Source organism: Anopheles cruzii, chromosome 2, assembly GCF_943734635.1.
Source record: "Anopheles cruzii chromosome 2, idAnoCruzAS_RS32_06, whole genome shotgun sequence".
In the NCBI taxonomy this organism is placed as follows: domain Eukaryota; kingdom Metazoa; phylum Arthropoda; class Insecta; order Diptera; family Culicidae; genus Anopheles; species Anopheles cruzii.
Window position 1 is genome coordinate 57,953,036 of NC_069144.1, and position 69,325 is coordinate 58,022,360.

Consider the following 69,325-nt stretch of genomic DNA (forward strand, 5'->3'; position numbering starts at 1 on the left):
CGCCAATCGAACACAGACATTCCTCCCAGCGCACTGTGGTGAGTCAGTTGTCCGGCGGCAGGGGTCGCGGGAGCCCTCATGGTTCGACGATGCCGCCGATAACGACGGGGCGACTCCACGCGAAATCGCGAGGAGTATTAATCTATTTTCGTTCCACCGCAGTGGCGGCTGCCCGGCCAGCGGCACGTGTTGTGTTGGGCGAAATAAAATGGTCGAAACACACACAAAAAAAAAAAATCGCCAATAGTGTCTGTGCGCTGCCCTAACGCTAACCGAGTGCCACCGAGGTGCGGGCCCCAAAATAAGGACGGTCTCAGCAAAATACCACCACCCGACCCGACGGCGGGACGGCCACGTCAGCAGAGTTTGTTTTGTTGTGAAATGGCTTTTCCACTATTTTTTCTTCTTCGATTCCGGTGCACCTTCGTCTTCTTTGAACTATTTTGGACTTTGGAAATGGACGATCCGAAAAGGGGTTGCACTTTTTGTGCAGCCGTCGGTGCAAAAGGTGCAAAAATAAATCTTCGATTGCAGTGAGTGGCGCAGCCCAAATGAACCCGACTTTTTGCCCGTGTTCCCGAGCTAGAGTGAGACACGGGGAGAGATCGTCGGCCAGGACTACTGCAGGGGTTGCATAAAGCCGTCTGGATGCAGCAAAAAGTAAACCGGAAAAGAAACAGTTACAAAGTGGTACGAACGAAAATTACTTTGCTCAGAAAATGCGGTTCCGTGAGGCGATGGGCTGTGGCAGCAGTTGCAGCGTTACGCCCGGGTTGACACAGTCGGTCGGGATCGGTCGGGAAAATCGATCGTTCTTTTCACCTTTACCTTTACCTCAACTTACTTGTAATTTGCAGCTCCTGCATATTGTGAGTGTTTTCACAGGTGGAAGTTTATAAACGATCGTGTGCGTGTGTGTGTGTTGTATCACGACGGTCGTAGGCGTTAGTGTGCGTGTAAGTGTGTGTGTGTGCGCGCGATCATCGATCATTAGTGTGTGAAGGTTTTCGTACGTGAAAACGTCGTACTCTTCTCCTCAGCACCGTTAGCATCGTAAGCATAAGCATAAACCGGTAATTCATACTTTGAGCAGCTAAATTTTTTAACATCCTTATCGTTTATTTCGGATTTAAACAAATATTTATATCGGCTTCCGTTTTTTTCCCCGTTTCATTGCGACGACCGAAGTAATAATTTATTAGTGGTACTTACACCTAACGCTATTCCGCAACAGTTTGGCCATCGATTGAATGTAAACGGGAATACCCGTACGAGAGAAGTAGGGATTAGCACAAAAAATAGGTCATTAGCATTTCCTATCATTTTCCGCACGGCAACAGCAACGATGGCGCTCGGCAACCGCCGTCGCAAAGTTAGCAGTAAACTTTGTCAATTACCGGCGGGCCGGGTTGCGATTTTCCTTGTGTTGTTTCCTCCCTACGACCCTTCCAAACCCCATTGTGGCTTGGAACACAATTAAGCACGTTGGTCCTCTAAGATAACGGGCAGTCGCCGGTCGGATGTTTACGAAACTTTTGGCCGTTTGCTTCGCGCACCGTGCGTTTCCAAACCAAAATGGCCGCTACCGCTACTCATTAAGGTGGCCAATTCTTGAAATCCATGAAACCTGTTCGCTGTTGCGTATGTTTGTGTGTGTCAAAGTCCTTACAACCTTGTGGACGATGGTAATATATTAAAAAATCGATTAGCTCTCTTCGGCGACATGCGCGACAGCGTCGCGATTGCGTTGATGCGAAATTCCCCCATCAGCCATTTATGTAAATTTATTCCAAACCACTGCGGGCTCCTGGGACACACCAGGGGCATTGGCTTGGGACGGATTTAGATTTTGAAAAAAATCATACGTCGAAGGTCATTCTTGAGCCCACCAGAAATGATGGCCCCCCCCTTGCTGAGTGATATTAAACGAGCAACCCGCCAGCCAGCCAGTCAGCCAGCAAATTGTTCCGTTTACCAGATTAATCCAATTACTTGCGTAACTGACATTCCCGACCGACCCGTCCTTTTGGTGAAGTTATGGAAATTCTTCCACAACAAACCCACCACCACAAGACACTTCCAGCCGTCCGCGAAATGAGCTCGTCCCGGAAAGGGTTTCAGAAAGGGATTTCGGTTACTTTATTTTGGCACTTTTGGCGAATAAGTTTCGTGGAAGCTCGTTGTGGTCGGCGAAAGTTTAGTCACGGAACACCCTGGCTAGCCAGGGTTTAATTGTTATGTTGGGGTCAGGATCAGCATCCAGTATGGTTTCTCAACGTCCCAGAATTCATTGCAACGAACGTTAGCTCGGATAGAGGATCGCTCTAAAGGATGATTCTAAGCGTCGACATTAGGCTATCAACGATTAGTTGAATTAGTTGCGAGTGTTAATCGAAATTTCCGCTGAACCATAACTACCATTTAAAATGCATATTGCAATTTCCGTGCACCATGTTCTTTCGACGCGGAACCTTGGCCATATTAATGCAGTCAGCCAGCCAGCCAGCCAGCTGGTCGCCGAGTTTTGGTGGCCGACATGGGGATAAAGTTCGCGTTCGTGATGGCGATGAGAGGACCTCGTTCGCCCTTCAACAAAGTGCCAAATATGGTGTCCCTTCATTCGGGCGAGATCAACATTCGCCTGGCTGCGCACCGCACCTGTTCTCTGTTTGCGCCGGGTGCCCGGCGGACGTTTTCGTAGATGAAGTCGTCAGCTGGTCCACTGGCAACACTGGCGCTGTAGATTGACAGAATGGTCGGCGTGTGGCGTGAGTGGCCGACGAAGTGGTGAAGGTGAAGAAGGTCCGCGTCCTGTCGTGTAACCCTCATCAACTTGTTGTGCTTGCGGCCGGAGCATGCGGGGTTCTGACGAGTGAAGCGGTTTTGGTGCGTGTTGAGCCTCAGTGTTCTGCTATCGACGGCCCCGTTTTTACACCCGTGGCACACAAGACTTCGTCGAGTGGTGCTGGACGTTGGTCTTGCGCCCTCTTTTTGTGCCTGAAAACTTTTACAGAATAGTCGCCACACCGGCCGCGGGTACAGAGGTATGGTAATTAATTTTAAATGATGTCCTCACGAGAGGGAGAGAGAGTGCTTTTTACACCAAAAGGGGGGTTGGAAAAAGAGTGTAATTTCCGTGGGACATTTGAAAAACGAACGAAAGGCATGTCCATGGCACGTAAAAAAGAAGCGCCGAGCAGCGTAGATAAATAGAACTGAATGGCCGCCTGGCCTATTGCCGTGTTTGGGCTCTGTCGCTTCTGCTCGGGAAGGAGCAGATAAAAACACGATCATCATCGACATCGTCCGTGGGGTTTTGCTAATTAGATATGACCGGCCCGGACCGGCCGTGCTGAGCCGTCTAGTTATTCATTCGTGCGCCAAGCTATGCTGCCAACATCCCCCCGTCCGTTGGAATAAACCGAGCGGCCAACCTCTTCTTCGTCTTCTCGTACCTTCGAAACAACACCATTTAATTATGTTTCTTTGTTTCTCCTTGTTTTGTCCGTCACTTGTCGGTAGTAATTAAGTTCCGCAGCCCAGCCTGCAGACGGGTGACGGGACGTCCCTCCCATTTCCTGATGCTGTATTTGGAGAGGCTTTTCGAACGGTTTAGGGCACTTTGCCTCTGTGTTCGTCCACCAAGTGTTGAGGGCTTTCCACTTTGGATTTAGCTGCGCCGACAAATTTATTAAATTAAATCACATCGACAATAAGGAGCTGAGTTTGAGTACCTCAACTCTGCTGTTGCTGCCCTGCAATGATCTGCAATATTTATTTATTCAACATTTATTAATGCGACAGACAGCTAGTCGTCCTTTTGTGATCACATTACAAAATCCATTACCGTCTCGTTTCCTAGAGGCCAAAATAATGGACGAGCATAAATTGCCGATGAAAACCAAACACACCTCCCCCCGAGGACACAGAGTAAGACAATTGAAACGAAATGTTTCCGTTTGATTTTCGCTCCATTGAACCCCTCACAAGAATTCAACCTCAGACTGTAAGGTGTTTGAAGAGCAGCTCGTCTCGTCCCCCGGATAAGAGAATTGACTCATGAGTCAACAAAGTCGCCAGTGCGGAGAGCGTTGGTCGCTCCGCGCTGTTGGCATTTGGCCAACCGTTCGTCATCCTGTGTGGTAATGGGCCGCAAGAAAGTGGCCACAGATTTCAAAGCGCTCCTTTACCGCCCCAAGGCCTCCCCTGCATATGCTGCCGCCGCTGGGTTTCAAAGCTTCACATGGGTATTCATGAGGGGTGGCCAGTCAAGGTGTCCGCCTTCGGCTGCCGGCAAAACTCTAATAATGGGCGCGTACTTCAGCAGAAGTTTGTTGATGGGTTTTCGGGTGGTGGAGCGAGCGCTGTTTACGTTCACGGAATGGCTCTAAACCGTTGAAGATATTCGATTTCATTTCGGAGCAAACCGGACTTAAAATATGCTTTTCGGCTCGGATTGAATTTCCGGCATGAATTTTTAAAGTAATGTGAATGTCGACAAACTTTATCACACTCCAGCAAAGTTGAATATTGTTTTGTAAAGTACATGATTGAATCTGTCGAAACAAATTCGTTAGTATCCCTGTACCGCCGTTTTCGGGTGTTCTCAGCCATGTGAAGCGAGCATATCGTTAATGGTCTCCCGGTTTATTGGGCAGATAACTGGGCGAAGCATAAACAGAACGGCGCAATGTTCCAAAATAAAATAAAAATCGCCCGCCTTCAGTAAGGCACGTTACATCGTTCCCGGTTCTAAACCCATTGACAGAGTTTAGAGTGCGCCGGAATCGGTCGAGGGTGGGGCCGAAATGATAGCATCACCAATGTGCAAATGCGATAAAATGTATCTTTGGCACAGCATCTGCGCGGATCGAGCGCAGAGCCGGCTGAAACACCCATCCGGAACGGGAAGTTTATCGAGTATATCTTCACCGACCGACCGTCGAGTCGAATCGAATTGGTCCGCCGATCGAGTTTAGCCGACGATCGATACTTGCCAGATGCATCGGAACCGTTCTTCGGTTCGGTGTGCCGCTTCACGGCTACGTTACGACGCTGCCGCTGGTAACGACAGTGGCGAAGATGCATCTTTACACCGCGGACTCAGAAGCAATTCGTGCCGCTTGAATGGGCTTCCGCGGACGGTGCTCCCTTCAGCCGCAGCAGCATCATGGTCTTCTGTGCCGAGAACGATACACTTTCCGATGCTCAACGAAGCGAATTGAGTAAGGGGCTCAGCTGTTTCGTGGTCGAATAGTTTCCCTCCACACATTCCCGAGGAGACTTGCAGTCGTTATCATAATCTTGTTACCCCGTACACCAAGGTGTTCCCTGGGGTCGGCATTCGTTGTGGCGATTTTAATGACAGCCGTCTGCAGAAGCGTTAAAAACAGTGATCATTGGCGCCTTTTTGTCTGTGGCTCTCTCGGCCTCGGCTCGGCTTGGATTTCTATTGCCGCCCATCCAATTATGTTGCAAATAGAGCGTGTCCGGATTTACATTCTCGACCACACATACTCCACAGCGTCAGAGACAGTAAATGCGGGACCATCATCCATCATGGCGTTTCTGTCTTTATTTGGCGGCTTTTCTACTTTTCCTTTCTTCCGTTGTCCGCACTTCAAACTGTCACAGCATAAGGCGTGACGGAATCGGATACCCGTTTTCGGTTTAGCGCCATTGCGGTCTGTCATGTTTTGCATTCATTTCACGCGCTCTCACGAGCCGCGCTTTATCTTCCGGTTGTTGTTATCTGTCGTTATCGTGCGCCAAAACATCTCACTCCGTCGAAACGTCTGTTACAAAATTATCATTTCGGAAACAAGTGATCCCATAAATACGGCCATTTTATGACTGCAAACAGTGTGGCGCGCGCGCGCCACATGTCAAGTGGATTTGTGTAAGGCTTAGGGCCCGCCTCGAGTGCCGGTGCCTTACCATTTGCTTACAACGGAACTCCCCGCCGGAAAGGACATTCTGCTCACGTACAATCATTGACACTTGGCCCGGCAGTGGGCTGGGGGGCGGTGGAACACGGACGACCAGAAGGACGATCTGACTTCTTTATGTTGCCGGCGGCTGTGTGGCGGCACCCATGGGACGGCTGCTGCCCAGCAGCATTGTCCTACTCACGCTGTCCCTCTATTGGACACTGGTGTGCGCTCCATTGACTTTGGTTATTTATTATCGTCCGGACGCCTCTCTAGAGGAATCCGGGCTTCCGAGGACTTCTTTGGAGGTGCTGCCCAAAAACTGCTTGTGCTCCTGCTCGAGTAGCGGTCCAACGGAGAACCGGGTTCTCCCAAGATCCCTGCGCTGTGTTATGGCGTTATGGGGTTTTGGGGCGAACCCACTTTGCATACGACTTGGGGCGAGATTGATCAAACAGCCGGATGGTGGACTTTTACTGGGGTGAGCAAATTGAAGTGCTGGAATTATTTAAAGCTCTCCCAACAACCATGCTTTGTCCTCTACCGGATTGATGGACAGTAATCAAGATGAACGATGGGCTGGGTGTGCGACATTTGCAAACTATTCTTCCATTCAGCCTGTGCTAATTCTCTTGGGCTCTCTGGTTTTACAAAGACCGACTGATACGGCAACGAAAGTCAATCGATTCAATCAATCCGACCCGACGGGGGAGATGCGGAATTGAAGCACCATACGCTACGGAAACATAATTTTGGTTTCTACTGCATTAAAGAGGATCGAAATGCAATAAACAGATCGAGGTGTCGAGCGAACGCGACACGTGCAACAACATAAATTGTGACACGCGGCACCCGTACGCAAATGGAACGCTGCAAATGAAATTTATTTGGGACACATTGTACCCGACCCGACGGGAGGGAACCCCCGGCGATTAAGTGCACCGTTAACGGTCCGTTTTCGGCAAACCCGTGGATCGCGAACCGACATAAATTAATCAACCTTTGTTGTACGCCGCACCTTCGCAGGTGGGGAAGCAAATGAAATAAAATAAAGTTCCCCTTTTGGGGAGGCGTCGAAATTGAAAATCACTGTTCTGTGTCGTCCGCGCTCGCCGCACTCGTCGGCGACATTCAAAATGGCGGTCCCTTGCTTGACAATGCTTAATTTAATTTTCGGCGACGGTGCACACATTGCACCGTGTTGGCCATTTATCATCGTCGTTGTTGCACTGCGCTGCGCCGTGTTGCGCTTCACGGTTGGCCGCGTGGCTTTAATTTATTTTCCACATGTTTCTTTTTGGTCTGAATTGTTGCGGTTGCGGGAATTGTTTCAGTGTATTTGTGCGTTGTTACCAATACATTGTGCACCGGGCCTGTTGTATGGTGCGACACAATGGCGCCCTTTTTTATCGTTTAATTGCGCCGGAAAAGTCGGGCGACAATAATTGCGTGATGGAGACGCCTGGTTGTTGGCGCCCGGATGGAGACGCCTGGTCCCCGTTCACGTTTCCCACGGCGCGTGTGAGATTATCCGACCCAAGCCCAATCTTGCCCGAGATCGTAACACTTTGACCTTGTCCCAGACCGCCGTTATTTCGGCCGCCGTTTACCGAAAATGGTGACCGGTGACTGACGCCCGGCACATGGAGCTTTTAACCAGAGCTTTCGAAAGGCCCCATTCAGGAGGGAAGTAAATTGAATTCTTATCTCCATCGCTCGATCGATTGCGTGTCTCGGGGATCATTACGCGATACCACTTGACTTGCGCGGGGGGCGGTGCGGAGTGCCTCTCTCGCCCCGCGTCTGACAGGGATTGGGATTTGGTGACGTTTCGATTATGTAGCTCGTCGTTAAATCGCTGCGAATTGTAGTTCCAAGAGCCCATACACCCTCTGAATGGCCGGCAACCGTCGATGCTCGGGTGGTCTGCGGTGTGGGCTGTGTTTTTGCCGGGTCCGTCCGGGGAATTGGGACGGGAAATCGTTTTTCAATTTCGCAACAGCGCCACTGACGCCTACACTCGGAGGTCGATTGACTAGCGGGCCGACCGCAACAGGACACTGCAGGCAGGCCGTGGAAGCCCCGTAGGGAAAGGATTTCGTATCGATTCGTTTCGATTTGCTATTCAAAACATATCCCCCGTTCGCAGCCGCGGGGCAGGTTGGCCGAGTTGGCGGCTATCCCCTAGGCACAGCTTAGTCCCCGAGCTCGAGCCCGAGCCCTCGGTGCTGCGACTGTGACTGTGGTGTAGTGGTTTTGTAGCACCACCGCGGATCCGGGAACTGGAGAGCCGTTGGTTCGACTTGTGTGCCCGACAGTCCGGGTGGCCGTTTAATTTTTAAACCAACTGCCCAACTTGGCCAGGCGGCCAGGCGGCCAGGCGGTGTCGACGTTCGATAGAAAAAAAAGAGAGCACCAGGCACAGATTTTAAGTGCTGCGCCGCGTGTTTTCCCTTAATTCATTTAATTCACCACCGCACGAGGGGACCCAAAAAACCCCCCCCCCCCCGAAGGTTGGTTGGTTTTGGGAGTTTACTAAAACATGCTGTGCCTAGCTCTCTGGAAGTGCCGGGTGGGTTCGGTGATGAATTCATTATCAGCGACCAATGGTGATCATTAGTCGGCAAACGGCAAACCGCTCACCGCGCGCCGGTCATGCATTCAATCAAGCGCATCGATTCCCGGGTTGATTACGGCCCCGTCCGAACAACTGTCTGGCCAAATGAACTGCTGGCTAGCTAGCTGGAGGTATCCTATTTCACAGCGAGTGTGCCTTTTTTTGCCTTCATCTGACCTCCGTTTTCGCCCCTGCGCCGCCACCCCTTTTGGGGGTTCCAATTAAAATAGACACACCATAAATTATGTAGCAGAGTATGCTGCTGCGTGGATTAGCATGTGAAGTGCATTAATTACTCACTCGTATGCGGCGCATATTAACCTACGACCTTCGGTGCCTTTCAGCCAGTTTCATAACCCATCCGCACGGTTCCCCGGACTGGCTTACAGCATGTTTTATGGTTCGACACAATTAAAACCCAAAGAGAGCATGAATCATGGTGCAATTAAAACAGGAAAATGTATCGAAACATTACTTGTGCGTGTTAATTGCTGCTCGCGTTCCGTTCGTGGTTTTTTTTTTTTTGTGTCTCCCTGTCAAACACTCCAATTACAGTCCATTGGAACCGTCCGGTTGCTTGCTGTCAGACAAACGTCCTTTAATTTCACACGGCCCCATGTTTGCACTTCTCTTTCTATCGGTTTATTTTGTTCTTTTTGGCTTTTTAGCTACTCTGCGGCTCTAGTGTATGTTTATTCGTTTGTTTAATTTCCTCGCTATTGTTTCCTTTTCCACTGTCACTCTATTTCTCCTCCGTTTCCTCTATCTCTCTTTCTCTTTCTCTCTCTCTCTCTCTCTGTTTTCTTCTCCTCTTGCAGTGCGTGAGGATTTTATTTCGATACTCTCACTTCACGCTCACTTCAACACAAACACACACCACCACCACCACCATCACCATTTACGTTGTTGCAGTCCGCCGGTCACACACTTACACACTCGCTAGCGCACCACTACTACTGCACACCACTCACTCAGCTAACAGCACCAGCCCGGCATCGCCGGCCACGCAACACATGATGTCGCAGCCACGAGTGAGGTCCTGGCCGTTGGCCACCACCGCCCTGGTGCTGGTCGTCGTCCTTGCCGGTGCCAGCTGGGGCGAACAGGCTGGCGGCAAAGCTGGCGACAAGTACACGAATCCGTTCATTCGCGAGGACGACGATTCGTTGCTTTGCGTGAAGGTGAAGGAACTGCCTGGTTTGGCGGGGCGCGGTCGCGCACCATGTTTTTCGGCCCTCGGCCTTTGCTTGCAGCCCGCATGACCACGCATCGCATCGCTGCTCATTTGGGGTCCGGATTTGCGCTTCGTTTCGAAAATGCTGTATTATTTCGTTTAGATTTTGCGCGAAAGTCTTTCAGAAACTGTAGCCTTTTGTTGTGTTGATGCTTTCAAATGCCCGAGTTCCCGGTGACGGATGACGGATCTTTACTCACACTGCTACTCTGCGTTCCTTTCTCCACCACAGGATATGGGCTGCTTAGGTAGTAAAGATCGGCTGTCGAAGGAGGACATGGACTTTCTCAAATCGCACACCCGGTACGATGAGTCCACAATCAAGGAATGGTACAAAGGCTTCAAGGTAAGGGCTTCGATTTCTTCTCTCCATACACTCTCCATCTCCATCTAGCGATCCGAGCTCCGAGCAGTCGCGAACGATCGCGATTCGGCGTCAATTATCAAACCATCTGGCATCAGTCCGTCCGAAAATCGCATTTAACAGAACTCAGCCCGGCCACCCGCCTCCGGTTTAGCTTCCCTTTTTGGGGCCACTGTAAAAAAAGGACCGACGTAATTGAGTTTGCTTTCCGGCAGCGGAAGTACCAACCGACCGTCCGCCAAATGGGTGCCAAATTCAGTTGCTAAAACGGTGGCCCGAGTCCGAGTGTCCTTCTCGGGATGACGTTTCGAGTGGCACTTCCAGCAATCCAACGGCTTCCAATTTCATTATCGGGCGCTCATCAAGCTCGGCGAAGATGCGGCGCTAAATCTTGCGGCGGGTGCGTAACATCATTTCACCATTAATTACTGCCACACGCATCGCGCCTCTCGTGGGAAAGCCTCAAGGGCGCCTTTGGCCGGAAGTGGCCTAAAGCCTGGGGTTGTAATTCTTCCGATATCGCTTAATTGAAACCATAAATCAAATTACGCGACCCTCTTATGCTCACGGATACGGAGTGGATCACGCTCCGTTGGGTCCTTTGTGCTGATGATGGTGCGCCACTTGGCTTGGCAACGCGTTGCAGCGACACCGATCGAGAGGCCCGACTCTCGACAAGCCACCGGATGCATGTAATGCACCTAACGAAGCCGGTTGCCCTACGAAAGTTTCACGGTCGCAGTGTGGCTCCGTATCCGGGCGGGAGAACACCTCGAGTTTCAATTAATAAACTTTCTATACGTTGAACCCGTGGGCCACGTGGGTCTATCGGGTTCACGTGCCGCTAATAATGACAGATAGACGGATTCTTGCTGGCTTCTTAAAAGCTTCCACAGCTGCATTGTTGAGGTCCAAACTCCCGGTGGCTGTTCTCGTCGGGCTCGGGTAAAGTATGGCCCCGACGATCGTATGGCGCGAATGCTTGCGAGGATTTTAGTTTACTTTTGAAGCCCCACGGTTCTCGGATCGTTCGTTCGGTTCGGTGATGGTGCATGATGGAACTTTCTGTCCTCGAACACCCTTATAGTTCGTTCACACATTTCCAAGTTTTGCTGCTGCCGCCGCTGGTCGTAAGAGGATCCAACTTTGCGATTACGATTGCCGGCCTTTCTTGTTCGTCTTCCTTCCGGCAGTTTAGTGGCACTTTTTCAAATCCGCATTATGCGCCCCGCGCAAGGACTCCACCGGCAAGAAGGGAGCCACGGTGGAATGAAAACCGACCGAGAACCGCATGTGTACGGTTCCGTGTCGGTTGTGGTGAAACTTTTTCCATTTGCCGCCGCACTTTTCGCACCGAACTTTCGCGCCCGTGTGATGAGTTTTTCACACACACACACACAAGCGCGTCCCTCATGCATCGGGCTGTCATCGGGACCGAGAATCGCTTCAAGAACCGATGACGGCATTCTTTTGGGAGTTTTTTTTCGTCGATGAGAAGAAAGGAACGCGCCCGATCGACACTCGACTCGCGACGACTCAACGCTGATGAGGATGATTAAATTTTCCGGCCAACCATCCGGCCACGGCGCGATCGATGCATTTCCGCCCGCGCGAGCATTTTTTCCCGGTTTTGTGGAAAGCCGATCCGATAACGGGTCGAGTTCGGTCGGGAAATTCGTTTTGTGTGCAAATCTTGCTGCTGTGTGCTGGATAATGAAAATTTAATTTCTACTCGACGCGAATCGAATTTGGCCTCGGCCCGGAAGCACCTCCGGTGGCCCGGCACCGGCCCCAGGTCCTGTTGATTGCGCTCCGAGCAAACATGATCCCGTTCCCGGTGGCACCGGCCCCAGAAACGTGCCGGCTGGCTTGTTGATTGAGACCGACCCCCCCGTGGACCCGGACCCGGATACTGAGAATCCTTTGACCCACGGTCTCGGTGCTCGGTGGCTGTAACTTTAACGGATCAATTTAACTAATCCCTTAATGCCGTCAGTTTTCGCGGGATCGCCGATAAAAGGTGGACGACGAGCTGAATGGCGGCTTGTTCGGCCCCATGTCAAACTGTGACAGGATTTCAAGGAACACTTTCCAACAAACAGGAAGCCTCACGTTTTTGTGTCAGTCAGTCTTTGGGCCCCCTTTAGTTTGGCCACCACCGGCCCACCTTCGGCCGGATCTTAATTTGCTTGCTGACCCGATCCGATCCACCGGCTTCGTGAGCAGTGAGAGCGAGCGAACATTAGACGCCGTAATTTGATAACCCAATATCAACAAGGCCCCGAGTTCGGCGGTTGTCGGCTCACAACCTACAACCACTTTCGGGCCGCTCCTTCCGCGAAGAGAAATTAAATAAAAAACTAAACCCACGACCACCGGGCTTCAAGAGCTGCCCCTCGAAAGCGCGCGCGGTCTTTAATCCTGTGACACAAACACCCAAACTGAAAGCCCAAGCCCCTCACCGATTACGGTACGCTCGATCGTTCGGCCTTTTAATCCGGGGTGCGGAACTTAAACGCTTCCACCGTGCCGGGGAGGGTTAGATTGGCATCCAGCCAGCCAGCCAGCCAGCTAGGCGTCGACTCGCTCGCTCTGGCCATTAGACCGGGCCGGGGTCGGATGGTTTAATTTTACTAAGCCCATCACCGACCGGCCGGCCCGGTGGACGTGTTGGGCCCGGTGTCGCTAATTAAGACATGTCCGCAACCGGAGACACAACCCTGCAAATGAGAGCACCGCCGTGGCTAATTATGTGGGGTGGCCACGTGTTGCTGACCGAACCGTGTTGCTGACACCCGGCCGCTGGTCTTCGCTGGTGCTCTGAGCGGTCCACGCGTTTTTGGGCGTCTTCCTTGATTACTTTACTTTTCGCAAATATTTCTTGCCCACTGTGGTAGAAAAATTGATCTGAACTTCCGAGAAACTCAAGGCGAAACAAATAGCGCATTTGAGGCAAGAACCTTTCCGTAAAAGATTTCCTCTACTCATGTTGCACTAATATTGCCTTTCGGTCGTTGCATTTCTACCCAGTTTGGCTTTCCAGCTCGGTTGTGTTTGATTTATTGACATGGCAAAGTGCTCAGTGCAAAACAAACACTTACCCACCTTGCCGGGCCACACCTGGGGCCTGGGGCAACCACAATCACGGTACTCCGGCTCGGCAGACATCGAACAACACTCAAAGCAGCTCTCGATGAAACCCACAAACCGCAATATCGGCCTCGGTCATACCGTAAATTATCGCTCCGGTCTCCAGAAGACGGAACCGAAAACAATCGTTACCGCGGCACTATTGTGTCGGGTGTTCGTTAAGATCAATTTGTGGAACTGGCTGGGCCCAAAACCGCATCACGATGCGTTTTACGCTGGAATTGGTTGCGGCTGCCCCCGGGGCTCCGAAGGGCTCGGCAGCGGCTCGGCTGGATGTCCTTCGTTAGCTGCGGCTACATTTCAAGTGCCTCCTGAGAAGAGCAACCCAGAGCCGTTCTCGAGCGGGTTCGTGCTCTCTAGCTGGTGCTCTAGAAGGTTCTGGTGAAGACGACGACGACGACGGACAGGACCTTAATCTCCCGGACGGCCGCACTGGGTCGGTGTGTAAAGTTGAAGTGCTTGCGTAATGAAATTTTGCAGCCCGCATTATTACGAGCTTGGGTCCGCCACGGCCATTGATTGCGTCAATCAGTATGTCGAGGTACAACCGGGTAGGCAGGTCACCGTGTGTGACAACCGCCAGCCCGTTGTTCGGCGGCGGGGCGTTGTCGCACTATTAGCATGATTTAATTTACATCCAACGCCTATCGCCGCCATCCCGCCGGGTGCCCTGGTTCCCAAGCGAGGTGAAGACAATGATGATCATAACCGTCATTGGTGTGCTGCTGCCAAGCCACGTCATGCCACACGGTTCCGGTTCTCTAGGGTGGGCCAGAACTTTGTCCTGCACTCTCTCTCCCTCTCTCTGTCTCTCCGTTGGCAGCTGGTTCCAGCACAAAACCAGCGACCGAGAAGCGGACGACGTCAGCTTCTGTGGGAACAATGGACCACGGGAGATAGGAGCACACATTATGATTTCGAGACACCACCACCGTGAGGAACCTGACGCTGCGGCCCGTCCCGTGGTCGGCGTGGAACAGGAAATGTTCCCCGGTGTTGGTGCCACCGCACGCCCATCAGATCAGGACCGTCCGGAAATGTTTGGCCGGTCAGCCGGAGAGCACGTAGAGGGCTGGCTGGGCGTTTTGCCGGAAAGTTTTGCCACAACCTATGGCGCATCGGAACACCCGGAAGGCACAAGTTTTGAAATGAATTCAGAGCAGAGTTGGGTGAATTAGGTGAACATTTTGAAAGCCCGAAAATGCTGCACGGTCCGGGCACCCGGTGTCCGCGCAGTTTCCAGTGAGATTATGAAGTTGGGCGTATGTTTTGGGGCATATTTTACGTTAACGTAGATTGCCGGACCTCACATGGAACCGTTCGTTCTATGGGAGGTCGTTCCACACTGAACGTTCCTGTTCCGCTTCTCTGGGCTTAAATGCTTGTGAAACCAAATTTATTCTTTTAATTAGTTTTTATCCACAAACGTGTAACGGCTGTAGCAATTGATTGGATGATTGATCGGTTAACGAATGGCCGAACTGAAGCCACTTAAACAAACAATTGGGTGTTGGACGAAGAAACAATTGGGTGTTGTATGAACGGAAACAGCGTTTATTTGCGCGAAACAAGCTACCGAAAGTCGCCTCACAAACCAGCAGACGTCGATGCTCGACTTGGCTTTCGGGAAAACCCAGGCCGGATTTGTTTTTCCATCAACGCTCCGTCGTTTTCTTTGCGTCGTTGATGTTTCATGTTGATCCACGTGTAGTTTGCTCGCTCGAAGACAACTTGCCGCGTGTGGTGCGCTCCACTTCACGCCGGGTGCCGGGTTCTTGGCGCTTGGTGCTCTGTTGGCTTAGTGCTCAGTTCGTAAATATTAACTTTGGCAAGAAATGAAATGGACTTCGAAGTCAAACGCAAATCTCGTCGGGGATTTCTTGCCCAAGTTTATGAATCACTTCGCGGGAATCACCTGAAGGGCCTGGAGGCAACACACAACAACACGGTGACAGATTGGCCCGGGACGGATTTTTCAAATCAATGGCCGTGTTTTGAAATTAAATTCTTTCACAACAGCTGTGTGGTGGTAGTGCTGGACTTGGAATAGGTCGTTCGGGGGCCACTCCACGTGTCATACGTGGGGCCGACCAAAGGGTAACTGGTAGCAAACAAACTCTGATAGCGGAGCGTGCGTGTGTGTGTCGGTGACCCTGACGTGACGTGAAAGTTCAATTGGTGTTTCACCGGGTCGGGTCGCAACATACACGACGACGACCCCCAAAAGTAAGGGTCGGTCGCGGCCAAAGTAAGCGATCCCGCCGCCGTCGGAAAGAAGCGGTTTGATTGGTTTGTTTGTTTGTGCGAGGGAAAAGGGGCAACGGAGGCAGGGCCATCGATGAGCGCGTCAGCGAAACACGATAAATAAAATAAAATTAGAATAAAATCGATACCAACGCTATTACGCTCGTTCGGGGTCTCCTGCCGGTCCCGAGCGCTCCTTCCAGAACCGTGTGGCAAGCAACAGAGCCAGCAACTTTCGTCGCTCGTGCGTTTCTGTACGACGAAGCGACGAGCTTTTCAAGCTGCTGCCCTGTGACATGACGTGCGAATGGTCGGAATCCACTCTGACGAGGGGCTTTTAGTCCCACTCGACCCGGGCCGCACCGTCAGCAGCGTCTAGAGGCGCTTCGTGCCTGGTGGCACCTGTGGCGCCCTCCCGATCGACCCAAGACCGACCCAAGAAGCATAACCATCAGCAAACACATCAAGAAAACCTCGCGTTCGGCGTCTTTGCAAAATGCCGTGCCGTGCCACTAATCAATCCTTCGTCAACCCAAGGGGGCAGCCTAGTTTTCGTGGACGTCCGGGTCGCCCAGACGAAGGATTGACGGAACCACACGCGTACCGCGTCACGAATAGAGTGATGGAGGCCGCGTTGTGCCTTGAAGAGATTGAGAAACCTCAAGCCGAACCCGATAACAGGGTGCTTTGTGGGGTTCCAGCACGCTACGGTCGATCGGGCACGTCACGCGTCCTTTTTTGTACAAAACCCGTGTTTTACTTCTTGAAAAACCTTGAACCGCGTCAAGATACGTGGTGTGTTCGAAAAGTTCTGATAATTTTGTATTACTGCAGGCTACGTATATTCGATTATCGAACTTTTTGAACACACCACGCGTATGTCCAAAAGTTCGTTGACAAAAAGTAGTACATTTGAGGGTCCAAAAAACTGCCCAAAACTCGCGTGGATTGGGCCAAAGTAGCGCCATCTGTCTGCCATCTTTTTGGCACATATTGACTTCTCTTTAAGCCCCTTCAGGACCAAGTCTCCAAGACGAAACAAATGGCACACTGGGGCGCATCCATGACGTAGTTGTTGGGATTGCGGCCACAAAATTGATATTGATGGCGGTGTTTCGCATCGGGTGTGTGTGGCAACTTTTTCTGCCTTTCTGCCCTCACGCCAAACCGTCACAAGCCGCGTAATTCCGTTCCTCAGCCCGTTCAATTTCTCATTTTCCAGCGAAAGGGCATTTTCTTTCCCTCCTCTTTTTTTTGTTGTTGCTGTCCTCATGCATATTGTATCGTATCAGTTTATATTCCATCATATCATCAGAAGGACCCTCTCCCACCCTGTGGCTGGGACCCAACCCGCGACCCTGGGGATTGCGGGAAACCGGTCCGATTGTGTCTGATTCATGATTCCACACCACACACCGTCGTCGAACGCGCCGGCGCCGCGCCATACCTGGTCCTCGACGGTGGCTAATCCCCGCACTGTTTGTTTTATGGCACATGCTCTCGTGTCGCCGTGTATGTGTGCTTTAACGGCCATTTTGTTTTCTTGGCGCGCCACCGAAGCCCCCGAGGCGGCTGGTGGCACGCGCTCGGGATTTATGGTGACAACTTAAAGGGCGCACCAAGCCCGGCCAGGGCCCGGCCCTCCGTGGGCTGTTCCACCATGTGAGCGACGAAATCACAGCGAAAAGGTCAACAGCCAGCCAGCAAAAGGGACCCGATGATAAAGCCCTTTTTACGTGGGTCGTTTTCATCGGTTTTTCGGTGAGACGTCGAACGTGGCGTAAAGTGACGGTGACGACGACGGCGGCGGCCACGCGTCTGTAATGGGTCCTGTGTTTCGCTGTTTGAGTAACTGTTAACATAACTGCCATTATAGTAATACATTGGCAGCGACGTGGCGTCGTCGACGTATTCGGACACGATCCTTACGTTGAGCCATTTCATCTTGCAAAATAATTTAAAATGAAGAAACCTTTTCCACTTCCCAGTGGCGCTCATTCGTTGTGTAAATAACGCTGCGCTTTTTTGCGAACCAACCAGACCGTTTGCTATTGATTATTCCACGTATTGATTCATCTGACTTTATTCTACATTTGGGAACCGTTTTCTCCAATGGCGGTCCATTTCGTTTCCGTTTCCGTTTGCCGTGCTTCAATCGCTTTGCGGAACTTTCCCAACATCTGGTTCTCCGCGTCATCCGCTGCGAACTTAATTCAATTGCTCCCCCGAGGGGAGACCGCCACCGACTCGAGCCGTGTGTGCGTGTGGTTCCGGATTGGACGGGGAAACTTTTACGTCCTGCTCCTTTCCTGCTTTCCTTTCTAACGAGCAGCCCCCGTAATCGACCTCCATTATCGTGTTAAACCTGCTCCGGAAGCAGCCCGAAGCGATGGATGGAACTGGTGCCCAAAACCCATCGACAGATCTTGAGGGGCGTTACCCGGGTATTGCAACGGGGCGAAAAGAAAAGCGCCTCCATTTGTGAAATTTTGCCCAATGGCCAAGGGTTTTCGCTTTCGATATCTTGGCACAAAACCCGTTACCGGTTGATGAATGAGGCTCGATCTTTCCTGAAAAGCACCTAACGAAATTGCTGGAAAGAAACCTTCTTAATTATCGTGAGTTCCCTTGGCCCCGCGACATTTACCGGGTGATCCGCGGTGATTTATTATGACATTAAAAGGACAGATAATTGCTGTCCTTAGTCGGGTGGGTGGGTGCTTTTGTAGCCAACACACAAGAGTTTCACAAGTCGTCGGTCTGGTCTGCTCCCAGCCTTGGGTTCGCTCGGTGGAAAACTATAAACTTTGGCTTTAACGAACGCTCGGCTCGGCTGTGAGCAAAACTTTCTGCGTGCCACGACGACCCCTCCCGTTCCGGTCGGTCGGCCCCCCGAAAGAAGCTGGTTCCGGGGGTTTTCTTCCCGCGAACAGACCGTACTGCGATTGGAATGTTGTCGGTTTTTTTTGTAAAGTCTTGCCACCACACACATATCTTTACAGTTGTTGTTGGGAGTTTGTTGTTTTTAACTACAAAACTTGCTGTAACCACCGGCATCCGCCGGCTCGTCGTCGGCTTTTTCCCACTTTGCAGGGCTTCCGCACTTTGCACGGCTTTCCGTTTTTATGGGCGGCATAAAAATCTGTGCCATATAATTGGGATTGTTTGGGTCCATCCCAAGCAGCTTCCGAAGTTCGTTGTAGATCTTGCGCCAACTTTAGTTTTCTCAGCCAACTCCCCGGAACAGTGTAGCTACTACGGAATTTCTTTCAGCGATTGTCAACAAGTACTTTAATTTTGCTTGCTTTTCATTATTTCTAACCAGACATTCAAGGTTCTCTGTACTGCTTCCCATCACTCATCCTGTGTTCCGTTCTCTCGTTGCAGCAAGATTGTCCAAATGGCAAGCTGACGCCCGCGAAGTTTGTAGATATGTACAAAATGTTCTTCCCGTCTGGAAACGCCGAAGAGTTTTGCGATCACGTCTTTCGAACGTTCGACATGGACAAAAATGGCTACATCGATTTTAAGGTAAGTGACGCACAGCATTCTTTCTCTACACACCTACGGCGTAAGAGAAATTTAATTCGGACACTGTTTGGAAACTCGTTAAGGTGCACGCCAGTAAAATGTTTAACAGCCCATTTGGCCCGGCGAGAGGTCCCACACTCAATGGCACATCTGCATCGAATGTTAGTTTAAAATCAATTCCTAACACCAGTGACCGCGCGCCGCGCGGAAAGTTTAACGATTTTTAACGGCAGGAAAATTTCGGAACGTATCCACCGTCGAACACAGCTGTGCGCGACCGTTAAAAGTTGGCGGCAGGACCAAAATTTCTTTACGAAAGTGCATGCTTTTAAAAATGGGGTCCTTGTCCACGACAAGCTATAAAAACGCGCTTCGGTCCTGTTTAAAGGGAGTGCAATTGGGATTGCTGTGCGATAATCCCATCCCGTGATGGCGCACCAGATAAAATCCAAGTACACCCCGGACGCCGGAAGCTCCGTTACACTATTTCCGGTGCAGAGCACACGGAGCCGGTCCGTGATAATGTTTAATTTTTAACGGCGTGCAGAGCATAAATTTTCCGTTTTTTCACGCACAATGATTTTTAATTGCCACCCGATTGAGCTCCGACCGAATCCCCGACGGGCTCGACCGTGTCCTGATTTGACGCATCCTATTTGTGTGCCGTGGAATGATGGATAGTTTTTATTACTTCTCCAGGAGCGCCGTTAAAATTTACGTTTCTCCTCAGCAAGGACCCACCTTTAATTTCTTTCATCTCATTCAATTTACAACACGTTTCGCTCCAACGTTCCTCGGGGTCAAACCTGTACGTCAAGTGTTGAAATGTTCTGGAAAGATATTCAAATTGCCGTCCACATCCGAGATAGGCAGACCAAAAGCCACTCCAGCAGTGCCTTGTCCTGGACGAGGTGATAAATGGCCACCCATCAAAATGTGTGGCGGCGAAAGGGCGACATCTTCATCCCCGGCAAACGGAACTGTCCTGCGGAGGGGGCCAAAATTCGTTATGCCAAAAAGGCGCGCTCTGTCTGTGGCCGTATCGCGTGGCCGTCGTGACAAGCTTAGACCGCCGTAACCGGATTTCGTGCCGGTAATGATAGCGTGGCCGTTGCCGCAGTTTGTGCGATGCAGCTCAATTTTAAGTTCCAATTTGTCATTTTCTGCCAAAGGTACCAGAGTTGACTGCTGCTACTAGAAGGTCGCGCACATCATTCATAATCGGTTTAGATTTTACTTCTTTTCCTCCACTTTACGGTTGCGACCGAGCCGAGAACGATCCACACGGAAGACCGTTTGGTCGTTCGTCGGCAAACGGAGAGATTTCAGTGTGGTCAGGTGTTCCCCGGGACCCCGGACGGCACGGCAAACAACGATAACGCGAGCAAAAATGGCAATATAAGTTTATGCGAAATTTTTCTCCCATTGAGCCCGCGACGTGGCGAAGAGGTTCCGTTCCGTTTTCTTCTCTCACCGTGCCGTGCCGTGGTTTCGTTTCGGCAACGGAGCCCTTTTATGGGCTTCCGAATCCCCCATTTAGTGCCGCACTGAAAATGGCAAGCATAAAACTGTGTAAGGATCTGTAGTTTGGGTTGGCTTGTTATGGCACTCGAAATAAAAGAAGACGGAAAAATAAATGTATCAGGCCAAATTTGTCTAACGGATACTTTTGAGTGGCCAGCCCGCATCGGTGGTGCATCGAGGAAGGAAAAGCTAACGAAACTCGGGGATGCCAGTGACCACTTTGTGTGATCCGACCGTCGAAAGAGTCGTTACTGGCTAACGATCGGTTTATGTGGCAAGGGTCCACCCATCCACCCATTTAGTGGTTGGTGACGGACTTCGGGAAGGCTGAATTACTTTATCATATTTTGAGCCCTCCTCACTATGTTGATGTTACTAATTTATTTTGAAATTATTTTCAAAATACCTTTATTTATTCAAAAAGGATTTATTATCTTTCCGGGCTTTCCGGCTCAACAACAATATTCAACTCAATTTCCCGAATTCCTGGTCTCTCGAATGGTGCAAACCCAATTTGGGTGGGCCCCTTCCGTTGGACGGTGAAACAATGATTTGCTTCTGTTTGCGCGAAAACGCGAGGGCCACATAAATGAAACATAAACATCGACCGGGTACTCATTACGGCTGGCGGTGGTCAGTAAAACGGAACGCTCCGCGAAACTCAAAAACCTCTCTGGCTGGCGTGGGCCGCGGTTCCGAAAGCGTCGCTTCCGGCGGTCGGTGCATCTCGCGGGGCGAAGGCAAAGTTTTCCCAACCCCCGCGGCGGCCGTCATCAGCAAACGGACCTGCCGGATGAGAAGGCCAAGCGGGGGAAACAATGGCGCCCTCGGCGCGGCCAGAAAGCGAAAGTTTTCGGGAGCCAATTCGTTTGTGCGTGTGTGTTTTATGTTAAACAATGTCACGCGGGGTGCGCACGAGGACTTTAAGGACGATTCCCGAGGCCCCTTCGCGGGTCACTGGTCGGGCCGGGGTGTGTGTGTGGAGTCCGATTAGCGACGAAATCTGGGGCGAATCTCTCCGGGCGAAGTTTAATTAATTTTGCGGTCGACTGCGGCCGCAAAAGGACCTTCGAGCTGGCCGTATGCCGTTCAAATGGCATTTAAAATATGTCCTTTTGTTGTTGCCCGCCCGTCTGTCTGTGAGTGTCAGCTCTCGACGTCGTCTCCACCCGAGGTTGGTAGACGAATTTACACTCAATGCTCCCCGAGAAAAACAAAAAAAAACAGATTGATGACGACTCCATAAACCCCCACTCAATCGTCCCCGGATCGTCCCGGGGGCGTCTCTTTGCTTGGCGCAAACTTCGCGAAGGCTTCGGAAGCGCGATCATCAATCTTAACGCCTGCCAACGCCGGCTTAACCGTCTGCAAACTGAGCTTCCAGCTTCCAACAACCCTCAACAAACTGCAAACAGTGCCGATAACTTCAGCCCCCCGGGCCCCCACAACCCCCCATCTGTGACAGCGCAGAGTGGCGGAAAATTGGCTTTCCTGGGGTTCGGCACACAGTTCATCTTTTGGGACGCCAGGCTTCCCTCTGAGAGCTCCCCCCCCGGGGACCATATGAGCCGTTGCTTATTTGGGGGTTCAAGACGGTTTGTTTCTCCCAGACCCCTGAGATCAAGCGCCTGCGATTCTTGATCTTTATTCAACGGAATCATAAATAATTCATCTTGGGCCGGTGCTTGGGAAAATGTATCAATTAGAGTTGGGTGTTCCGCGAACTCGGCACTCCGCGCGCTCCGATCCGAGAGTCAATCATGGCGTGAAGATGAGTTTGATGATTTTATTCCACGTCTCGGCTCGGTTGTTTTCGCTGGCGACGGACCGTCGCTTTGTTCTATCAGTCTGAGAAGCGGGGCAACAAACGGGCCAACCGTACCTTCCGAGTAACCCCGGTGCGCATAGATAAGTGTTCCCCGAACCGACCCATAAATAAGGGAAAATTTATTTACCCCGAATTAAAAGGCTCGCAGCTTCCACGGCGCTAAGCTTCGCTTCGGTGCCGGAGCATCGGAGCCTGTCGTATCGCGCGCAGATCCGTAGCCCGTCGCTCGAATTATCGCGGTTAACCACTAACCGGTTTCGCCGAAAACCGTGACGCCGAGTTTTCCAAGGCACGGCCCCAGTATACGCCATCGATTACCACCGAATCGTTCGCAAATTAATCACTCCGCGGTCCGCGTTGTTGTGCAGCGTGTTTTTTGGTAAAATTTGTCGTTGGATTCCGCGGGAAAGTTCGATCAAAAAGCCACCATTTTAAAGATAACACGGTACGCGGACGGCCATTAATGTTGCTCAAACGACAACCAACCGCCCGCGGGGGAACCGAGCACATCAAAGTGAATTTTATGGCGGTTCCTCGTGTCGGCCGGGAAGACACGCGGCTTGCCCCGGCTTGTCTTCTGGTGGTTGTTTGTGTCGTGCCGTAAGCCGCCGCCGCCGCCGCGATGCTTGCCATGCGATAGCCGGGTCCCACCGGAGATTTATCATCCACCTCTTCTGGGTGAAAAAGCTTTTAATTTACCGTCGGATCCGCTTATCTTACGTCGACTCTTGGTGGCTCGGCTTTCGAATTGGAGCCCCATATTTTCCCGACCTGGGAAGACGGCTTTCGTCGATCGTCGATTTCGTGCTCTCAACGCTCTCAATCGATCTTATACGATCGCCGGAACACTCTGTCAGTTCGTTGAAAACCTTAAAACCAACCCCGAAAATGGCGCCCGGGATGCGGCCCGTTCCCCGAAGTGCAAGCCGATGTTCGCCTTAATGCCACGGCCTCGGTGTCTCTCGGTCATATTTCATCGGCAAACGAGCATCACCATTTTTTAATGACAAATGGCAGTCAGCAATGGCGGCACCGCCTGTGGCCGGCACCATCGCGCCGACGAAAATGGCTATAAATGTACACCGTACACCTCCTGGGTGCCCATGAATTTCGAATGTGAAATTGGCCAACCGACGCTTTGTTTTGCGGGTGCGGCCCAAAAGTAACGATTATCTTCCGAGCGGAATGGCGGTTCCTGGTTCGTCTTTTTGTGTGTTCGCGGTTGTGTTACGAAATTAATGGACTCCTTCGGACTCCAGACGCGCAGATCGGGTGCCGGTGCCACGCAGATAGCTGGTAGTTGGGTGCATAAATTTAAAGGAATAAAACGAGCGGCGCTTTATCATCGGCCAAATTATAGGTTTATTTACTGGCGCACAGGTTACAGGTTGGGTCGTATTTTTATTGCCTCAACGGCCAATTGCTTCCCGCTGCCGATCCAGGACTGTCTGCCGTGGACCATACCGTCCCAGAAATACTCTTTAGAAATCGATTAAGCCAAAAACCCTACGGGGCGTCCTTCGGTGGCCAATCAACGGTGTGTATCTAAGCTTAAAGAGCCGCCATTCTCGGCACCGGAACTGGAACTTTCAGTGTACGGAAAGTGTCACTAACGTCTGTGACCCGCTACGACCTGTCGACCCGCGAAACTTTGCTGGCCACACGTCGTAACCCTCGACAGTTCGGTGGTCGGTCGGTCGGTCGGTCGGGAGTTGGCTAATAGTTTTCCTAGGAGAACCGAAAACCCCTTCGGGTCTGACCGACTGGCCCACCTGCCCGAAAACAAACAGCAAAGCTTGTGTAACCCTTGGTTGGGGATTCTTTTTCCCATCTCCCAGGCCATCAGCGCTCCCGAACGGTCTTTATGTGTAGCATTATGCGTCAAGGACACCGAAAAAACCCGTTGCCCAAAGTGCCCCATAACGCCGGGAGACATCCGGCGGGAAGCCATCGCTAAATTGAACCGAATGCCTACAGATTAAGAAAGTTTTATTACTTTTTGATAGCCTTCGGCTTGGCCTGTGTCCTTGGCGTGGTGGCTTGGCATCCGCCTAGGCGCGGATGGTGCTTTCGACACTTTCGCCGTCATCATCAACGTCATCAACCCGCTCCAGGGCGCGGGGTTGACATTGTTCCATGTAAAGAGCTTAGAACAAATGGCTCATAAATAAAGATCACGCAACCGATTGTCCGCGTTCCCACCATCGCTGGGATCTCTGGGATTGCGTGGGACAGATGCCACGCCAAGCCACGGGTGTGCTCGAGGGCACAAAGCTCTCACGCGATAACACAACCGTTAACGGATTCGTGAATCCTTTTGATCGGCCGACACACACACACACACAGAACTCACGCTCTGGGTTCGCTGGCACGAGTTAATATAGCGCTCTGTGTGGTGCTGTGTCTTGGCGTCATATTTGCTAAGCACAATCCACGTCCGCCCCGAAATCCGTAGCCACCCAACCGCGTGTCAAACGGCTTTTTGAAGTTGCGGACCGGTCGTCGCCGCAGGCCAAGAGTGGTTCATTTCGTCACCACCAACTTCGGATGGTTTCGCAATTAATTACCAACCTGTCGGCCCGACAACGTTTTAGGACTCTACGGCAATCGCTTCACGATGTTTATGGCGTGTCTGCCCCCGGGGGCCCGTTGACGGCCGCCACATCCTAGCGACCCCTACAACGACAACATTCTCGTAGGTGCTTTGCATGCCTCTCTGGGCCGGTTTTTGTGTGGCCCAACTCCGGATCACTTTCGGCAACTCGTGCAGGATTAGCTGAAGGGCCTGGTAATCCCCCTGGAGGAAGCATTCGGGGGGCTTCGGCATTCCTACTCCAAAACCACTCGCTCGCTTGAGGGCTCCGGCGTGGCATCTGTCGTGGCATCCCTTCATGGCAAGAACAGGACGATTTCGGGAGTCAATGCTCCGATCTACTCTACGAGTTGTGGTGTTATCTAATCTGATGCTGTGCATTGATTGAGCCAAAATGGCCCAAACTTTTCGTACAAAAAATAAATAATACTAAAGAACTCAGATTGCTGGCGATGCTTTAAATAACGCTCCGTGGTTCCACCTTGTTTCGGTCGTCACGAAGCAGCCAGCCTCCAGCCAATCCACCGGAAGTGCCATGTCAGGTTGGCCAAATAATGGCTGAAAAGCTGTAGCACCCAGAAGCCAGAATAATGGCACAAACGAAACCACTTTTCCGCAGGACGACACGGCACGTCCTCGCTCGTTGTCCACACCTCACGCATGGCTGTGCTTCACGCAACTAAGACGTTCTTCCGGCGACGACTTGGCCGAGAGAGGACACACAAAAAAACACCCGAGTCACCTTGCGGAAGCGGAGTGTAATGCCTTTTAATGTCGCGCAGAAGGACACCGCGCGCGGCGGATCGCGGTGTAAAGTTTTCCTTCACTTCCGCTGAGCACGTTTTCGCACGATGGACAAGAAGCCGTGCAGAGGGCTCGAGGTTGCTGCTGGAAATCTTCCCGGTCCTACTAATAAGCAACTTGTTTGCTGGCCCGGGTGTTGCGACGAGGCCGGAATAGCCTCTTGAGCATGTTTGTTGTGTTCCATCCTTTCAAGACGCGGGGACGGGGGCCTTTGTTTTGTGCTCCAAACCCCTCGAACCACATCCCACAAAGCCATCCGTTTGAAGCTGTTGTTCTTTAAAGAAACACAACCTTGCCTGCTGGTGCTGGTGCTAACGCTAACGAGCGAGAGCGCCTTCGACGCAAAAGGATGCCGCCTGTTAGTTTCGCGTGGCTTAATTCTTAAAGCGAACCTTCCAGCCGATTGCATCCGCGCTACTACACACACGTACGGTTCGGACTGCGGCAGGAAGTAACACCCGGATGCAGTTCGGAGAGCAAAGCTCCGATGGAGCTGTTGGAAAATAGTTATTACGATTGCGAAATGTTTTCCCATTTTCCAAATTGCTCCTCGAGATTGCTGGCAGATGCTGGCTGCTTTATTGCTGCCGTACCATTCTTACGGTACGTTTTCGCCATTACGGTCCAACGGGACCACATTCCACAGGAAGAAGTCCAACGGGACCACATTCCACACATCGCTGGGCGGTTCTCTCGACGAGGGTCGGCTTTTTGAACCGTGTGTGCCGAGGAAAAATCACCCGATCTGTGCTCCCGGGAATGGCGAGCACCCGGGGGAGAAAGTGCCTTGCCTTGCCTTCGGTATTGGTGGGAGCGTTTGAAAAGAAATTGAGTAAATAAACCCACGACCCAAACCGAACCGAACCGGTGTGCCTGAGGGCACCAAGCAGAACCCGTTGGAGTCGGAACGTCGTCGTCGTCGTCGTTCTGGTTGTCGTCGTTATTTTTTCATCATCCTCGATGCTCCGGAATTTGATGTATGAATAAAACCCGTTCCTTTGCGAGGCCACACCGAAACGCAGAAACATCCTGCTAACCTGCTGCTGACCCCGTTCTAGGCCCTCACGTATCCCCAGCGCTACTGCAACACGCGCCAGACGCAGCAATAGAGGCTACAGCTAACGAGAGCGCCACAGAATGCAGATCACTGCTGCTGCCCCGGTTGCCGCAGCCACAATGCTTGCGATGCGAGGAAAATAAATGTTAAATATGCTGCCAGCAGCCCCCCCCTTGAGTACGCGTTTCTGACCACCACTTCTCCGGGATCCCGTTCCTTTCTGGGTGCCGGTTGTCGGGACAATTTATCCGGCTCGGTGCGGGGAAAGCAAAGCAGAGACAGAGTACACCTTTATGCCGTTCCGGAAACCCCTTCAAAATATAATCTCATAAAAATGGGCGATCTGCACGAGAAACATCGAAACTACTGGTGTTTGCCGTACGCATGGTTGTCTCCCCGTGGCCCCCGGGGGAGACAGCCATTGGCAAACCGGGAGACGAACATAACAATTTCGAAACAAATCAGCCACCCGATTGGAAAACTGTGTTTGCCGACTGTGGTCGAAACTCGTTGCGGAAATTGGAAAAATCCTCTCCCAAACGCCTCAAGGCGAGAAAGCGAGAAGGAGAGAGAGAAACAGAGAGCGCACGAAGGAGTGGAGTGCCAATTGTGTGTTGACCTTTAGACTCTCTCTGTGTTTGGCAGGAGTTTTCCAGGAACACAAGTCGAGTGGTCGAATCAAAGTCGAATCAAAGTCGAGCCGAGATGGCAGAGCAACCGCACCAGGCCGGGCCTCGACAAGGATTCCCTTTGACCCCCCGCCGGCTGAAGGATCCGTGCCGATCCGTCCCGCTTTGATCTGGCTCTGGCTTGTTTGCATTGGTTCGCTTCCGATTCGGTTGTCTGTCTGTCGGTGATTCGGGGTGTCGAAGAATGCCAAACTTTTCTGCCAAGGATAAACATCGTCTGCAAAGGATTGGCAAACTCAGCCCACATGTTTGGGGTTTGGCTTTCGAAAGAAAGACGACGACCGTCGGTATGATAGACAGGCCCTGATAGTGTGCTCCGTGGGTTTGGCTTCGTCAATTATGGATAGGGTTTGCTTTTGAAACTGACTTAACGTACAATTATGCGCTAACCGGTCGAGTTTTAAATTAATGACAACGGCAAACATCCGTTACGCCGCTGAATTCCGATTCCTTGTGTTCCGCCCTTTTTTCAGCAAACCACCAATTAACCAAAGGTAATAACTAGCGTTTCCTTTCGATTTTCCCGTTGCAGGAATTTCTGCTAGCGATCGACGTCACGTCCAGCGGCACGCCGGAGGAGAAGCTAAAATGGGCGTTTAGGATGTACGACGTCGACGGTAACGGCGTAATAGACATCCAAGAAATGACTAAAATCGTCCAGGTGAGTACCGTGTTAACAACTGCCCCAAAAAGAAAAACGCCCATGTTACTCGCGCAACCTACAACAACCGGTACCCGGAACAGCACCCATTGTTCCCCCACCAGGGAACGAGCGAATGCAATCTGCTGCACACAAACACCCAACGGTCGGTTGGCATTTTGTCGGGCTGGCTGGCGCCAATCGGTGCACCGTCTGGCGGTGACCGTGCACCGTAAAAGATTAGCAGCGGTCCATTAATTTCAATCGCGCCGGCCTGTGTTGCAACGGGTCCCCCGTCCCCCAGGGGGGGTCCTTCGCCGCAGGGACGGTCATTCATGCACCGAATTCGACACACCACACACATGTCGGAGAGACACTGTGGCGCCGCGCACGCTCGCCGGGGAACCGGGTCGATGACGGCCCCAGCGAGCGCTCACCAACGAAAGTAACAACGGCCGGGTGAGACGGCCTACCTTTAGGCGCACATAAATCTTTTGTCCGTGTTGCATACATTACGGCGCCGCTGCCGGAAGCAATAGCCCAAGTTATTATGTTCGAAACGCGGCACAATATTCACACGGCTTCTGGTGCGGCCGTTGCAAGAAAGAAGGAGGTGGTATGCAAAATTTATGCCCGGCAAACGGGTGGCGTCAAAAGGAAAGCCTTCGGGCACTCGACTCGAATGCAGTGCGAGCCCACAATGGCGACCGCCGGGCGCGCCAGTTAACCTGCCGTGCCGTGCCGCACCTGGCCCTGGGAATGACCGCCTATTTTTCACCCAACTCAATATTTTTCACAACCTTTACTCTGAATATTTTAGCAGTTAGCCAGCCGGGTCAGCGGGCGAGTGAGGGCTTTCGGTTTCGTTGTAATTCAGCGCAACAGCGCGCGCACTGAAAGGACGGAAAATCCATTTCCTTCGTTCCGCGCGGCCGTCTTTGTCCGTCGGATTCCGGCAACCGGTGGGCGTCGTTGGTTGATTGGCGGGCAAACACCAATTCCAGCGTCCTTCTTTTCATTCCTTTTGTTGCACGCAAATCAATCGTCAATCGGCTCTCGGCGGCGGCAGCGATCGATTTGTGCGATTCGAAAATGAATAATTTAGCTTCTGCAGAGGAACGGATTTGCATTTTTAAATAATTAGTCCTGTGTGTCCTTTTCTGCGCTCTGCGTCCACACAAATGCCAATGCCCGATCGAATTGTAATCCCGTTTTGTGCGCGGTCCGATCCTTGAGCCGCCTGACGGTGAAGGTCGAAGCAGATTTGAAGCAGATTTTGCGACCGACCGAGTTTAATTTGATTGCCACAGCTTCTCCGGAATCCGGAAGGCAACCTGAACGACTCCCGAGCGAATCCAACCGAGGTCTGTTTATCCCACTTGTGGGACGTTGCCAACAATCTTGCCCCACCACCGGTGGAACCATTGTTCGGGGGGTTTTGTTCCGACTTCTTCCTGTTCACTCACTTCTGGGTTCATTCTGCTGTGCCCACAAATCTCCGTCACCGCAAGTCACCGAAGGAATTACTCTTTGCTCTCGTGAAGGAGCTTTCCAAAAAGTCCAAAACGTTCGCTCCATTGCCCCGGGATGGTGGTTCTGGTGGAAAACTATCGAAGTGAACCATTCCGGGACAATGTTGGCCTTGGACCCATGGGACTGGGGGGGGAACTGGCTTGTAGTTGAAGGTTAGTCGAGTCGAGTTCCATATGGCTTGGGAGTTAGGATCTGTGCAGTAACTGGCGTTGTTACGGTCGATTCGCTGGGGACTCGAGGAGATTGCTATTTTCGAACAGATTCCCCGCACAAAACGCTCCGCAATGTAGACATCGAGCGGAGACATTGGCCCGAATTGGCGATGGTTCTCAGGACATGCAGTAGTAGTAGTATTGCACCGGGCACGGAAGGTAGCGTGTGATGGCTGGCCCCGAAACACACGCTGGGTGTAGCGCACAAAAAACCCGAGACATGTAGGTTCGAGAGCATTTTTAATCAGTCCATTAAGCTGATGGCCCTGCCCTGTTCCGGTCGCGTGTGCGAATTTGTTAAAGTTTTGCAGTTTTTGTGTTTCAAATAGTAAAGTACTGGATGAATATTAGACGTACGTCGATCATTCTAATTTCGAGCGGCCACCCAACCCATCAGTCTGCTGTTGGATACTAATATCTGATATTTTGTCCTGAACCACACTCCACATTACTCATTAGCTAATCATTGTCGCTCAATTTCTAACGTTTATTAATAAGCTCTCGAGCTGCTCGTGCTGCTATTTGCACGCAGGAGACAGATCGGTGAGCTTTTAATTTAATAAAGCCCTCCGTGCTACCCTCGTTATGCACGCCTGGACCGTCAGGAAGACCGTTCAGCAGCAACCGCAGCTAATCCGCCAGCGAGAACGGATTATCTCTGCATGTTGTGTACGTGATTGCGTGCGAGTGTCGTGCGAACTTTTCGCGTCGTGGTGTGACGCAAGGACTACGGTTTAAAGAGCACAGATTGAAACACTCGTGTGCATAGCGTGCCACTTGCGGTCGGCTTATCAACGCCGTCGGCTTCACAGGAACACACCGGTTCATTTTATGTTCGTCGCGCAAGCCAACGCAAGGTGATCTACGAGGTAGCGGCACGCAAGGCCCCTTGCCCTCATTGTGAGCCGAGCTCGGTGCAGTGACGGACCGTGTTTCACTAAACCATAAAGATATTATTTAAATTTAAAATGCAAATTGTGATGGCCAACACACCGGAGGGTCAGATCGCCGGCAACGTTTCAATTTGTGCTCCACATCGCCAAAGGGCCACTGTAATTTCAGAACTTTTGTTAAACACCGCGCCAGCGTTTATTGTGTGTTGTATCCCGACACGATGAGAATTTATTACTTCAAGTCACAGTTCTACAGGGGCGGATAAGCGAAGGATCGTCGGGGCACACACACCGCAGCGGCGTGCGTATGTGTGCGCGATGCGGATGAACCTTAATTAAGATAAACGAGCGATCATAAATCATGATTCCCGATTCCCGTGTTCTCTCGGCAGCACATTTCTCCCTTCCACATCGATGTTGAAGGATGTTCCGATAATGACTCGGAGCAATGTGTGCTTTTATTTCGATTTTACGAACTAACTGCAAAGATGGCGCCCGTAAGTCGAATGTTATTTGTTCTAAGCTAACCCGCAAGCCTAGCGTCGAGTCGACCTTGCCAAATGGCCTTCGGTGCACCGTGCACCGAAGACGTTTAATCTGTTGGCAGGACGTGAAAGCGTCTCGGTCCGGACCGTTACGTTCCGAATCATAAATCGCTCCTTATTTCGACGCAGTACGAAGTAGTTACAAGTTTGTTGCCAAAAAGTTTCCCAATCTCTGTTGGGCGCCAATCACAGGCGTGTGACGTGCGGCAAACTTTTGGCAACCGCCGCCGCATACACACGCGGCCATGCGCAATCGATCAGCGTACTGCGGCCGGAGACGGGATCGTCCGGTGTGGCATAAAACTTTGATTGATGATCCGCACTTTGGGCAGATGATTTTTGCACTTTTCGACGTTGATCCTCTGTTTCGGCAGGACAACGCGCCGTAGGTGGTTCTGCACGAGTAACTTGAACTGGTGATCTTTTTGGGGTACAAAAACTGTAAGCCTTTATCAGACGGTGGTGAGTTTTTCTAACATTCTCCTCTCTCTCTATTTCTTTCATCCCGTTTCAGGCAATATACGATATGCTCGGTGCGTGTTCGTCGAACAAACCGGCCGACTCGGCGGAAGAGCGTGCGAAAAATATTTTCGCCAAAATGGACGAAAATAACGACGGCCAGCTGACGCAGGACGAGTTCCTCAAGGGTTGCCTGCAGGACGAGGAACTTTCCAAGATGCTGGCACCTTAAGCCGGCGCCAGCGGCGGCCGCTACCCCCCAAGCAACCAACCAAACTAACCATTGCCATATTGATTGCACACATACACACATCGTACGATCACACACACTCTCATACACACCCAGCCACAGGCACACGTACATAAATCCTAGCACAAACATGGCGCGTTTGCGAGAACGGCGAGGTGGCGAAGCGAATTTTTTGAACGAATTAAACAAAGCGCGAGGACGGAACATTATTGCTATGAATGCACACAGACACGGAGCGAAGAGTTTAGGGAACGAGCGGAGCATAATTTAAAGATGGAGCACTACATATATATATATATTATATACATGATATATTTAGCGGAAGAAAACAGAGCAACACTAGGGAAGCGTAACAATCGAACATCATCCACATGATAGAAAACCGGCGATAGGCGTCGCTTAGCGTCCAGCAACCTCCCGTTGTCCTGTAGCCGGTCTGACCCCACGGCATTGAGGTCAGACCGTCACCGTCTATTTTGCGTACTTTGCCTTGCCCTCCCTCGGCCCCGTGCCGCCCCTCTTAATGCTGCTGCGATCGCGCGCCCTCTGCGGCGAGCCACCTACTAATTGCTACTATAGACGCAAAGCGACGAAAAGATGAACTTTATCTGCACACAATCTGATTCCTTAAACACCTACCTAGCATGTAACCTCAGCGAAACAGAGAGAGAGAGATGATATGAAATCCGCACGGGTAACGACAGGGAGTACAGCGAGAGACAGACACAGGAAGAACCCTATTTGTCCTGCCGTCGTTGCGAAAATTTAATATGCTATTGATGAGGATGTAAGACAACCTTTAGGGAATTTGTATCGCGCGTACCAATTTAGCTGTAATCAACTGTGTAACTGTCCTGCCAAGCGCGCCGCAACCCGTACACCAGCAGCACACCCCTCCCTCAGTGGACACACAGTGACGTGCTGATGTGTGACACTAATTTGCAACCTAAAATGGCGTACCGCGCGGTGTCCGGTGGGACCATCATAAACACGGGCGAACACGGGCCACAAAGCCTTTTCTTTATGGACAAAGTTTTGTTTTTCAACGCGTCTCCGAAGTGGCTGCTCGAAAATGTCTTAATTGTACGCAAGCATACAGAAAGATACCGGCCTGCGGACATCTGGCCGAGGGCCGAGGACTCCCATGCGACCGCTAAGCTGCTTATCAGAGCGCAACGTGACGATAAGCACGGTATTAGTTGGTAATCAGCAATGGCAATGGCCAACATGAACGGGAGAACGGGAAAAAAAGCCCAAGACAGATGCCTGTTTTCTGGCCGTTTCGGGGCGTTCTGGGCGTTAATTGCAAAAGAAGTAGTAAACATGACAGTTGCTGTAACCGGAAGAAGACATCCTTCTTCGGAACGGGACGAGAACTTACACACAGAACACCCAATGGAGCTCGGAACTGGTTCGGGCTGATGCTGATTGCAGAAAGAAAAGCAAAAAATGTTTCTCTCTTATTCAAATATTTTTGCGACGAACAAAAACAGAAAATTCAGCCCCAAAGAGGACAATGAGAGCACCGAGCGAGGACTCACTTGGCGCTTCATTTTCTGCCTTCCGGCGGGGAGCACTTTTCGCCCTTTCCATCGCCCCGAGTATCGTTTGAATGTTTCGCGTTCCCCTTTCGGAGTGGAAAAGGATGGAATGGACTGTGCTTTTTGTGCACAATCTTTCTCATCAACGGGGTCCCCCCATCATACATATTTATGCGTCGCGTATGTCGGTTTCTATGAATATATCATATTTTATTGTTACATTCGCCACTCTGTAGACATTTCATGTTAATGTTTGCATTATCTGTGGCGTTCGGATGGTACCAATCGGCGGACTTCTACTAACTTTGCAGATGGCACTTCATTTTTGGTTCGCCCATTGCCGCATTATTTGAATAAGCAAATTACGGATTAGTAAATCATTCGAAGCCTTAGTTTGTCAATCTCATAATCTCGGATAATGACGTCGATAAAAAAAATCCAAGAGCTGCCGGTACATTTATCCGCTGGTCCGCTGGAAATAAATCATCACGCGGTCGAACAGTTGTGAATCAGCAAATTCAGCCACCAGCGAGTTCCGTAGTCACGGAAAAAACACAAAAATCGATGGGAAAAAATTATAAAAAGTCATTTACTTTTTAATTTCGTCATGCTGTGAAACCGCGCACAGGAAAGACTAGCGCATTAGCAAACGCAAATAAAGCGGAAAGAGCTTGAGCGTTCCGTTGCCCGTTTCATCGATAATCCGATTACTGCTGCCCACTTTAATAATGGCGTGGCGTGATGGGGCCGCCTGTATGTAAGCTCTCTGGGATATCGACCACTTTCGGTATCTCCGGTATACAACTTACCCTACTTAACGAGCAAGCTCCGCCCAAGCGCAAGCCACGCGCCATCCTGATTGACAACCGGTACCGGAGTGGTCGGTCCGGTGTGGGCCGCCGGACCACGGACCGGAAACTGATCGGTACACTGCTGACTCGACATAAGCCATTTCGGGACCGTGACTTTCTTCTTTTCGCCCATATTTGCCCCCGGCATCGTGCGTGTGGGGCAGCGCCCGCGCACCGCCCGTCCGTGTCGATGGCCCCAATGGCCGAGCGGTACGCCAGCATTAACAGAATGCGTGTGTCGACGTTTTCCGGTGTACATATTCTTTCCAGCATTTCAATTTTCTAGTCGTTGCTAGCATATTCGGACGAGAGAAAGCACGTTGTTACGTGGCGGCGTGGCAGCGGCCGCGTCCGCTGACCTCGGATATATAATATGTATATGTTTTTTATTTCATTTTTCCGCATTGCTAACACAATCCGTTTCCGGTGCGCACGCAATGTGCGTGCGACTTTTCTACCCTTTTTGTAATGTACATTACACCTGTCAGATACAAAGCAAACAAAACACGGATGGGAGGTGGAATGGAAAATTTAAACTCTCTTCAATGTTGAACGTTGAAACGTTTCTTCAATTTCTCGGTGTAAACGTAAAGCACATAAAAAGCGATGTGAAAAATGTGGTATAGATAATTGAAAAACGAAATAGATAAGCAAGTAGCGGTTGCGTAGTAACGCGAAAAAACCAAACAAAAGTGAGTCAATGGAAACGGAACAGAACACAGGACAATGGCCAATGGATGACAGAATATGAATCCACAGGTAGTAGAAACAGTGTAGTGTACGCAGAAACTGCACCGCGGACACATCACATCTCCGTACCCCACGGAGGACTTCGGCTAACACGTATTTATATACCAACAAATCCAAACCCACACACACACACACACACACATGAACCCAACACGGATGCGAGCGGATAGGTGGTGAAATATTGCTAACCTCTAGCGAAAGGTGCGATAGAACGTAAACGTGTTGCACAGCAACATTGCACTCGAATTAAACGAAAGTAAAGACAGTAAAACAGTATATGAAGGAAGCAGAACACAACTAGATGTCAAATTCGAGAACAAACAACCCAAAACTCATCATAATTAGCGAGAAAAGAAGAGAAGCAAGCAAGCAAGCGAGCAAAAAAAATAAGAATACATTTCTGCACAAGTTTAACTGGTGTCTAACTAGCACAAAACAGAAATATAAAATGTGACCCTCCCCAACAGCGAGCAAAACACACATCCCACACGTTCCCCCACAATGAGCACCGCACACCCAAGATGCTGAACTACGCCCCGTAATCGCCCGATCCCCCGCCATACCAGCGATACGCTCCGTTAGGACGGAGAGCACAACACACTCCAGTCAAGCCGGGCGCTTGGCCGGGCCAAACGCCGCCGGCGGGATAGAATAGAAAGCTAGAGGCAGACCCGAGCGGTCGGATATTTGGGTAGTGTGTGAGTGTGTGTGCTGCACCATTACTAGCTCTAAACTAGCTCCCGTTCCGCCGCAACACAGCCTCCTAATGCCTAGACTTTCCCAAACAACTCAAACAACAACCGCTATTTTACGGCGCTCCTAGATGTGTGTGTGTGTGACCAAAATCATTCCGACGACGAGACGAGAGCTGATGGAAGAGGAGCGCACCCACAGAGTTACATTTAAACGTAAACGCAAAACACTAAGCAAAGCCTGCTTAACCTGTGTAAGGAAATGTTTTCCTCAAATGGCGCGCGCTGCGATGTTGGATTTCTACACCTTCTACCGTTACTTTGTTGTAGTTTTTGAACACTCACTACTGTAAAGCTGTAGAGCCAGCCAACATTAGCAGTAGCGAGGCATCATGATTGTTGCTTGTGTTTCGCTGCACAAAAGCGAAACATGGGCAGTTGGCCGATGGGCCAGTGAGCATGGATGTTGCTACAAATTTAATCAAACTTTTCACCGGTCTTCAGCGTACACTCCGGGTCTTTTTGGTCTCGAAACACAGATAAACAGGCTCACCCGGCCGTGAGATGATTTATACGGAACTCTGAACACTCGGTTCCCGGTGGCCCGGTGGTGTTGGCAACTTCAAATGGGCGCTTAATTCGCCGAGCGTCGAGTAGTGTACACTTGCCCGAACGCGTTTGCAACGTAATTAGCTTCCGGAGCTTTTACGGGCGAAACTTTAAATTAAATTTTATTTTCAAATAAACTCTGTAGAGTGCTGCCTGCCGTGTGCCTAATGTGATGGCCTCTTGTTGGGGCCCCCGAACACCTTTTCGCGATGATGCACGTTAGCGTAACGCTCCGCTCGATTCACTAGAATCATTTACCCTAACCGTTGGGATTTTTGTTGGATGTTTATTCTAAATCAACCAGCCCTATTTAAAGCTGAAATCTACTCAACTACAGTCTTTCGTTGGCACATTTGCTGATGGAGACGCCTGGCAGTCTGTGAAGCACCAGGCGTCCCCATCGGACGTGGAGCGAATGCGACAAACTAATACTTCGTTCGTTCGTTCGTTTGGGAGCCTTTGGAAAGAAGTTCCACTTCGCAGCATTTTGAATAGAAATATCCCGCTGCAAAACAATCACCATAAGAGGCCCTTTCTTTCGCTAACGGTCTCTTGTCTAGGCCCTACGTTTTGATTGTGACCAATCCTCTACAAACTACCGACCACCATACCGGGAACGGCAAAATGGAACCGCAGAAACCGGAATCGGAAAATATTATCGTCCATCAATCACTTTCAACCCCCCGTCCCATCGGCTACGGGTCAGCTTTCGATTCCTTGCCACGGATTTGCTTTTTATTTTCTGCCGCCTCGCTGACGATTCCGTTCCGATCCAGTGCCGCCCGTACCTCAGACCACCACTACACACAGGACACAGGCAACGCACACAGAAACGGCAACATCCACAAAAATCTGACTTGGTCGCAGGTCAACGAATTTTCGTGCCGTGAACTTTGGTTTCGGTTGTTTCAGGCTTCAGGGCTACCGTCATTTGTGGCGACACGCACTGTTGCCCTGCCCATTGCCGCCAATTTCGGCTGAAGGCCGTTTTCGCTTAGCCGAAAAGTTTCCGATGGTCGATGGGAAAAATTGTACTCCCGCCAAATTGACGATAATTGCACGAGTAATGATGATTGATCGGCAACCGTGGTTCTCACTAGTGTGTCTGTGGCTGTTCCGTTTCGTTTGTATTTCACATGTGCCATGACCCCGGCCCGGCCCACACCGAAAACGCCCCAACGCAGTTTGCCGAGCACGTGTTCCGAACGTTCGATGCGAACGGTGACGGTACGATCGACTTCCGGGAGTTCCTGTGCGCGCTCAGCGTTACCTCGCGCGGCAAGTTGGAGCAGAAGCTGAAGTGGGCATTCTCGATGTACGATCTGGACGGTAACGGATACATCTCCCGCCAGGAAATGCTGGAAATTGTCACCGTAAGTCACGGGGCGCACCAAAACTGGGTCTTTGGTTCCTGTTCTCAACAACTTTTGTCTATTTTCTCGTTTCATTTGCAGGCTATCTACAAAATGGTCGGCTCTGTGATGAAAATGCCCGAGGACGAGAGTACGCCGGAGAAGCGAACGGACAAAATCTTCCGCCAGATGGACCGCAACAAGGACGGCAAGCTGAGCCTCGAAGAGTTCATTGAGGGTGCGAAAAGCGATCCGTCGATCGTGCGGCTGTTGCAATGTGATCCGCAGGCGCAGTGAGCAATTCCATGCAAATGAAACACACGCAACCGCCACTCGAAACACACAAACACGTCTGCAAGAGGAGGGAGCAGGCGAAAATACACGAAAAAGAAACAAACAAACAAAGAAACCACTAAACAAATAACTGCTACAAAACCACTTGACCCACTTGAACGAACACTCGATGAATACAAATCAACACAGAACAATACCGCAACAACAACAAACAAAACAAAGCAAACAAACAAAATTAACAACGTATAGAGAGAAACAAAAACAAATATATATACAAATATATGAATATACTTATATTTTTTCCTTTAGACACTCAAACTTAAATTAAAAACATCTTCTAAACGTAAGAGTTGATAAAAAAACATTAAAAACAAAAGCATCACGCAACACTAGCTGAGACATGAACATTAGCTAAAATTCATTAAAAATCTTTCAAACGTTTTAAAGTATGTAAATTGGAAGCGGTCGGTCGGTCGGTCGGTGTAAAAGTAATTCTACCAAAAGAACACGGCGCGCCTCCCCGTTCCGCACGGGTGTAACTGCTGGCTGAGCTAGTCAAACAGACGGCTACACCGGGCAAACGCGGTCCGGGCGTGCGTTTGCGTTTAGCGACGGACTTGCAGCACTAAGGACTAAGGAACGACAACACAAAGCAAAACAAAAACATAGTTAATCGTGTCATCTTTCTCTCTTCGTTCGAATCGAATGCTAACGCAGGACGCGGGGACGCGCACACGTGAGCGCCATTAGGTGTAACATTAGAAACGACTGTGAAACGACGTGTTGCACTGCAGAGACCCCAAAACCACCAGTCACAATCATTCGCGCACACACACACACTCACCGTAAAACGTAAACGAAGAGGCAAAGAGGGAACTTAACTTGCTAAGCGTCTTAAAGAATGTGTAAATAGGAGTTTAGTTTGTGTGTGTGTGTTTTTATTTTTCGGTTCCTATCTTTTTTCATGACATCATTTAACCATCTTACTGTGGCCTCATCATGCTTTGTTTGTTTCGTTGTTTGTTTGTCGTTGCATTACGTTGTCCATCGGGCCATCGGAATAGCATCGATTAGTTTTCAATTCCTAAACCTAGTTTTTAGTTGCGCCACGTGACGGCTTCATCCCAGTCTTGTTTCGTTCCTTCCTACAACTATTCGGTTGTCGGTCTGTGGTCGCGGTCGCGCCATTTGAATTGAGCTACTGCCGGAAGCGCGATGCAAGAACTGAGCCCTGCACGGTACACGCGGACGGTGGCGGTTTTTGCTCCAGAAAATCGCCACCCGTTGTTCGTGCGCCACTGGGTACCACTCTTCCGGCTGGACCGAGGGCCTTATTTGATACTGTAATCTGTGATTTGTAAGGAATTTTCTCATTCACTTAGTCCATCAATCGGCGCCGTCAGTCCAGTCAGTCTCAGTATCAAGGCTCAGTTCAATTCAAACGACCGACCGAAGCATCTAAGTAGGCAACATTTACACCACACCACACAAACACAAACAACACGCGTGTGTGTTGGCTCCTTTCGGGGCACGAGGAAAAGGACAACAGCACACACACACACACACACGATCAGTAACACCTGACCAAACTGAGAATGGAATTTTTCGCTGCCTCCGCGACCTCACATCGCTAACTTGCTAGCAGAATAAACTACGAGACTGCTCCCATAGCAACCACAGCCGGGGAGAGCGAACTGATCGTCGAAGACACAGAAGGCCCTGCGAAGGCTGTTTGGAGCATGAACACAAGTTCGACAAAGAGTCCTGCGCAAGGAGTAACCTCAGCAGCCCTGCTCGTTGTGTGTACCGTGGTGTGGCCGAAACGATCGCAAGCAGTGAAGCATCGTAAAAACCCTATAATGGAATTGAGCATAGAGCGTTCTAATTTAATATGATTTTGATTTAGAAGTTTATTCCATCACTCCACACCCCTTTCCTACATAACAAACCTTACTCGCACCAAACACCACCCCTTTGCCCTGGCTGACAAAGGGTTACCACAAACGACCGACACGTCATTTGCCGACCTAAACAGATCTTCCGTTGGTTCGTGCGGGTTGGAAACAACGTAGCTTGACAGTAACTAGTAACCGCAACTCAACCATACCAACCAACCAACCATCCAGTTCAGACGCTGACGAACTGTTCCGTGAGAACCATACATAGGTATCACATAGTACGCAAAGTATTTTTGCCACTTCCGCCGTGTATCCGCGTAACGGCTTCCGGTAGTAAACAATGTTGAGCATGGTGGAATGGAATAGTGCGACAGAAATCATCATCACAACTTATTTATTACTTTTACTGATCAGAATATTCACACAATTGTTTGCTTCCTTATGCTTGCTTATTATGTATTACTCGTTGTGCCCAAAACAGCGGTCGCGTGGGCCAATCTGAGCACATCTGAAACTTATTTATATTTTAGTCGAAAACCATGGACCATGGAACATGCCATGATACAGTTTTGTCCCCATAAACCATGCGTTCTTCTAGCTTTATTATTATTGTTCGATTTCCGTGCCGTCTCAGCAGCAGGGATGTGAAAGTGTTTGTGTTTTACCTTTTGTTTGTTATTTTAGCTTCGCTAACAGTTGTGTCCTTTGCGCGTGGTCACAGTTCAGTTCACGCAGCGATTTCAAAACCAACCGGTCAAAAGACTTCCTGTGGCACCCGAAGCCGGTAAGATTTGATTGCGAATGCTTTGCTTCCCGCGATAGGCAAAGGCAGGCCACACAAAACCGCAGGAGGACAGGTATCGAATTTATCGACGCATAATCTCTAAAATTGGATCTTTTCCTAATGGAATGTTTTAGGTGAACCGAAACGGAACAGAACATTAAACTATCTCTCTCTATACTAGTCCCCCTCTTTCTTGCTGATTGAACACTTGCTGAGTAGTTAGTGTTTTCGATGATTCTCTCAACACCCAATCGTTGAAAGACGACAGCCACTAGCCCGTGCTGCGTGGGGCAAGTTATGGCCCCGTGTGGCCCGAAAGAAGAAGAAAACAAGCATCAAAAAAGGGTAACAAACTTCAAACAAACATTGAAAGAAAAAAAACGATTATTCTTACGGTTAATATTGCGAATATCGTGTCGAGTTTTTGATATAAGTTTGTACAGTCTTTTGAGTATATATTAAAACTTTTTATTTTATTTAAGCCGGCCCCCATGCGTTTTGTTTTACTCTCCAGCAATTGATGTGCGCCATTTTTTGTTGTTGAATCGTTTGTTTTTTATTTTCGTTTGCGTTGCGGATGAACACACGGTGAAAGAAATTTTGATTACGGGATATTGTGACGCTTCCATCATTCATGACCGTCGAACGTCGATGACCATACACTTACCAAACCTACGAACGGCATTTATCCACCATGACCCATAGGATACTGACTTTTGATCCAACCATCCAACCGCCGGTACACACATCACACCAGAGTTTGCATTTGAAAATCGCCATTATAGATAAGGACGCGGTGAACAAACGGCGAACGGTTCTCGCCACCTATTAACCTTTTAGCTAAAAAGTACTCCACTAAAAATTACGTTCCTCTAGTTAGACTATTGATTGATCTATTCTTACAATCTGAGCAATTATTACCTATTTCTCTCTCTTCCAACCGAGTGTACTGTTACGAGAATGAGCATTTGAAAATTTGAAATACATACATTTACGTAGAGCTTTTAAAAACATAACACATAACACACATATCGAACGTACGCGTACGCACATGATGTGCGAGGGGCGCGAGTGTTGTACTTCATAAAACCGTAAAACCCTGTTCCGATTCCACAGCCACCGACTGTGTGGCCATTAACGGAGCCCAGCTTCCCAGTGCTGCGCGCGCGCTGCCTTCGAAACGGCACTCGTTGCCTCAAAGTTTCCTTTTTTTATGCCCGCCCCCGACGGAAATTGGATTGGCCTTGAAATGGCTCACGCTACATCCTGGTTCAAAATGGCCATCGAGGGCGAGGGCTACCATTATGTCCTGTCTGGCTGCAGGACTACCACAAACCACATGATCTTCAATACACGCACGCACACGTAACACAATAAACTTCCTTATCCCCGAACGACCATATTAATCTCGAAAAGGCGTCTTTATCGTGTTTTTGTTTTCGAGACCCACTGTCTCGGACCGGCCGGTGGGCTGCCGATTGCTAATAACATAAGACAACCGTTGAATTGAATGTACCTCCAGATAAGGCAGTTGTTTGATCGCTACGCAGTTAGGCTAAGCGAAGCAAGGTCCCGACGGAAGTCGGCGGCCGGCGGAAGCGATTATGTTCATTATATATTAGGCATTAAGGGATGAAGGAGGAGGGGCGTGATCTCGGCAGTTTTTGGCACCGGCACCGTGGTCCGTGGAAATCATATTACTTACAAAGCAAATAACATTACAAAACGATAATTATTACGACCGATCGATCGAAAGCATCATTCTGGAGCGGAGTGGATTCACGTTTTTGGAGACGGTATAGAACGAACGAGATTGAAAAAGAAACTGCACAGAAGGCTCAGCAACAAAGCTAGCGTGTCAAGTAAAGTAAAACCCACAAGAGGATAATTAATCTGTATGTTGATGTGCTTGTCGCGGTGTCGCCATGGAAACAAGTAACGGAAATCCACTTTACACACACCAGGAGCTAAAACAGCCGATCTGCCGGACACACGCACTTGGAAGCCATCCGTCTTTGAGAGGATCAACGTGTACCACTTAGATAGTATTTTGGAAGTAACGCTAGAGGTAACGCAGAGGTTAACGATGCATGAACGCATTGTGCCCTCTGAGAGCACACCGTGCACAATCGAAGGAACCAAGCGGAAAGATATCACTGAAATGGCCACAACAACTACCTGATTTACTTACTCATCGCCGCTGTAATGCCATGTAATCACCGCACTAGTAATGGTAATTTTGTTCAAAATTGTGTTTTAAACGATCCCACACAATTTTAATCGTGAACAAGAACACTTAATAGTCTCTCTCACTGTCTCTCTCTCTCTCTTTCTCTTTCAATAAACACTTTCTACCGACTAGTGATAGATAGGTGAGAGTTTGAATTATCGATTTTTGGAACCGATCAAAACAAGGTAGATAATTCATGGTAAACATTTTTGAGCGACATGTCCTGGAGTGATGACTGAAAGCAGCAAAAAGCGAATGAACTAAAGCGTAGCGTACTACGTTCGGTGGTCGGCACGTCAGAGCGGGAACCGTTTGAATTAATCCACTTTCTTGTTCACCTATTTTGACGCTGATATTCGAGACCCTCTCAGGCAGACAACCGCAAAGTTCGTACGGCCCCATCGTTTTAATCCAATAATCCACGTTTGATGCACAGACTCATTTTAGCACAACACCGTTTTAACCTCGTTCTCGATTTATTGTTGTTGTACACACTCTTACAAGTATAGTCCAGTACGGTCCTTGTTCGGAACAACCGAAGAAGAGAGAGAGAGAGAGGTTAATGTTAACGTGGTCAGAAACACGAAGACACAAGTCAAGCGATTCTTGTTTTTCTTCCCCGTTTTTGGAGCAAAGTAAATGAACGAACGAATTGGTGAACCATTGCGCCTACAGAGTAGTGTACCGATCGGTTGGTGTGCGGACCGTGCACGCAAGTGAGCGAGAGCCTTTGAAGCCAGAACCAGAAAACGAAAGGAATACCAACTTTCACATTTACTTGCACAATATCTAAGGCACAGCTCTTCCGAAACTTTTCCACTAAACTCTCTACTAAACTAGCTGATTAACTGAACGAAGTTAAAGTGAAGTTGGTGAGAAAGCAAAGAAACAAACAGAGCAACAACAAAAACAGTAGTGTGACAAACGTTTACCTAATCCGCAAACCCGTTTTTAAATCAATCGTAATAGACAAACACACTTAAAGAAATCCTTCAATCAACCGGTCGAGCTAGAAGAGTTTAAACGTAATGCAATAACTGAAACCCTAGCTAATTAGCTGTACTTTGGGACCGTTTATTAACAAACCGAACGAAGGAACAGCCGCATATGGAACCGATCGCAAGCCACGAGAAAGAAACCGAAACCCAAACAAGAACAACCCATAACAGTGAAATAATACGGCGGCCGGGTGCGGCCTATGACGAGCCAGAGAAAGAGAGCTATGTCTGTGTCCGGCGTGTTTGCCTAACACGGCCACGAGGCGAAAGCACGCGCAAACGTGTAGCGGCGATCTTCGCCTTCGCCCACTTCGGGCCGATCAAACCCATAGACTAGCATCGAAACAAAACAGAAACGCAATAATCCACCCCATTTATAGAAACTGAACTGCGAGCAGAGGTACTAATACAATTTGAAAGATAGCCTTATTACCGTTATTGTTGGCAGCCCCGCGAACCCCTAAGCGGACACAATGTTCCGACGACAGTTCCACGCCGTTCGTTGACAGACAGACAGACAGACAGATGGTTGAGAGCGACTCTGGCGCGAACCGGAGTTTGACCAACGGGCGGAACCGGATCTTGGTGACATCTCATGACAGGGGCCTGAGCTACTTTGAGCCTCACAATCCGAACTCCAATCCGATCGTCTACGGTACACGCTCTGTGTGTGTGTGTTCGAAGTGTGTGTGCGCGTTAATCGGCCGCGAGAGCTAACCGAATCCCAGAAGACCGCAGAGGGAACACAACCGTGAGCTGTAGCAGTGGACAGTAAGACTCGAAAATCAATAAATCTCATATATCGTGTTGGAAGATGAACAATACGAATGTGGTTCGTTGTGTCGATTGCATTACTTTATTTATGTTTTTGTATTATTTATATAGACAAGGTGAGTTCGCATCTAAATCCTCCAATTTCTTTCCAATTCCAGCGAAAATAAAGAAACTTCTAAAGACGGCTTTTGCGGCTTTTGCGAAATTTAATCAGGAAATAAATTCAGGTCATTCTAAATAAAACTTTCTAACGAGAAACACTGCAATGACCTATCACACAGCTGGCCCCGCTAGCGCCAGCAATCTCCGCGGCGGGTCAGGATCCATCCCCACCGCCAATCCATCGACGGAAGGCTCGGCATCAACAGCCGCCAGTGGTGGTTGTTGATCACTGTGAGCTTGTCGCTGCTGACGGATAACCGTCCCGGTACAAGTCACCGACTTATGTTCCATTGTTCGTGGTCGCCGAGATGCCGAGATTCCATTCAGAAGGCATCGATTCGCTCTCACATAGCCACAATAATCCTCCGTGCTTATTCTGTACAGATAGTAACGAATATTTACAATCAGCCGTAACTCGTTGCCGGTCCGTCGTCTCTGGCCGTGCCGTGCCTAGAGCGTCCTGCGGATATTGATCGTCTGTGATCGCTGACTGAACAGAGCCTCCTCGAGCCGAATTGAGTAGTTTCCTTGATGTGGTTCCGTTTTCGTTGGCATGCCACTGGCGGTGGGTCCGGTATGTTCCTTGGTATGTTGAAAATTGTTAACCTCGTCGCGATGTAGCACCCGTGGCTCGGTCTTTTTCTCGCTTAAACAAACTAAGGAACTGCTCCGGTGTGTCGATGCCATCGTGCTGAACGGAGGAATGCTTCAGGATATCTGACGAACATTTCGTTTTTATAGTTTTCTCCCTCGATGCTGTGACAGACAGGTAACCGTTCCGCTACCCTCTATGTCTTCGTTATGTGAATCAACACAAACTAAACAGGTACCATAAAATGATCACCAATTATTGCCTGTTAATATTGTCTGCGAATTTAAAGCAGTCACCGGGTAAGAGATCGACAATTCTCGCTCGCTTTAGATTGTAAGGTTTTTTATTTAACAATACATTTAACTTCTACCCTTTCGTTAAGGGTATTTCCGAGAAACGCCGTCGATTTTTGAGCGTTTATTAAGTTGTTTACCCAACCAACTGAAAACCCTCGCCTTTGGGTATGGCTTTGAAGATCCTTACAAAATTGACAACAAAAACTAGCAGTCCTTTCAACAAACCCAACAATTTCAGCGTTCAGCAGAGGACTACGTGGAAATAATGGACACTGAAGGTATCAACAGTGAAGTTCCTTTAATTAACCCGAAACCAACGTCACCTTAGTCTGTTACCTTTACAAGACACAGGTTAATTTCTACAAAATTTCATGCTTTTTTTATCGTCTTCATCTTCACCTTCTCAACTACTTTTAGGCAGCCATCTTCATGCGGGCTGTGAAAAAATAAAGCAAAGGCGAACAACACAGCATTTGGCGAAGTCCAAAAATGCCAACAATGGATGCTTGGATTGCCTAGTAACGAGACCTGCACATCGGTAGACCGTCTTAGGGAATTGGAATTTGACGCTACTTACCTCTGTTGTGGCCAACAAAGCCCCTGCTGCTTTCATAATAAAGGACACCATTTTGAAAGATACTTTCGTTTATTGAAGTTCGTTTTTCCGTTCGTTCCGATGACTTTCGCTAACCAAATGAGCCAACGCAACGCACGACCGAGTGGCGCTGGCGGGAAACGCTCATCGGTCGTCGGTTGTTGTTCGGGAGTTGTGGATTTGCGCAACGGTGTGTCGTTCGGGTGGTAAGGAGGCTGTGTGGTGAGTTAACAATTAAACAGACGTCGCCACGGCGACGTCGTCGGTCCAGCGATCGCCAGCGATCACCAGCCCCGGTAAGCGGTGCTCAGATAGAGTCTCACCAGGGGCCGGCTCTTTCCTACTTCTGTGAGGATATGATGGATCGAAATCGCAAAGCGCAAACAAAGTAGAAAAGTAAACAGTGAAACAAAGTATATAAATTCAATCATTCGTAACAAGGATTGCTGTTTATAAAAAAAGAAGGACAAGCGTTGGGCAATCAATATTAAATCCACCATTAAAGCGGGATAATAAGCGTTATCAAAAACAAAACGGATGCAAAACCAACTACTAGCTAACAATCAAGCAACTGACCACCGCAAACACTCTGCCGTCGCCCGGTCGGGGCGGTAAGCAGAGCACCCTCCGCTCCCGTTGTGCGGTGGCCGGCCCATTTGGCCCAGGTCTCAGGTGTGTCTCAGTGGCGCGCGCGCATCTATACTTTCTATTCTTCGTTTGTTTAGCAGCTTGTCAGAGCTTGCCACTTTAGCTACTTAGCGGTACTTGAAACAATCTAGAACGGTTATGTAAATGAAAGAAAAAACAAGGAGAACAACAAACAAACACATCTTACTCGGTACGTGTATGCAAGAATTAGGCGCTAGTTAGAAGCTATTACAAAGAAGCAGTGTTTTGGGGGGCATCTAATAATTATTTCTCTAACACTAGGCTTCGTTTGGCGGGAATATGCAGGGAGCGGCGGCACTGTTCCGTAAACTCTCCTAACTCCGTACACAGAACAGCAAACTACGAAAACATCACCCTACAGGCTGGGCTTTTTCGGTGAGGGGGACTAAAACAATAAAAAAGAGATCCGCGTTGAGGGGGGGGGGCGAGACAGTAATATGCGGTTCGTTTTCGTTCGAGTCTCTCTGTTGCTGAGGCGAGCGCCGAGCGCGGGCGCGCGTGTGGCGAAAGGACATTCGCGGTTCGGGTTGCAGTATTTTTTGTTTGCGTTTTTTGTGTTATTAACTTTTTTTATACTGGAGTTTGATTTACTTTTTTTGTTGTGTCTTTTCTTTTCTTACGGCTTCCGGCGATTAGGGGAGGCGTTCAGTAAAGGGGCGTCGACGTGCGATTATTTTCCGCGTTTTTTTCTCTTTAATAAAAAAACAAGTACTACTAACGGCCACGGGTAGCACGGGTTGTTAGCTGAGCGCATGGCCTGGCCGGTTGTTATTAGGCCGGTGGTTAAGTTCTGGCTTCCCAGTTTCTGCGTGAAAACAAAGCGCGTGCGGCAGCCCGTAGTACCGGGAGACTGTGGGCCTGTCTTACAGGATTTTGCGGTACTTTCTGTTAGTGTAAGCCTTCGAGTGACAGTTGTACGACTTGATCTGATTACTTAGAGTGTACATCAGCTTCTTGTCGTCTCTCTTCAGGCCGATGTTGGTGTAGTTGTACACATCGTTGATGTCACGCGGGGTGCTGCAACGAGACCGGCGGACCGGAAACGATTACTACCTTAAGCCAGCCAAGTGACAGGGTGTGACTTACCTTCTCTGCGTTCGCAGGACCCGTTCGGCCCAGGTTTGCGGGCGCGGAATCTCCGACTGGACGCCCCGCGATCGCCGGTCCAGATAGTTGATGACGTCGTCGTAGTAGTTGACACGGTAGTCGTACATGTAGTTGTACTGCAAGAACTGTGGGCTGCGGAGGCGAACGAGAAGAGTGCGGAAAACGGAACAGAACGTGAGCCATCGGGAAGTAAACCAAGCTCAAGTGTGCTCTAACTGTTTGGCGGTTAAATTTATCTCTAAAAATCCGCCACCGATGCCCAAAAATAGGCCTCTACGGCTGGTTTGCACCGTGATTTAGTGGCCCCTGCTTGCATCGCTACTACCTACCGAACCCAGTGCTTGTAGAGCGTCATCTTGCGCCGATTGAAGTCGTCGACGATGTTCAGCGGTTTTGCGCCCGGTTTGTTCTTCACAATGACGCCCGTGGATGCAGCACCATCATCCATCTTGTAGCCTTCGACTGCGACGTGTAAGAGTGTAAGAGTGTACCTACGGTAAGAATAAGGCACGTCAATAAAGTTGCAATTTTTTCGGTCCAGAAACTCCTCACAAATGCAATCGCACTGAGTCGTCCCAGAGCCGCGCTGCCGTAAAAGGCTGCCGTAATTTAAATTTAGACAAAACCCCTACGGTTTGCAGCTACGTCACCGGCGCGCAAGCGGGTTTGCCATTTTTATTTCGAAACAATCGCTTAACAGCTGCATTTGCAACACGCGTGATCACCACAAACAATCGCGCACCAGCACACACTTGGTGCGCGGCACACACGGAAACGGCCGTCGCCCGTGACAGTTATTTAGGAGTCCGTTTAGAAACCGTTTTGGCAGGCGTTCGTTTGTTTTTCCATTTGCCTCGAGCTTCATTGGCCACAGCGCGACATTCTGGTGACATTTTGCGCTCCCTTAATTGCCACTGTCAGGCGGCCTCGGACGGACGCCAGTAGGCGGAAGTCGCACGCTCGACGTGACAATACGTGGCCCAGCAGGCCATGACGACAACTTCATGCTTGAGTGGACACGCAACAAGTGGACTGATGAGTGATTTATGGCCGGGCCGGTTAGCCGATTGAAATGTAGTGACGTTCGCAATTTTAATGGTCAATTCCGAGCGTCCAGACCAATCAGGTGGAAAAACTGTCATCAGAAGCGCGCCAAGCGGCTCCGATTTTCATTGAACCCGCTCCATCCATCAATGTCGCCGGGCCAATGAGAGGCCAATTGTGGCGAAGGACCCTCGTCTAAGTCGAGCCGAACGCGCCGGTGTTGGCAGGCAACATCGAGTTAACTGCCAGCGCGCGGTATCAAGGTTCGCGGCACCATTGCAACACCTGAACTTGGTGCGGGCCTTCTTTTGACTACACCATAACATAGTTAAATGGTCTAAATGTTCTAAACGGTCTAATGGAAGTTAGTGGTCTAAACTTTACTGGTTAAATCCTTAGGCGGTGTAAAGTTTAAATCTTGCTATCGAGCATTCTTTACTCTCCGATTATTGTTGAATTCAAACAGGTTTCGCTTCTCATGTTTTCTTCATTATTATTCCATTTGCAAACCATTACGTAAACCACCGGCTAAGGGTGTTATTTTTACGCCATTGGTAATTAATTTACAGGCCAAACAAGCAAGCATTCACTGGCATTGAAGCACATCGTCCATAACGCTGCGGCTAACGCTTCTAAAACACTTCACAAGTCGTTAAACTACTCATCGCTCCGGAAGATTAATTGATTCACGTTCACGCAAAAATAAACGGGGCAAAACATTCCGCACATATCCGCGTCAACCCATTTTTCTTCGGTGCCGTTTGCATAAACGTGTCCACCTTTCAGCAGAAGCAAAAACGGCACTTCACCTCACCAACCGGAAGACAGGACGAGCGGCGTACCTTTCCGAAGCGGAGCAGTTGTTAGTCCGGTGGAATGAACAGAGAGACTAACTGCTCCCCGGCGGCGGACGGTATCGAAATCGACAAGTTGTCTTCATTCGCAAACCCCCTCAACCCCCACCCATGGTGCCCAACCCAACCGCCGGAACCGTCTTTCGTTCCCCCCATTTCCTTGTCCATTCTTCGGTTTTTTTCCCCAGCGAGAACCGACACTTCTCGAAAGTGTTGGCGAGGATCGCACTAGGATCCGATCGGTCGATCGGGCCGGGGGATGGGGCCGCACTTTCGCGCGTTCGCACGAGTGAAAACACCTTTTGCGTTCATCGTGCCTACCGTCATCGTCGTGGTCGTCGTCTGTCAATGTGCGCGAGCCATAAACTATGCTCGTGCCGAATGTGGATCCAATTCCGAGACAAGCGATCCCGAGCGCACCGAGCACCGGCGCACCAGATGGCGATCGTCGGAAGCGTTTGGCTGACGGTGGGCGCAACACTCGGTCGGTGGTGGTCAAATTTTGAACAGAAACTCTGTAATAATTCATGAAAATTGCTGCCTGCACTATTCGCTTAGAGTCAACTTGGTTGGTTTGAAAGTGGCTTCGAATACGACTGATTCCGCACATAAGCGGCCGTCATACATTCCGCCTCATTGTAAGCACCAAGAATAGTACATGCGGGGGCCTCTACAGCTCTCATCGGGTGCATTCCACTCGAAAGTCAGCTCATTAGCCGCAGTGATGGAAAATTTGTTTTCATTTCACGATCCTCGGCGACACGGGCCGGCCCGGTCCGGGGTAGGATACGGCTCATATAATCACGAAGCCAGGGTCCGAGTCCGGGTGCATCTATCATCCGCCAAACCGGTCCTCCGCCGTTGTGAAGACCGCCGCCGACGGTGATATAAGCCGGCAGGCGGGCATTCGAAGAATTCGCACCAAGCAAATAGTTGCGGGGCCGGTGCTCAAACTGCAAGATAGTGCCGCGATGCCGCCGACGACGATGACGACGAGGACGACGATGAGCGAGGTGTGGTTGGCCCATAAACACACTTTTTGCCAACAAACGAATGCGATGCGGTAAATTTAGCTGAAGGTTTTTTTTTCTCGGTAATTCAACGATCAACCCATCCACCGAGGTGCTCATCCTTCTGGCAGGGGCCTACCTCTTTGACCTACGCCGTCACCGTCGGCCCTGTGCCGTGCCTACCACGGAGGCACGGAGCAGCAATATAAAAGCGGTACTTTGTGAAGGACCATGCGCCTCCACCGAGTCCATCGAAAGCAACCAAACGCGTTTAAAGAAACTCCTCTTCAGCAAAACAATTGAATCTTCTCGAAACGGAGCAAAACATTAAATCTTTGCCACTGTTTCGTGCGACGGGAAAACACTTTCCATCACCTTTCCAAGCGGTAGCGATCGAATTTCCCACCTTTTCACGAAGAACGCCACAGATGACACCGACCGTGTGCCCTCGCACGGCACGTCAAAGAGAATCCAAAATAATTTCAAAACATCTCTCTTGCTGGGCTGAGCAACGAGCATCGGGCCGGAACCCAAACGGATGGGAAATGTTTCGTCCACTCGGATCGTATCAAACTCAAAGTCCGTCCGTCCTTCGTCGGTGCTCTTCCATTTTAAAGCAATTTCATTGGAATTTGCTCACGGAACCGGAACGGCTTCGGCAAAGCTTGGTCTGCACACCGACGGCGTATTGTTCGGCATGGCAAAAATATCCCATTTTCGGTGACCATTTCGATGTTTGTCAGCGTCTTCCCCAGTCACGGTGCTCGGCCAGCATTATTTCATGCTTTCGATTGGTCGTTTCAATTTTAATTCGTTTCGTGTCTTCGCTCTTTATGTTGCCTTGTTTGTCCCGAGGGGGCGATCGTAATGTAATTCGAAAACTGACCGCACCTTGACACAGACCAGCTGCCCGTGTCGCTCACCGGCCAACCGAGCAATCCAATTCTGCCATTCCATTGGGAAACCATTACGGAGAGGTTTCTTTGAACGCCGTTCGCATTTTCCTGGTAGAAGCAGGAACGAAAATCTCAAAATGGTCACTTCTTAGGCACTTTTCCGCTTCTCGGATGTTTGTGATAAATTAGTCACCGAATGATGCGACGGAACGGTACCGAAACAAATCCGCCATCAGTCGGCTCACCTTCGCCATCTCTCTGTTACCGAAACACACCTGGCCACCGGTGGTATTTGGTGCTCATTTTCGTTCAAACACGAAAACTCGGACGGCAATAAAAATCGGACGCACGCATATTTCGCTTCTTGCACTGGAGAGGCTACGTTTCAGGTTGACGCCAAAAAAATAGAACCAACCCGTTCCGTTTGAATTATGGCCGCCAAGTGTCGTCGTCGTCGTCTGGGCGTCCAACCACATGAGTCAGCGACGAGGACGATGGCGACTAGATGCCACTACAACTAAACGTCCGGAGGAGGGAACGGAGTCCAAGTAAATTATCGATTGCACTTGCGCTGGCCCTTATGAAAATTGGACGTAATGGTGTTGTGTCGCGAAACCGAGATAAATATAGGACGGTTCGCCTATTGCCACGTCGGTGCGCGCTGGTTTTGTTTGCGACTGGCCACCCTCATAAAATTCATAGAACATCAGCTGCACTCAGTGTGCTCTCGGTGTGCTTTATGGTGGCTGTGCAGTTTGCGCACCAGATCTGGCACGGCCACTACTAATCGTTTCATTTGTCTCGTCTCGCATGGCGTGTCCTGTGTGAATTAATATAACTGCCAGTGACTCTATTATTACCACCCTGGTGCCTTGCGCCGCGAAACAAAACGTTGCAATTACATTTGAATTAACGATTTGATGTGCGGTGCGAACAGATGATTTAATTGCACTCCAAGGGTTTATGTGTGCGCCTAAAGGTAGGCAAATCTGCAATACACGCTTGAAGCGCTTGTTCTACCGAACCCAGTTTTTGATGTTTTCAACTGAAAATACTCAATAAATGTAACTCAAAATGTTTACAAAAGCTGCCTACGAGGCAAAACCAGTGCTTTAAATACTTTGAATGTCACATCTTCCACGCAATGCGTACGATTTCACATACTCGCTGTTGCTTGTTTATGCGCAAATAAAACCGGTTCCATGTAACTCGTCACCTCGTCGCAAGCATTCTCGGCTTCTCTCGTTTTCCGTCCGGCTTCTTCCTCCATTTCGACTCCGAGCCGCCCTTCCAAGCGCAGTGAACACAAAATCAAAGCACACGACCGGCCACAGCTAAATAAACATCATTTATTATTCATCCTGTTTTCAACATCGCGGTTTGCTTCGCGGTTGAACCGGTGCAGAGCGGCAGAAAGGATACACACGCACATTCATCTTGCCGACGCACCACACTTGGAGCACTCGCCGAGTGTTCCGGGGGTCCACTATCGATCACTTATCGACTATACATACTAACGATAAAAGGAGTACAGTAATATTTGTGTGTGTGTAGGAAAGTAAAAGTAAACAAACGCCGGCACCCGGGTGTGCGGATTTTATAAAACATAAACGAAGTCCCTCGCCCCAATTCTGGTCTCTCTCTGTGTGTCTCTTCAGAAACTAACCATCTTCTTTTGCGTGCTCTTAAACTTAACCACTCCGGTCGTAACCTTGCTGCCATCGTGATGGGCGGTCACGCTGACCGGCACCAGATCTTCGGTGGCCGTTTCGGCCAACAGTTGCTTCAGCTGCGCGGAACGCCGGGCTCGGGCCGCCTGCTTCTGCTCGAACTCCTCGATCTCGTGGTCGATATCCTGGAGCCGGGCTCGGGTCGCGTTGGCCCGTTTGCTCGCGAACGTCTCGGCCGTTTCGTCCTTCCACTGGAGGGCACTCTTGTTTGCCGCTTCGCTGGCCGCTCGCATCTGGCGTGGGGTAGCATTTTTTGTAGGACAGGGGACAGGGAGACCAATCATTAGGATCATCATCGCCGGTTAGGTGGGTGTGTGAAATGGGTTGACGGGTGGAAAAGATGGAAACCGGGGATGGATGGCCCCTGGTCTAGTCGAGGTGTCTGAGGTACTTGCGGTACTTGAACTGCGCCGATGTTAGGTGACGAAGCGAGATGAAGCGAAACGATTGAAAGAGAAGAAGAAGAAGCCGGTGGTCACAGTGTTAGAGCAGAACGTTGGATGACTACGTGTTAGTTGGTTGGATGGGTGTGCAGAGAAGAAACGGGGGTCCTTACCTTCAGTGCCTTCCTCGTGGTCATGCCGGTCGATACGAACTCATCCTCCTCGGTGGACATCTTCTGGGCCAGCTTGCGGGCCGTCTGTTCGCTCAGCTTCGAGCGGGTCTCGCTCCGGTACGACTCGAGCGCATCGTCCGACTGCAGCTGGCTGAGCAGGCTTTTGCTGGCCCGAATCCGATCGAGTGTGGCCTGCACCTGGACGGGTCGAAAGCCCAAAAAAGGGTGGTTAGAAAGTTTGTGATGCTGCTGCCCTACATGCTGTGCTGGTTTAGGTTAGTAGAATTGATTTAATTATTGGTTTTCCCAAACCAAAATGGCCGAAAGCCTGCTTTTTCAATTAGCAATGAGTAGCCTACGTGTGCCGGAAAACCGGAAAGCCAATTATTGCAATCTGCTCCACAATGTCCGCTCCGGAAAGGCAATTGAAGTAATAAAATTCAATTATGGGTTCCAAAATTAGAACACTGTGGCCGTTGCAAGGGAAAGCGAATTGAATTGTCTCAATGAAGCCCCACGTACCCGAAGTCGTTAAAAAAATGAGTCATAAAATGTAACCACAACAAAAAATGAGTCAGCGTTTTCAGAGAACCCGGCACAATAGGGGCCGGGATGTACACCGAACGGCGCACGAACGGAGCATCGGCCCCAGGAATGTGATCGCTGCCTTTCGAGCGGTCCGCCTTTCTGGCGCGCGTACACCCATCGGGCGCGCGCAATTAGAGACAGAGAGTGAAGGCGGCCGTTTTCGCCGCTTTTCGTAATGATTTCGTGCAAAAAGTTTTATTTTTACCAATCCACCCCGACCGCCGGGACACCCGGGACACCCGGGGTAGGCACGGAAGGCCGGAGCCTCGCGCGAAGGCGCACGCGGTTCACGCGGCACGTTTTCCGACGGACATTTCGGGACGGGGATATTTTAAGCACTTGTGTTTCGGTGGGGCCACCGGCACCGCGGGGTGGCCGGAAGTAGCAGAGAACTGAACGCGGCGGGGGTGCCGTTACGCAAAAGAGTGTAGGACAATTTAAACACCGCGGTTTGTCGAGAAACGGCCAAAAATATATTGCCGGGCCTGAGTCACGGTGCGCGGCGCGGTCGTACTGATAGTAACCGCGGGGGGGACGTAAGGGACCGGACTTGCGACAGCTCAAGGTTCAAGCAAGGCTCCTCGGGGGGAACGGGACGCGAATAAAATATACATACAGACTCTTGGCCGGCCATCAATCAGCTGATTCGACTGACGCGAGGTAAGAATATTTATAATAGGGACTCATAGACACGGCACGGCATAATGCAATTCTGTTTTTGGCCGGTGACGAACCGTCGGATGGGACCGTTTTCTGGGACACAACACGACGAGTGGCGACTTCGAACCACGGCCGCCGCCATTTGAAGCTGAAACACGATGGATCACCAATTCACCGTGTCGCCAAAACAAACAATGTGTTCACATTCGAAAACATGGAACCGCAACGATCGCAGGAAGGAAGGCATTTGTAAGCCGCGGGTGTTCGGGAAATTGAAACACCCAACAAAAACATCCCATGACACAGCCTATGGGGTCGACTTTCACCTTGAAAGCCGCAAGCTTGTCAACCGGTCTGTCTCGGACAAGTCCTCCGCCGCATGTCACTCGGACTTCGGAATTCTATTTTCTATGCTCTGTCTAAGCTGATTGTGACGCTTGTTATATCCCGGAGTTAGTACGCGATGAAGGGTGTTAGTTTGAGTGTTACGGCAGGCTTACGAGCAGAATTTTGATTAGAATATGTTTCCAGTTTGTCCGAAGTGAAAGCAATCGGGAAACTCTCTGCCAAACGCAGCACGCAGCTAAAACTACATGTGGAGATGGTTGCGCACGAGCGGATGATGCGTCATGAGGTGACAATTCTTACGCGACCACTTACGCTACGGTACGCTTCCCGGAACGGAACTACGCTTGTAGAATTACCAGTGCTGCCCGGCGATGGCGAAGATTAACAACGTTGCACAAAAAGTATCAAAAGAAGGATAGAAACATCTAACACGAGGACACGAGCAGTGTGTGTTGGAAGCGAGTGTTGAGTGCATCCGGAACGCAATCCGAATCGTATCACATTTTATTCACATTCGTTTGTTTCGTTTTCGTGCGGAAAATGATGCTGGGGACGTGACGTCGTCTTGTGATTTCCTTTCATTTAACACAACATTCACATTCGATCGTTTCACTTTCGCACTTTATGATTTAAATTTTTGTTTAAACGCGTGACTTTTGTCGGTAGGAACGGAAACAGCCTTGCGTTGGTTAAATATGTGGTTCGCTCTTCCGCATAGTCTTAACCATAGCCGCGTCCGTGAAGGTTAGTAAATTTTGAATTAAAAAGTAAATACTTTGAAGGTAGCTAATTTAGAAAGGACTCGCGGGCCAAGCACGCCAAGCCCAGCTAGCCTATACTTTTTAGAAATATTGATTCGTTCGCTAACCTAATTCGTTCGATAACTTTCGCCAATCATCAATACGCAATTGATCCGAAACCGGGGCGCCCTGCCAGAGTGCTTTGTTTGTTTGTCGTCGAGGAAAAATAGTATAAACGTGTATAAACATTGCAATAAGATTGTACATAGACTGGGGCTTTCACTCCGCAACACATTCAACAGTTGTACTCAGGTAACATCAAATCATCAACATTCCGCATCAACTCCTTAAATGGCGCCTGCCGTGCGCCGCATCGAACCAGATGGAAACATATTTTAATCGGTGTCAGTAGTAGTAGTGGTGGAGGTGGTAGTAGCAGTGGATTAGTCTGTCAGCATCGGGAATAGAGGGACACAAAAGGTCTATCGATTTCTGTTAGCCATTCACCGCCAGGTGGACGAATCGGAATTTAGAGCATACGGGAGGTGCGGGACGTTTCTTGTAACCTAACAACATTATTCACTCCGAAGCTACATATCACGCCGGCCCGCGGATGGGAAGATCGTCAACAGCAGCTAGAGTAGTAGTCGTAGTAGCAGCGAGGGAAGTAGCTCGCATCGCTCGGCAGTGGCACTACGTAAATGACGCTGTTGTTGTGGTTGACCCACGAGCGCCGCAACAGAAACCGTCTGAATCTCACCTGATCGTCGAACTCGTTCTCGAGCAGCGCCGAGCTGACCGAGACCGGCGCCAGGCTGGAGCTGCGGAACTGTTCCGCCCGGTGGTCGATCGTCGACTTCTCGTGGATCACCTTCGAGGCGCGGCTGCGCGCGGCCTGCAGCTCCTCGTCGACGCTGGCCCCGTTAAAGTCGTAGCGGCTGAAGGGCGAAACGCGCGCCTTTACGACCTCCCGATCCAGTGATCTGCGTTAGGGTGGTCGAAAAGATGGACGGCGTTAATGGAATAGTATAATTCAAAGATGGAACGTTGCTATTGCTTTCGAAAATCATGTATTAGCGATTCATTTTGTAGACTTTATGAATGTACCCTACTCTTCCAAAATGGCGGTCCATAGTGCTGTTTATAACGGAGGATCCAGTGGCTGAATAGGAAACGGCTGGCGTTTAGAACCAGTTCAAAGCCTACTCTGCTCTCGACAACCGATAATTGCAAACGCCGAAAAAGCGTGCAACATCGATGTGAGGACGTCTAAGATTTGTTTTCAAAATTATTCTCTGTAAATTTGCACTCTAAATGACCGAAAGTAAAGGATGATGTAAACCCCGGGATCGGGAAAACCACGACAAGGGGGGACGGACGGTTCCAAAGCGTAAACGTGCGAAAGATAATAAATAGCCACGACGGTGGAGAAGTTAGGGCCGACCATGGCCCTGAGCTTGTGGAACATGATGACGACGACGGTGGTAGAGTAAAATTAATGTTTACATCGTCGCCCACCGGACGGACTGACGTCAACCTTGACCACCGAGCAGCTGTTGCGGCCGCCCCGAGAAACCACTCCCTTGACCACCGGGAAACCGGATTACTTACGGCGCACGGCGGCTCTTTTCCAGACGCTCCAGGGCGGCCCGGTAGTTGTTCTCGACCATGCACATGTTGGCGTCATAGACCCGGGTACGCAGTCCTCGGCGGGCACTCATTTTGATTCTGCTTTGTTCGGGGTTTTTCCTCTCTCTACCTGCCTACAGGGAAGTGGTTTACCTGCAACGGAGAGAAGCAGACGAAGAAGAAGAAGCATTTTAGCCACCTGTTGCACAATCTGTCCGCCTTTGCCCGTGGGAATTTACAATAATTCAAACAAAATGTCAATCATTCAGCACTACCCGGCGTTGACGAGCCGAGTTCCGGTCCGGGTAAACATTGACCGCCCGTGTTTACAGCCGAGGGTTTCATCGCTATCCCGCCGGGGGGTGTTAACCGAGCCGGGGCGTAAACAACCACCTGACACGATCGCGCACCGGATCTCCGGTTTTACGATTTCCCCTTTCCGGTCCGAGAAGAGCAGCGACAAGCGACGTTGACGTTGGCCGCAGCCGCACCGCGAAGCGCATTCCTCGTTTCGTTCCATTAATGGTTCCTCCCATCGTTTATGGGACTATGGGCCGAGCGAACAAACCCCAAGCGCCCAAAGCCACAGCGCGAATTATTGGACCGTTTCAAAGTTCTGCTGCGGTGCAATTGTTTGTTTAATTAAAACACATTCCTCTGGGTGCCAGAACGGCGAGCGGCACAGGGCGTGAGTTGCGTGAGGAGGGAATGCACCGAGCCCGGGACCCGGGCCAACTGCTGTCAATCAGCCACTCGCAGCGCTGTCACAGTGTCCTGTGCAGTCGCCAGTCTTAACGCGAGCTCTTAATTAGTCAACAAGAAGCAGCAGCCTCTCAGCGCTGAAGGTGGCCTTTTACGGACCAACCATCGCGCGAGGGTCAGGAATCTCAGGCACGGTCCCCACGACAAAATGGAGCACGGGGCATCGTTCGACTCGGTTTAACCGCCTTAAACCTTGACTTAGATCGGCTGACCCGAGCCCCGAACACGCCGAGATGGACAACGGATGGGGCCACGAAGTCTCCCGCCGTGTAAGGTCCCGCCGCTCGGAGTCTCGGAGCAATTTATTTACGACATCGAAAATAGACACCCATCAAGCGGGCGCGCGCGTACACGACACGTTTCGGCCTTTTTCGTTGCCACTCTGACACCGTCTCCCGTAAGAGGGCGTCTAGAGTGATCGACAGAGAGAGATAGAACGAGGGACCCCGGGAATGGGTGTCCCATTCATTGCAAAAGAGTGTCCCAGCGGTCACAGCTCCGCAGGTAGGATGTAACACTCGTCTGGGTGTGTGTGTCTTTGCCTTCACGGAACAACGCATTCCTTCGTGTGCGCACCTCCGCTCGAGAAAATTAGGGCCTAACCTAAAATTAGTCACGGGCCACCACTAATTGCCCGCGTGACGTTGCCCCTTCGGTGAATGGGTTGGAGTTTGAAGTTCGAAGGAAAATAATTGGATCGCGGACGGATTAGAGTCTGTCACCCTCCTCCGATTGGATGAGCTTCGTGGGAGTGTTGTTCCTAATTGATGGACCTCAAATTAATGCACCTTTTTCTGTTTGGATTTTTATGCACTTCTTCAAAGAACTCGAAAGCAACCATGCGCCTCCATTGCAACAGCGCACCAGGCGCCTCCATTGAAACCCTGCCCGGTCTGTTTCGACTTCCCTCCACCGGGTTAGCTTTAGGTGGTGCACATCGAAAATAGTACTCTACACCGCGCTGTGGATTGGCAAAAGACCGCGCTAATGCGTGGGACACATGGATACCATCTGGTCAATGTTCGACACTCGGCCCCTCTGTGGTTGGCGCCACGAAGAGTGAAGGCGATCGATTTTTCCTCCGTTCGAACACGGGCACTTCAATCGGTCGGCCGTCGGTTCGAAACACACTGCGGTTCTGCCACGCCGATCACTGATCATCATTTAAAAATATTACTCTCCCACTTGATGTATTGAAAGATGAGCGTCATCACATCGAGAGCAATGCTCAAAATACTCAGCCAATGACTTCTTGGCGCTGGGGCGACACCTACCTACGGGGGGTTTGCAAACACGCGTAAAGCACACAAAAATCACACAGAATCACGTCAATCACTCCGTCTCCGCGTGCTGCTCCTTCTACGGTAATACGTCGGTTGGAAACGCCTGGCTGTTGCTGCTGGCCCTGCAAACGGAGTAGAATATGGGAGCTTTACACACCGGAGCACCACCACACCACCCCCACAGGGATCGGGCCCAGCCACCAACCTTAAGCTGTCTGGTTTCACAAAATCACAACACTTTCCGTTCAAGCGCTCAGCTCCGACTGCAGGCGCCCACCTTGCGTAGGGAGTGTTTTATGAATTGCCGCGCCAAAGCAGCATTCCGTCGGTTTGCGCAAGCCAGCCCGTCAGCCAGTGGTTTGCGCACACGCACGCGGTCCCTACCGTGAGACGAAGGAAGGGAACCGGGACACTCAGCTCTCGCGGGCCATCGATCCCGGCTGGGCCGTGGTGCGGGAACTCACGGCGGTGGTGGTGGCCGGCGTGGCAATCACTGCACCACCGGTGGATGCCCTTTCGGTGAGCGGCAACTCAGCGTCGTGAACACGCAGACGCGGGCGCATGCAACGGTCACGGCACGGCACGGCACGGCACGGCGTGTGCTGTTGAACCTCACCAACCCCGAACAACACTCCATCAATCACACCGGGCGGACGGGTGACGGTCTGCAGGGCGATTTTTGATAACCGAATTAATCATCGACCAAAACAACAACCGGACCGATCGCAGGGCCAGGCCAACACCGGACCATAAAAGATCAGAAAGTGTGACAAAACACTGCAACATTCCGCGGACGGTCAATCGGGCGACCACATCATTACCGCGAACCGCGGCGCGGCAGACGGTGGAAATGGAAAATGGGAAATCCACGAGACAGCTACTCGGGAGAGTTTCCGTCAGGGGCCAGCTATGGCGACGATGTTTTGGAAACCCGTAACAGTAGATAGGGGGCGGTAGGAGTGTTTTAAAAATACTCGATCGCCCAGCAGGACGGCGCAGAAGGGCAACGGGGTCGGTTGGAATGGACCGTGTCATGTTTTGTCCTCTCGCTCCGTCGCTGGGCGGCACTGGCTCGAGATGCACGATAGTGAACGAACGATAGGCAGTGTCAGGCTCCCGGGAAGGATTAGTGGACCTATTTGTGCCGCAACCTTGGGACGGATTTATGCTGACGCACTTTTGGCATTGACGGGCGACGGGCGTCTCTCGCCACGATGATTTCTCGTATGCTCTCCTTGGTTCCATTAATTTGTGTTTGGCATCGTACTACTATCAGTTGGCAGGTACAGGACCCGGGGCCCGGGATGATTGTGGCTCATTAGTCGGGGCGTTGAAAGTAGGCCACGCCAGATAGGCCGTGGCGGGTATTATTTCAAAATGTTCTCAAGCGAAACGGCATGCTGTCCTATTGTCGTCGGATGTGTTACTTTCAATTTCTGCTCGGTAAAATACGGATTTGAAGAACAATCCTTGTTAATCACACAATAATTTACTATCTCGTTTATTTGTTTCAACGGTTCCTTACGTTCAATTAATCATTATAATAATAATCTCGAGCAATCACAAATCATTCTACTATCGGAACGGATCCGTTCTACTAATTAGTACACACCACTCTTGTACTAAATCGCTTGCCGATACCGAAACACAGATGGCGCTAACATCACATTCAAATTGACGGTTGGTGCCTTTTTGCCACTGTTGGAGTTTTCAGCGGAACTGGAACTGTCCCGAAGTCGTTGGTGACGCGCGGAACACTGGTGACGTTTGCGATAAAGTTGCCATTCGGCCGATAACCGACTCCAGCAGTACTCTAACTGCTCTACGGGCCTGACGGGGGACCAATCGATCGGAACACTACTATCCGACACTACCACCAGATCTTCGAAATCATTATCTTAATCATACAAACTTTTGATACAACCTGATAGTGGCTTTGAGCGCACCCTGGTGACGGCAAGCAGTTCTTGCTGATAAAGCTCCGAAAGCATTTGCCGTTTAAACGTTCAAAATGGACCAACAGAATGTCGACGGATTTCCGTTTCCGAAACGTTCCAACTGTTTCTCGCTGAAAATTACATTTATTTCGGTTTATTATATTGATATTTTTTCACCATTTAAGTTTAAGGAGTTAAGTTTAAACTTACTTAATTATCGTTGCCGATCATTCGTCGATCTTCGAGAAGAATATCTGTAGAATATCTGTAAAATCATCAAAACGAGGAGCTTTTACCAAAAACACCGACTATTTGATCGTTTTTAATCAAATTAGTATCAAACTGGCGTCGTTGCGATATCAGTTGGCCCTCCGGGTGCTTATCACTGGGGGAATTGCCAGTAATACCCAGAGATTTCCATCATCATAACCTGTACGTCAGAAAACTGTGTACGATAAGCACAGCAGAGGTTAGCTACTATCACAAGATTATACACACCCCATAAGCTGTGCGTCCTCTCTCGTTCAAGTCTCGGTTCGATCGGTAACGGCTATCGGAGAAGGTTACCCTCGGCCAGTCGTCCATAAGCAGTTTAAGGTTCGACGATCTTATCGCCAAAAACTGGACGTTCCTGTAATAAAGATTAGCCTTTCGGATGGCAATTAGCGCACCGGTAGCTATATAAGTACACCCGAAGGGCCCGCTCCGGTGGCACAGTTTGTGATTGAATTGTATTTGGAGTGCAAAAAACAAAACGGAAGCATGAAGTTCTGCGTGTCGCTGGCGCTGCTCGCGTTCGCGTGTGCCGTTCTGGCCACCGACGATATCGACTGGTCGAAGGTACGCCCGATGACCCGTATGCCACAGTTCTGGCGCCGCCTGCCGAAGGATATTCTGAAGCAGTACCTCACCGAGATGCGCAACATGCCGGCCAACACGCGCGCCAACTCGCGCATCGTGAATGGCGAAATCGCGGCGGAAGGTCAGTTCGCCTATCAGATCGCCATGCTGAGCAACTTCGCCACCGGCACTGGTTTGTGTGGAGGATCCGTGCTGAGCCCGAACTACGTTCTTACGGCCGCCCACTGCGTCGAGGATGCGACCGGTGGTCTGGTGATCTACGGAGCCCACGATCGCACGAACGCCGCCGAACCGAGCCAGGTTCGCATCGCGTTCGAAGCGTCCGGCATTAATCTGCACCCGAACTGGAATCCGGCCCTAATCCGGTACGATATTGCTACGGTGCGCGTCGTGTCGCCGGTCACCTACAGCGCCCGCATCCAGCCCGTCACCCTGCCCACGCTCAGCGATGTGGGCAACGATTTTGCCGGCCTCATCGGTACGGTGTCCGGCTTCGGGCGCTTCTCGGACTCGATCGCCGAAGCGTCGACCGTGCTGCGGTACGTGAACAACCCGATCCAGACCAATCTGGCCTGCTCGATCCGCTTCCCGGGCGTCGTGCAGCCGGAAAACATTTGCCTCTCGGGTGACGGCGGTCGGGGCGCGTGTCAGGGTGATTCCGGCGGTCCGCTCACGATCCAGCGCGGTGGCACCACCGTCCAGCTGGGCGTCGTATCGTTCGGACTGGCACTCGGCTGCGAGCTCAACTGGCCGTCCGTGTTTGCCCGCACCACGTCCTTCCTCACCTGGATCGGGGCCAACTCCGACGTCACGCTGCTCCCATAGACCACAAGTCCTCCAGTCCTCGATGATATTGCGCCGAAGTTCCGAAGTGTAGCCTTAAAGAAATAAATCCCGGCAAAAACGGCGAATTCGTTTTTTTCATCAAATTATTTACCAATATTTTTATTCTCGTCCTCTTCTCCCCATCATTCGTTTGTCCTACTTTCCTGTCCGCACCGTAACCTCTGTCCGCCAACGACACAGTCTCACGGACACACTGTCTCGTCGCGCAATCTCTTGCTCTCTCTCATTGACACTCTCGGCTTTCGGCCACCGGCCAACAAACACACGCTGAATACTGTGTCCCGCTGCACGTCTCACATTTGGTTTCTGTGTTTGCCTTTTGTGTGCACTATTGCTGTATATTCTCTGCGTGGTTTCAATTACAATTTACAAATTTATTGAACTGGGCTAGGCCGGGGGCTGGACACGTCGGGCCACGTTCTCTTAGCACACGGCCGGCACCGAACGCAGCAGCTACTGGCGCCTTGTTTCTGCTCGATTTTTTGTTATCATTTTGCTCCGTCCCCGCGCGAGAAAAAGGACAAGAGGCTATAAAGAGTAACGTCTACGCATTTGTTATCATTATCATAATTATTATCTCGACTTGAGTTCTAAAACCCCCGTCGCCCCTGGGGTGCGTCCGCCCGGTGCTGGCGGGGGCCACAAAAGGGATGAGGAGAACAGAAAACATACAAAACCGTGGAACTATAGCGCGCTGCAAAAAACTGGGCGCATAAAATGAAACGCGGGGCACACGCGAACACATTTCAGTTCTTCGTTGATATTGTGTGTGTTGCGTCGTGTAAGGAAAGGTGCTCTCTTCGGAAAGGTGCATCCGGCGCCACCCGGCTACGCCACCCTATCAAGGACACGGAGCGGCCAAGGATGGGGCCATATTTTGATTAATCTTCTACTCGCGGTTCGCATTCTGTGACTGCACCGGTGGTGGTCAGCCACAAAACAGGGGTTCTTATTTTTACAAACGCAGCTCGCAGCTTGGGCCAACGGAACTCTGTCTACTGAAGCCTGCGGAGCCCGCCGCCGTTGCCTAAATAGAGGTGTATGTTTTGCTGCTGCTGATCTTTTGTTTTGCATTATATTTTTATAAGTGGTTTATTGATTTCAGGGGCGTCAGATGCAGACAACACACGCCTCTAGCGCGTTGTGGCCGCACAAGTGTTTACTCTCTAAACTTCTAGCCCTACTAGCTCACAAGTTAATGCATAATCTTTGGACTAAACAGTGTGTGTTTCGTCTGGTAGGTTTTACGATACGATCACTTCATCACACTACGCGTCGAGTGTTCGATCTTGCGAACTTGTTATTACTTTGCGCTGCAGCATATCCTGTGTTACGTTACGTTATTCGTCTGTGTGTGTGTTTTGTTGTCGTACCTATAGCGACCCAGCATGCTTGGATGGATGCTGCTACTTCGGGTGACGTTCGGGGGGTCCCCCACTATCTTGCACGATCTTGCCACAGTTTTAAAGTACAAAACGAACACCGCTAGAGGCCGAACACTACTGACCAAAGTTGCGCACAAACTGCTACTTAGTACACAGGACAAATGACAAGTGTCACGAAATCATTCAAATGATCGTACTCCGCGCGAACTTTTCCCCCAACAACGATCAGATTTCGATGGTATTAAAATCGAAATCAATCCTGCAACGCGATGCCCAAAAATCGTGTTAAATCTTGTACAAAGGATTCCTTAAAATAATTTACACAAATACACTTAGTCGTATCACACCCCGGGGTAGCGACAATAGCGAAAAGGATATACATTTTCCGTACTGTCCCCGCGCTCTCTCTTTCTCTCTCTCTCTGTCTCTACATTACGATTCCGTACGCGTCACGCACATACACACACACACATGCTGACCGATCACATTCCTCACCAGCGCACAACTCGTTAACGTTAGCCTTATCACCTACTATCACTCGGATTTTTTCCTGCCACTCTACCCTCTTTCGACCAGGAGGTCCAACACTCAAAACTGGCCACCGGCCACCAGGCCTAGGGGGATCATGCGTGAACGTCCGCCAATTGACTCGACCTCGAGAGCAGATCCGTCCCAAAAGAAAAACAAAAACTTTCGCTCTTCACCGGTCTCTCCTCTCCTGGTAGCTGCCGCGCCCCGAGAGGCCACACCATCACCACCCCAACAACAACAAGAACAAGAACAACAACCGACGATCAGTTTTAAAGCTTTCGATCTCAACGTTTAAAAAAGAAACTCACATCAACAAACAGAAACTAGTCCCAACTACACTCCCAATAACACGGAGTTACACGGAGTGGTGGATAAAATCTTGGTTCTGAGGAACTTCTTTCCGCACGAAACGAGGCCGAGTGTTTTGTGGTTAAAACCAGAAAAGAAAGATGATCATATATGCTGATGCTGTTTCATAAAACACTCTCCTGGCGAGACGAAAAGAGCGAGACAAAACGATTAACTCGCACAAAACACAAAACGAATCACCATCCCCCTGCTTCCTTCAATAGGTCCACGATCCTCGATCCGTTCCACTTGTGGGGTTCCGTTTCGAAATTCCGCTTCCTCTTAGATGCTAGAAAAAGATTGTACAAACTAGGGTCGATGATGACGATCGGGGTTTTTGGGGGCTGGGGGCGCTGATTTTATGCTGATAGTGGCCCGGGCGAGTGGACCGCGAACCACGAAGGAACGTTGTTCCGTTCGTTGGTGGCCGTTCGATGGACAATGGCTGGCCGAGAGCTGGCGGCGCTGCTGAACTATAGCTGCGCGGAGTCCTGGTGCATCAGGGGTGACAGTGGCCCGGCCACCTTCCGGCCACGCTCGTACTCATAATCCACGTCCAGTGAGAGTCCTGTTGGATGATGGGAGTGTATTCGTGTGAGTTTGAAGACAGAAAGAAAAGCACTCGATCGAATAGGTTGGGCACTCAAGGTCACTACAGCGAGCGAAAGAGAACGATATTGTTGCAGGTGGAAAAACTAGCGGCCAGTGGAGAGCTTTCAAACAGGAGTCAAATTAGAGGCTAGAGGCAAAGTAGTAGTACGTGATGCATTACGGATACGGTGTGATATTGTTTGCGGCAGCGCGATAGGCTTTCTAAAACAGCAGTGTCTACTAGATTGCCAAATACTAACAGCACTTGGGCCGGCTTGTGAACTACGCAACTATCTCCTAGGCAACAAACACATTTCTTCGCCAGCTCTGACGATTCGGCGTGAATCGCTTGGCAATGTGCGGCAACCTGTCAGTAGGCCGTTTTCTGGTGTGGAAGGATTCTAGTGAGTGGCTTGATGAATGAACGAATTAGGAAGAAGTAAGAGGTGGTAGAAAGAAAAAAGTGATCATAATTACGGTCGATAAACACTGCCTCCGCCGGAATGAGGGCTCCCGCTGCTTTAGGGCACACGGTGAGAACGGAGAAAAGTGTGATCATCATTGTTTGGCCCCCCCGCAGAGGTGGTGGCGTAGTTTGAAAAGCGTGTGTTTCACAACAACGGGTGGGAACGGATTAAAGGAAGAACTTGGCAAGAAGAAAGTGGCAACATTACAGAGACGGCGCTTCACTACTTTTTCTTCACCCGTGGCGCGGTTTGTCTGTGTTCGGGGGGGTTAGCGTTGCCCTTTTTTTGCACCGAATCGCGACCCAAGCAATCAGTCTCCAATGACAACCGTCAATCGGTCTTGGCTCCGATAGCCGCTCTCTGGAAGTGGAGAAAAAAGGATAGTGGAATTGGGGGGCACAATAAATCCAAGACCGTGGCGCGCGGCTCCGCAGACAGTGAGCACGGAACCACGGAACACAAAACACTAACAGTGTAGAGGGACACCAACCAAAACGGAAAGAAAGGAAAAGGACCATTATCGATCTGTTAGTATCCCTTCCCGGGCCGGCCCGGTGAAGTGAAAGTGCAATTAACGGGGGGGACCTCCTCGCGGCGCGAACACGCAACATACACCTCTCCCAGGGTGCAGAGGGTTACAACACGGTTTGTTAAAAAATTCAAAACACCACCACGCGTGGTTGACACGCGAACTGTTAGCTGTTAGCCCATTGTGTTAGGGGACGGAACACCGACAAACAGAAAAAGGGAACGGGCTAAAAGGGATAGCTACTTTTCTTCTCACCCGATGGTCGCCGGATGTTGTCGTTCGGCACTTCCGGAATGAAGGCGGCGACGGCGATCGCACAAATCACCATCAGGGCACCGAACACGAACGGTGGGCCCGGCATCAGCTGCGAGTACTCGTCCTCGATATGATGGTGCACTCCACCGATGCCGGACGACGCACCAATGCCGCCGCCACCACCGTGCAGTAGCGTTTCGTTGCGCACGAAGCGCGCGTCGGAACTGTCGAAGATGCCGCCACCGGCACCGAGCCCGTTCAGGGCGTGACCGCCGGCCGCCGCCGGCACGTTATGCTCGTCGTTCAGGTCCACGTGAAACACGTAGAAGATGACGCCGAACATGGCCGGCCCCAGACCGTTGCACAGGCCGCGCATTCCGGTGACCATACCCTGGACCACTCCTGTAAAATGCGAATGAAATGCGTGTTGACAGCACATTACGACAGGTCGAGTCGCCGCCCCTCTTACCCTGTTGGTCCGGGTTGGAATGTATCGACACGAATGCACTGATCGCGGGGTACGTAATTGACGCTAGCGATGCCAGGATACCCGCTGCCCACATCATCCTGCGAATGAGCTAAATTAGTATCGACGAATTAGAACAACGACGAGGAGGACGAGGAACGTACCATGTTTGGCTGCCAAAGCCGTACCACAGAAGCTGCAACATTTCGAACAGTAATCCTATTATTATTGTACGCTTCGCACCAAGTGCCCTGTGGCAAGAAGAGAGAGAGAGAGACCCATTAGTACGCATCACCGATGGCGGCTGTTGTCAGGGGCTGTGACTTACTTCATTAGATCGCCTAGGATGACCTGCGTCAGTATACTTAGTATACCGACGACGGCAATGAAGATCGACACGTCGATCGAGCTGAAGTGCATCTTGAGCTTCAGATAGACGAAGATGCACGAATATTGTCCAGCTTCGGGCAGATACGACAGCAGCACCGTGACGCACTGCATCAGGATCGTCTGATCGAGACCAACCTTACGGAGTGCCTGCAAACAACGCATCAGTAACACCAGCAACTTCACTCCGGGCAACACAACTTACCGCAAACGGATCTGCCTGCTCCCAGCTGATCGGGGCCCCCCACGAGCTGGGGCGAACCTTTTCTGGTAAACTTTCCGGCACCGCCACCAGAATGAAGAACACATCCAGCACGGCGATGGCCGTCGC

The 69,325-nt window shown here is 50.4% G+C and overlaps 6 protein-coding genes across 8 annotated transcripts in view; 3 read left to right on the forward strand and 3 right to left on the reverse strand.

Moving 5' to 3' along the window:
• Window positions 1-10,016: 10,016 nt before the first annotated feature.
• LOC128268558 (neuronal calcium sensor 2) lies at window positions 10,017-32,294 on the forward strand. Its single transcript, XM_053005681.1, has 4 exons — window positions 10,017-10,127; window positions 18,927-19,070; window positions 28,098-28,226; window positions 31,903-32,294. The coding sequence occupies exons 1-4, from the start codon at window positions 10,017-10,019 to the stop codon at window positions 32,077-32,079; spliced, it is 561 nt and encodes a 186-aa protein (XP_052861641.1). The 3' UTR covers window positions 32,080-32,294.
• A 5,382-nt stretch (window positions 32,295-37,676) lies between these two features.
• Window positions 37,677-38,189, forward strand: LOC128267081 (neurocalcin homolog). Its single transcript, XM_053003871.1, has 2 exons — window positions 37,677-37,913; window positions 37,995-38,189. The coding sequence occupies exons 1-2, from the start codon at window positions 37,677-37,679 to the stop codon at window positions 38,187-38,189; spliced, it is 432 nt and encodes a 143-aa protein (XP_052859831.1).
• An 8,365-nt stretch (window positions 38,190-46,554) lies between these two features.
• Window positions 46,555-50,285, reverse strand: LOC128269298 (flightin). 3 transcript variants are annotated; one of them, XM_053006730.1, is made up of 5 exons: window positions 50,178-50,233; window positions 48,621-48,782; window positions 48,271-48,423; window positions 48,119-48,201; window positions 46,555-46,861 (listed from the first exon to the last, which is right to left on the reverse strand). In XM_053006730.1, the coding sequence occupies exons 2-5, from the start codon at window positions 48,737-48,739 to the stop codon at window positions 46,800-46,802; spliced, it is 417 nt and encodes a 138-aa protein (XP_052862690.1). In that variant the 5' UTR covers window positions 48,740-48,782; window positions 50,178-50,233; the 3' UTR covers window positions 46,555-46,799. The 3 variants fall into 3 exon arrangements, with proteins under 3 accessions (XP_052862690.1, XP_052862689.1, XP_052862688.1); XM_053006729.1 differs by lacking the exon at window positions 46,555-46,861 and having other exon boundaries at window positions 47,328-48,201; window positions 48,621-48,770; window positions 50,174-50,285; XM_053006728.1 differs by lacking the exon at window positions 46,555-46,861 and having other exon boundaries at window positions 47,328-48,201.
• A 3,172-nt stretch (window positions 50,286-53,457) lies between these two features.
• LOC128275337 (uncharacterized) lies at window positions 53,458-60,749 on the reverse strand. Its single transcript, XM_053013810.1, has 6 exons — window positions 60,597-60,749; window positions 60,383-60,513; window positions 58,329-58,499; window positions 57,478-57,700; window positions 54,382-54,579; window positions 53,458-54,058 (listed from the first exon to the last, which is right to left on the reverse strand). Exons 3-6 carry the CDS (start codon window positions 58,436-58,438, stop codon window positions 53,750-53,752), a joined length of 840 nt encoding a protein of 279 aa, XP_052869770.1. The 5' UTR covers window positions 58,439-58,499; window positions 60,383-60,513; window positions 60,597-60,749; the 3' UTR covers window positions 53,458-53,749.
• Window positions 60,750-63,090: 2,341 nt separating this feature from the next.
• On the forward strand, window positions 63,091-64,014 carry LOC128269005 (brachyurin-like). The gene has a single exon (XM_053006334.1). It carries the CDS (start codon window positions 63,091-63,093, stop codon window positions 64,012-64,014), a length of 924 nt encoding a protein of 307 aa, XP_052862294.1.
• Window positions 64,015-64,121: 107 nt separating this feature from the next.
• LOC128267082 (hippocampus abundant transcript 1 protein) overlaps window positions 64,122-69,325 on the reverse strand; it is a 17,914-nt gene continuing 12,710 nt past the window's right edge. Inside the window, exons 7-12 of the mRNA XM_053003872.1 lie at window positions 69,200-69,325; window positions 68,936-69,144; window positions 68,772-68,858; window positions 68,611-68,708; window positions 68,130-68,543; window positions 64,122-66,867 (exon numbers count right to left, since the gene is read on the reverse strand). The exon at window positions 69,200-69,325 is cut by the window's right edge and continues 66 nt beyond it. Coding sequence (XP_052859832.1) covers window positions 66,773-66,867; window positions 68,130-68,543; window positions 68,611-68,708; window positions 68,772-68,858; window positions 68,936-69,144; window positions 69,200-69,325 — 1,029 coding nt within the window. The 3' untranslated portion in view covers window positions 64,122-66,772. The remainder of the gene's footprint in view (window positions 66,868-68,129; window positions 68,544-68,610; window positions 68,709-68,771; window positions 68,859-68,935; window positions 69,145-69,199) is intronic.

What these genes read in the sequence shown, in the direction of transcription:
- LOC128268558 (XM_053005681.1), top strand. Translation starts at nt 10,017, where the DNA reads ATGGGCTGCTTAGGTAGTAAAGATCGGCTGTCGAAGGAGGACATGGAC. An exon ending in AATGGTACAAAGGCTTCAAG is followed by an intron (nt 10,128 to 18,926) that starts GTAAGGGCTTCG and finishes CTCTCGTTGCAG; the next exon opens with CAAGATTGTCCAAATGGCAA. An exon ending in AAATGACTAAAATCGTCCAG is followed by an intron (nt 28,227 to 31,902) that starts GTGAGTACCGTG and finishes ATCCCGTTTCAG; the next exon opens with GCAATATACGATATGCTCGG.
- LOC128267081 (XM_053003871.1), top strand. Translation starts at nt 37,677, where the DNA reads ATGTGCCATGACCCCGGCCCGGCCCACACCGAAAACGCCCCAACGCAG. An exon ending in AAATGCTGGAAATTGTCACC is followed by an intron (nt 37,914 to 37,994) that starts GTAAGTCACGGG and finishes TTTCATTTGCAG; the next exon opens with GCTATCTACAAAATGGTCGG.
- LOC128269298 (XM_053006729.1), bottom strand. Translation starts at nt 48,739, where the DNA reads ATGGATGATGGTGCTGCATCCACGGGCGTCATTGTGAAGAACAAACCG. An exon ending in CTCTACAAGCACTGGGTTCG is followed by an intron (nt 48,424 to 48,620) that starts GTAGGTAGTAGC and finishes TCGCCTCCGCAG; the next exon opens with CCCACAGTTCTTGCAGTACA. An exon ending in GTCCTGCGAACGCAGAGAAG is followed by an intron (nt 48,202 to 48,270) that starts GTAAGTCACACC and finishes GTCTCGTTGCAG; the next exon opens with CACCCCGCGTGACATCAACG.
- LOC128275337 (XM_053013810.1), bottom strand. Translation starts at nt 58,438, where the DNA reads ATGAGTGCCCGCCGAGGACTGCGTACCCGGGTCTATGACGCCAACATG. An exon ending in GAAAAGAGCCGCCGTGCGCC is followed by an intron (nt 57,701 to 58,328) that starts GTAAGTAATCCG and finishes ACCCTAACGCAG; the next exon opens with ATCACTGGATCGGGAGGTCG. An exon ending in CCACGAGGAAGGCACTGAAG is followed by an intron (nt 54,059 to 54,381) that starts GTAAGGACCCCC and finishes ACCCCACGCCAG; the next exon opens with ATGCGAGCGGCCAGCGAAGC.
- LOC128269005 (XM_053006334.1), top strand. Translation starts at nt 63,091, where the DNA reads ATGAAGTTCTGCGTGTCGCTGGCGCTGCTCGCGTTCGCGTGTGCCGTT.